This window comes from Equus przewalskii, unplaced genomic scaffold (assembly GCF_037783145.1).
Source record: "Equus przewalskii isolate Varuska unplaced genomic scaffold, EquPr2 contig_13320, whole genome shotgun sequence".
NCBI lineage: Eukaryota > Metazoa > Chordata > Mammalia > Perissodactyla > Equidae > Equus > Equus przewalskii.
Genome location: NW_027227161.1, coordinates 1243 through 73331, shown reverse-complemented (window position 1 = coordinate 73331; position 72089 = coordinate 1243). Strand labels below are relative to the sequence as shown.

At 43.1% G+C, this 72089-nt stretch overlaps 2 protein-coding genes across 2 annotated transcripts; both read left to right on the top strand.

Moving 5' to 3' along the window:
- The first annotated feature begins 17439 nt into the window (after positions 1-17439).
- LOC103541318 (zinc finger protein 709-like) lies at positions 17440-32064 on the top strand. The gene is made up of 4 exons (XM_070606783.1): positions 17440-17646; positions 28889-29015; positions 29472-29532; positions 29904-32064. The coding sequence occupies exons 1-4, from the start codon at positions 17644-17646 to the stop codon at positions 31393-31395; spliced, it is 1683 nt and encodes a 560-aa protein (XP_070462884.1). The 5' UTR covers positions 17440-17643; the 3' UTR covers positions 31396-32064.
- A 13113-nt stretch (positions 32065-45177) lies between these two features.
- LOC103543254 (zinc finger protein 709-like) lies at positions 45178-50186 on the top strand. The gene is made up of 2 exons (XM_008510145.2): positions 45178-45312; positions 46022-50186. The coding sequence occupies exons 1-2, from the start codon at positions 45305-45307 to the stop codon at positions 46632-46634; spliced, it is 621 nt and encodes a 206-aa protein (XP_008508367.2). The 5' UTR covers positions 45178-45304; the 3' UTR covers positions 46635-50186.
- Positions 50187-72089: the final 21903 nt, after the last annotated feature.

Below are 72089 nucleotides of genomic sequence, written 5' to 3'. Positions count from 1 at the left end.
CAGTTCCACATGCAGGGACTGAGACAATAGCGTCCCAACGTTTCCAACAGTCCCACCCAGCGCATGTTAACAGCAGCAGGTACTGGGGGCAGGGTTCCGGGTGTTGCATCCTCTTCTTCCTGGGCAGCCCTGTCAGTGGAGCTGAGTGACAAGGTGCCAGGTGCTCTCAGCGCAGTGGTCTCAGGGGGAGTCTCCCCAAACATGGGCTGGGGAGCTGAGGGTGGATTTTTCTTGGTTCAAGTGCCAGACTCTCATGTTTCTTACAAAACTTCATAGATTTTCTTGAGTAAATGTTCTTCACTTGCTGTTTGCCTTTGGGACTATTTCCAGTGGCTTGAAATGTTTGTTATTAAGTAATTTTCACCAGTTTTATTGAGGAGTAGGTCAGCAGAGCTTCTGTCACGGTCACGCCACCCTAATGCACTGAGGATGAAGCCCATTCCAGGAAATACTCACCAGTTTCAAGTAGGAAGGAAGCAGAAGCTCTAACATCACTTGTGAACAAAATAGAGAGAGACATTTGTATGCTTTGCGAAAAGGCATGGAATACTTCATAACAATCACTGTTTGGAAGATTATACAATGAGAAGTGGCTTCCCACTTAAAATGAATCACTCATTTGGCATATATTTATGAAAAATAAAGTCTGGTGTTAGAGTTTATCAGGGAAACAACCAATATGATCTCTTATGTGCATGTGTGCTCATGCATATATGTCTGTTTTCTTTTTATTTAAGAGAGTGACTCAGGGCAGCCCCAGGGCCGAGCGGTGCAGTTGTCACGTTCTGCTTCGCCAGCCCAGGGTTTTCCTAGTTCAGATCCTGGACGTGGACATGGCACCACTCATCATACCATGCTGAGGTGGCATCCCACATGCCACAACTAGAAGGACCCACAACTAAAATATACAAGTATGTACAGGGGGCTTTGGGGAGAAAAAGGAAAAATTAAATTTTTTTTTAAAGGTTTTATTTTTTTCCTTTTTCTCCCCAAAGCCTCCTGGTACATAGTTGTATACTCTTTGTTGTGGGTCCTTCTAGTTGTGGCATGTGGGATGCCGCCTCAGCGTGGTTCAACGAGCAGTGCCATGTCCGTGCCCAGGATTCGAACCAACGAAACACTGTGCCATTTGCAGTGGAGCGCGCGAACCCAACCACTCAGCCACCGGGCCAGCCCCAGGAAAAATAAAATCTTGAAAAAACAAAAAGAAAGTGACTCATGTGGTTATGGAGACAGGGTCAAGTTAAAAATCTGCAGTCTGGCTGAGCCGGCTGGAAACCCAGGGGAAGAACTGTAGTTCAAGTCCCAGGCCATCGAGGGGCAGAGTTTCTACTTGTTCAGGGCAAGTCTGTCTTTTCTTTTAGTTATGCTTTTTGGTGAGGAAGATGGGCCCTGAGCTAACATCTCTTGCCAATCTTCCTGTTTTTTTCGTCCCCAAAGTCTCAGTACATAGTTGTATATCTAGTTGTAAGTCATTCTAGTTCTTCTGTGTGGCATGCTGCCACAGCACGGCCTGATGAGTGATGTGTAGGTCTGTGCCCAGAATCCAAACTGATGAACCCTGGACTGCCAAAGCACAATGTGTGACCTTAACCTCTCAGCCAGGGTCCACCCCCAAAGTCTGTCTTTGTTCTATAAAGAACTGCAATAGAGGGGCTGGCCTGGGGTCACAGCAGTTAAGTTTCGCATGTTTGCTTCTTGGCGGCCCGGGGTTCGCAGGTTTGGATCCTGGGTGAGGACATGGCACCTCTTGGCATGCCATGCTGTGGTGGGCGTCCCGCGTATAAAGTAGAGGAAGATGGGCACAGATGTGAGCTCAGAGCCAGGCTTCCTCAGCAAAAAGAGGATTGGCAGCAGATGTTAGCTCAGGGTCAATCTTCCTCACAAAAACAAAACAAAACAGGGAATTAGTTGGCTGGCAGGAGGCTTGCAGGGTTCAGAAGAAATATCACCCCAGTGACTTTAGAAAATAGTTCTGGGGCTGGCCCCATGGCAGAGTGGTTAATTTCCCGCAGTTTGCTTTGATGGCCCAGGGTTTTGCTACTTCAGATCCTGGGCAGGGACATGGCACTGCTCATCAGGCCACATTGAGGCAGTGTCCCACATGCCACAACTAAAAGGACCCACAACTAAAATATACAACTGTGTACTTGGGAGATTTGGGGAGAAAAAGCAGAAAAACAAATAAAAAAGAAGATTGGCAACAGTTGTGAGCTCAGATGACAATCTTTAGAAACAAAAAGAAGAAAATATTTCTGTAAAGGAGACCGACTTTTATTGAATTGCTTGTTAGAGCAACTTATGCACCGCAGGACATTGGTGGAAACAATAGAGTAATCAGCGCACAGTTAATGGAGATTACCCACTGGCTGTGGTTCCTGAAGGAGAAAGAGGGCCCTCCCAATATCGCTGGCCCAGGAGGGCAGGCTTTCCCCAAGCCATGTCCCCTTCGAGGAGCTGTGTCAGAAGTTCCCCTCTGTTGGGGACATAGACTGAAATCCAGCCAGTCACTGAACAAATAAATTAGCCAATTCCAGTAAAATCCCCCTAGAAGGAAGGGGACCAGTTCCTGGAGTTACTACAGTACATTACCTAAAATGTCTGATTTGCAACAAAATTACAAGACATGCAAACATACTGGGCAGAAAAACAGTAGTTGACAAAATCACGGATCTGTTACAAGGAAACCGCAGTCAACTTAACTGCTGACATCTAAGCAGAAAACAAAGGAGGTCAGAAGGCAGAGGAATAACGTCTTCAAAGTGCACAGGGAAAAAAACCTCTCAACCAGCAGTCCTGTATTTATCAGAACTACCTTGTAAAAAGGAAGGTGAAATAAGGAATATCCCAGATCAAAAAAACTGAGAGGTTATGTTGAGAGCCAACTTGCATGCAAGAATTACTGGAGGAGTTCTTCAGGCTGAAAGCAAGTGACCCCAGGAGGTAATTCAAATCATTATAAAAAACTAAAACACCAGTATAAGTGATTATGTAAGTATGAAAGACAGAATCAGTACCTATTTCCTCCTTTCTTCACTCAACTGATAACAAAGGACTTGTATAAAATGCTATGTATGTAAAGTGCTGTTGGGACTGTACTTCGTAGAAAGGTTCTCTATGTGTAATATGTTTGCTGTTAAATGCAGAAATGACACGATGGGAGCAAAGCTGTATTGAGCTAAGAAAATGACTACAGAGGGCAAGGAAATGTGTGACAATGTATTATTGAGTTATATCATTAATGGATATAATCTGCATAAAAATACCATATAAATGGCAAAAGAGGATAGAGCAATGTCTGAGTAATGTTTCCATGTATCACTGGAATCAAGGGACCGTAAAGCTGAAGCTCATTCTTATAAATTAAGAAGGATATGTTATGGGCTGGCCCGGTGGTGCAGCGGTTAAGTTCGCACATTCCACTTTGGTGGCCCAGGGGCGCGGGTTCGGATCCCGGATGTGGGTATGGCAGTGCTTGGCAAGCCATGCTGTGGCAGGCGTCCCACATATAAAGGAGAGGCAGATGGGCACGGATGTTAGCTCAGAGCCAGTCTTCCTCAGCAAAAAAAAAAAAATTGAAAACACTCTTTGGAACCCTTGTGTGCTGTTGCTGGGAAGATAAAATCATATTCAGGTTCTGAAAAACAACATGGCATTTCCTCAAAAAAGTACAAATTGAGTTACCATCTGATCAACCAGTTCTATTTCTGGGTAAGTACCCAAAAGACTTGAAAGTACAGACTCAAACACATATATGTCCACTATGTCCCCTCATGTTCACATTAGCATTATCTACAATAGCCAAAAAGTAAAAGTGACCCAAGTGTCCTTCAACAGTTGAATGGATCAAAATTCTGCCAGTGGCTTTTAATAGCTCCACTGTCCAGATAGTGCCCATGATTTTCCCTAAAGACTAATGCCTAGGCATCATGGGGTCTACTTTGAATAGAAAGACAACTATTTTGAGTTACCATCTGGGAATTTCAGAGTCTGACAACCCTGCTCACTCCGAAAATCTGGACGTTGAGTATGTAATGGCCAGTGCCCAAAGGTCAGGATATTGGTGACCATTTGGACAGGGGTGGTGACTTGTAAGCATTTATGCCGTTGATCCCACTTTAGAGGGTTTGAATTCCCCAGCCAGTATCCATACCTTGTGACATTTACATACTTGTATTAAAAATATATAAGCATCTGTTATAACCTAATAATAAAAAGTCAAATAACTCAATGTAAAAATGACAAAGTTGTGCATACATATTTTTCCAAGAGAGATAGACAAATGGCCAAGAGCATATGAAAAACTACTGGACATCATTAGTCATCAAAGAAATGCAAATCAAGACCTCAGTGAGATACCGCTTCACAATCACTAGGATGGCTAGAATAAAAAAATCAGACAATATCAGATCTCATCAAGATACACAGTGAAATTTCAACCCTCATACATGGGTGGTACAAATATGAAATGGTGCGGCCATTCTGGAAAACAGCCTGAGAGTTCCTTAAAAAATTAAACCTTAGAATCACCATACGATGCAGCCATTCCTTTCCTAAGTATGTGCCCAAGGAAAATGAAAACACATGTTGGAACAAAACTTGTACATGAGTTTTATGGTAATGTTATTTCTAGTAGCCAAAGGGTGGAAACAGTCCAAATATCCAGGAATGGATCCGTGGATAAACAAGTTTTATCCATCCCCTGAAATTTTATTTGGCCATGATAATGAATGACGTATTTATACAGGGTCCAACACGGATGTACCTTGAAAACCTTATGCTAAGTTACTGAAGCCAGTGCCAAAGTCACTGTCAGCACACACATTGAATTATTCCATTCCTAGGAAATAGGGAGATCTATAGAGACAGAACGTAGACGAACGGTTGTCTAGGGCTGGGAATTGCGGAAGGAAGAGGAGAAGATTGGGAATGACTGCTAAAGGGCAGAAGAGTTTCTTTTTGAGGTGAGAAAAATATCAAAAATTGACTGTGGTGGGTCAGCCCTGATGGCCTAGTGCTTGCAGTTTGGCACAGTCTGCTTTGGCGACCTGGGTTCCGTTCCTGGGTGTGGAAGCGCACCCCTCGTCTGTCAGTAGCCGTGCTGTGGAGGATCATATGAATCATATGATCGGTCTAGTCTAGTTTTTTGAGGAACCTCCATCCTGTTTTCCATAGTGGCTGCACCAGTTTACATTCCCCCAATAGTACACAGGTTTCCCTTCACATCCTCACCACCGTTTGTAACTTCACACTTGTAGAGCTTTATTATTTTCTACTGATGTTTTGCAGTTTTCAGAGAATTTGTTTTCTACTTAATTTCTTAAACTTATTCCTATTTTATTCTCTCTTGATGCTACTATACGTAGATTTCTTCTGTTAATTTCCTTGTCAGATTGTTCATTGCAGTGTATAAAATACAATTTATTTTCATACACTGATCTTGTTTCATACAAATTTGCTGTACTCAATTATTGGTTCTAATAGATTTTTTTAGTGGGTTACTTAGAGTTTTCTATTTGCAAGATAAGACACATGCAAGTGAAAATAGTTTTACATATTCCCACCGAGCCTGGATGGTTTTTATTTCCTTTTCTTGCAAAACTGTTCTGGCTAAAACTGCCAGTACATTGTCAACTAGAAGAGGAAGGGCAGACATTCTTGCTTTGTTCCTCATTTTTCGGAGAAAATTATCAGCCTTTCCCCTTTAAATATAACATTAGCTGTGGGTGTCCCATACTTGCTCATCATCAGGCTCAGGAAATTTCCTTCAAATTCTGGTTTCCTGAGTGTTGCTCTTGTGAAACGATGTTTAATATTGTCACGTATTTCCTCTGAGTGTATTGAGCTGATCAGGCCATTTCTGCTTTTCTGTTAATGTGACGTGTTACGTTAATGGATTTTGAGCGGTTAACCTTACCCTGCATCCCCGGAATGAATCCCACTTGTTCATGGTGTATAAACCTTTTAAGTTGTTGCTGGATTAGGTACTAGGATTAGCTGAGCTTTTTCTGGATCCATATTCACAAAGGAAATAGGTCTGTAGTTTTTTGGGATACTTTTGTCTGATTTTGGTATCACGATAACACTGGCCCCAAAATGAGTTGGAAGTGTTGTGTTGATTCTGTTTTGGGGAAGACTTTGTGAAGAGTCTCTGTTAAGCCTTGATTGGATGTTTTGGAGGATTCTGCTGTGAAAATCTCTGGGCCTGGGCTTGTCTTTACGGGTATTTTTTTGCTTACTTATTCAACCACTTGTTCTAATTCTAATCAGATTTCCTTTTTGAGTCACTTTTGGTAGCTTGTGTTTTTCTAGGAATTTGTGCATTTCATCTAAGTAATATAATTTGCATGCAATTGTTAATTCCTTTCTAATGCTTTTGATTTCTGCAATCTCAGTAGTGATATCCCCTCCTTCATTCTGCTTCTGGGGATCTGAGTCTGCTCTCCTTTTCCCTAGGTCAGTCCAGCTATTGTCTGCTAGTTTTCTATTGTCAATCCTGTTGGTCTTGTCATAAAACTCACATTTGGTTTTATTGATTTTCTTTATGGGTTTTCTATTCTCTATTTGCTTAATTTCTGCTCTATGTTTTATTTCCTTTTCTCAATACATTTGGTTTGGTTTCTCATCCTTTTGAATTTGAGTTAGGTAAAAGGTTTGGTCATTGATTTGGGATCTTTTTTCTTTGTTAGTTTAGGCATTTGTGGGTATAATTTCTATCTACATAGTGTTTTCAAAGTAGCCCTAAAAATTTGTTATATTGTGTCCTTTTTTTCATTCATTAAAAATATTTTCTAATTCCCTTCTTGACTTCTTTGACCCATTGGTTATTTAGGAGTGTCTTGTTTAATTGGCTCGAATTTATTCTTTTCCCCAAATTTTCCCAAGATATTGATTTCTATTTTCATTCCATTGTTGTCAGAGATCTTACTTTGTATTTTAAAATAGAAATTTCCTAGCATTTAAAATTTATGAGGTTTTTAAATTTTTTTTATTTTTTCCTTTTTCTCCCCAAAGCCCCCCGGTACATAGTTGTGTATTCTTCGTTGTGGGTTCCTCTAGTTGTGGCATGTGGGACGCTGCCTCAGCGTGGTCTGATGAGCAGTGCCATGTCCGCGCCCAGGATTCGAACCGACGAAACACTGGGCCGCCTGCAGCGGAGCACGCGAACTTAACCACTCGGCCATGGGGCCAGCCCCAATTTATGAGGTTTTTTAATGGTGAAGTTTACTCTATGCTAGAGAAAGGTCCACGTGTGGTTGAGAAGCATGCGTATTCTGTTGTGTAAGGAGTTGCACATCAGATGCCACAAACCTCATTCACATGGCCCAGTAGTGATTCCAAACTTAGAAAACAGGTACAATTACCAGCCCAAGCTCTTTAACTTCATGACAGTCTAAACTCACTCTCCAGAGTTTTGTAACAGCAAACATGCAAATTAAAGAAGAAGGGGGTAAAAAATGCCCCCATGTATCTCAGGTTTTTGAGGATAGACCTTGTCTCTTCCATTCCTCCACAGATAAGGTGTTACTTCTGGGCTACTGTCTTTGTTGGGGAGCAGACCAAGAAGCACGCAGTTGGCCTTTCCCACCAGAACATGCCTCACTAAAAGGGTTAGGAAATCCACATATGTATTTTGCACATAAATAAGTACAACTATTTGCATTTTGTATCTTGGGCCTAATGAGCTTATCTATAACTTTATTAAGCATTTAATAATTTATAATTTTATAAGGTTTATGACTGGTCTTTGAACATCTTTATTGCAATATTTATATTTTGTTTTTGATTGTTAAGACCTATTTCAACTGCTAATAATATGATCTTTCTCTCTATATTATTATTGAAAACATTTTCCCAGGTGGTGTTTCTGTATATATATTTTTTAAAGATTTTTTTTAACAATTATTTTTTTAAAAGATTTCATTTTTCCTTTTTCTCCCGAAAGCCCCCGGTACTTAGTTGTGTATCTTTTAGTTGTGGGTCCTTCTAGTTGTGGCATGTGGTATGCTGCCTCAGCATAGCTCGATGAGTGGTGCCGTGTCTGCGCCCAGGATTCGAACTGGCGAAACCCTGAGCTGCCAAAGCAGAGGGCGCAAACTCAACCACTCGGCCACGGGGCCGGCACCCCTCTATATCTTTTATTATTAGCAATGATACGTTTACATTTTTTAGCTTTTCAAATCTATTCAAATATCATCTACATTTTTCTTGGAATATCATGACTTCCACTGCTTAAGTATACAGAAATACTTTCTCATGTTTACTTTCAGTGTTTTCATTTTATATTCTTACTGTTTAACTCTTTACCCCATATAGAATTGTTCTGCGTAAAGGAGACAGGAGAGTTCTAGACTGCCGGGATTCACGGTCTCTTTTGTTCCATCCTTGTGTCTGTTGGTAGAGCATCAGGGGCTCATCTGTCCAGTCCACAGTTTCTCAATGTTGACACTACTTCGATGTTGACAAGAGAGTACTCTGTCGAGGGGACTGTTCTGTGAATCGCAGGGCCCCTAGATGTCTGTAGCAGTGCTCCCCACCTGCCACAGTCATGACAGCCTGAAATGCCTCCAGATGCAGCCAAATGTTCCCTGAGAGGCAAAATCACCCTTCTGACAAACAACAGGTCAGTTCTTATGGTGGCAACAGACCATTAAATTATGATAAGTCATTAATTTGTGGAATTGGTGCATCTGGTGAAACTTGTTCTTCTTCCTTCTTTTTAGCAATATTTTCCAGAATACCCTTTGGAGTTATTTTCACAGATATACTTTAGGATTGCTGTATTTTGAGACAGAAAAACAGATCCTGATGGAAATTTGAGTGAAACTGTTTTAAAATGTTGGTGTGTGTAGAGGGAGCTGCATCTTTGACTTGAGGAGTCCTCCATGCACCAAAGTTGATTATGTTTCCATGGAGGGGATGCGTCTGTCACCTCACCAGGACATAGGCTTGTGTGCACATAGCTCTCACACATGGCGTTGGTCCTAAACCTCCACATTTCATATATATGTTGCAGGACATGTGATTTTAATTAAATCCTCTGTGTTGTTATATATTATGTGTGTATGTACACAATGTTCAGCAAATGGACTCCATCATCAGTTGTAGTAATTTTATCTTGTCAAATAAACAGTGCTCTCATCTCCAATAACAGTATTTGCTTCTTGCATGTTATTCATCAGATGGATCACTGTGTTTTCTGACGTGAAGTTATAGAGGAAATCGATCATAAACACTTGGAGTGAGAAGAAACATGTTTGGTTCTTGTTTGGATTGGCTCCTCCTTTCGATGGGCTGCCTCTCACACAGCGGTTCCTCTTCATGCTCTGCTCCCAAACATCTTCTATGAGTCCTAGGCTGGCCTGGTTGTCATCGTGCCTGAGAGTGACCACGGGATTTTAGCATGAAAAGGTGGCTAAAAATGCTATGGCACCCTCTTGAGATTTCAAGCAAGGGCAAGGGGAATCTGTTTCATGGTGGGGATCTGAATAAAGCCTGCGGGGAAGAACAGAGTTCTTTGTGATTCACACAGAGGAATCAATCCTAGTCAAGGAACCATTTGTCCTAATTTCATACAAAGAGATGAAGTTGCTTGGTGGCAAAGCTTGGTCTGAGTCAGGCAGCCTGGTGATGAATCGAGCACCCTCCTGACTGCCTGTGTAAAGTCACACCCATCACTCAGCTCCCCTAACTCTCTGTTTCCTCTCTTATCAAATAGGATCATGCTGGTGCTTCCCTGTTAGAAGTCTGTGCAGATGAAAAGCAACGAGCCAGTCCCCCTAAGGTGCTGAGTGCCGTGCCTCACACTCAGTAAGCCTCCCCAACGTGCCTTATTACTAGTGTCAGCACTCCTGTTAGTATTCTCACTGTCATTGTCATCATCATCTTGACAACGACTTAGAAAGCAGAACTTCTCTCCATGGAATTAACATTTTACACTGCAGATGACCCACTGGTTCCTTGACATGTAAGTTTGCAACTGGCCCGTAAGATTACGGAGAACTGATGCATTGAGCAGAGTCCTGTGATGACTATTTTGATTTCCTCTATGGATACTTACTTTCCCATACTTTGAAATCTTCACTATATAAATGCAGTGACAATTAGTTTTTGGTAATTCAGGCCTTCCTCACCAGATAGAACAATTTGGTTAATCCTTCTTCCCACTGCTACCTCCAACACCATGCCGATATTTCAGCTAGACCATGAAGAAAAAAGAGTTTTCAAAGTGCCAACATCTATCTATGAGGTCGTGCTATTTAAAGGTACTTCATCACTCCCAGCACAAGGAGAATCAGTTGCGCTCTCATTGTCATTCAGAGCTAAGATCATGTTGGATGGTAATGTCAGGAGTTCTCCAGGTGACATCTGAAACTGGCTCCCATGCATGGGGGGCAAAGAGAGAGCAAAGAGAGAAGCAGCTCACTCCAGATTGGCAGATGGCCATTTGAATAAGCAAGGGAACATGTATATGAGCTTGTGTTAGGCGAGGCAAAATGAGCAGATGTCTGCACCTGCCCACCAGAATTGTAAAAGTTTCTATAGAGGCTTTGACGGGGCTCAGTAACGTCTACCGTCCAGATGGTCTCAACAGCACATTCTTTCCTCCAGGCTGCATCATTGAAATGTCTCAGGAACATTGTGAGGCGTGTATATTCCAAGGACAGGGGAGTGAGTAAGAAGCCTCTGACTTACCAAGTCCATCTGGAATGTCAACAAGTGGTCACATCCTCTCAGTGACCTCCAACAGAGAACTTCTGGAATCTTGGGTAGCTCATTCCACTGAGGTCATTTTTCAAGGTCATGGGTAAAATATCTCTCTCCATACCTACAAATAACCCCCTGTGCTTCTTCAGTGGAGCTCTTTGCTTAGAAGACCACCTTATGGGGTATCCTTGTGTCCTCATGGGCTTCCCTCAGTGCAGGTGGATGCACCAGCACTCTAAGTACTTTTTGGCCCTCATGTTTGCCACGATGGAGACTAACAGGAAGAACCTGCAAATACCAAACACAACCTTCAGATATCACATCTCTCGTGCTGAGCACAGTGAGTAAAGGACCTTTGACAGCACCATGAGGTGACCTCAAGACAGAGCCAGGCTGTCCTTAATGTTACCTGTGAGAAGCAGAAGAGTTTATCGATTCATGAGTGGGGGAAGCACATCCTGAGTTTCTGCACACATGGGGCCACTACTGGAGCGGTGCACTTCCCACAGTGTGATGAAAGTAGGGTGGGGAGGGCAGTGATGAAATGTAGCTTCCCCGGCACCATGTTTCTGACTGTGTGAGAGCGGAGCCAGACTCATGCATCTTCCCAGGTGGACGCACATTCTTAGGATGGTGTTTCCTTTGTTTGAGGTGGAGATGAGGAGTTGGGAGTTAAAACAAACAACAGAGGCATTCCTGAGTTAGGAAGTCAGAGTGATTTCCTGGAAACCTCCTTCTAGACTATCATTTTCCAGATAGTTCCTAAAGGGAAGAAGAATAACAGAAAATGAAATGGAAATATCTTCTGCATCTCTCAATGCTTGATGCTGAATATCCACAGAACTTCTCTTCCTACGTTGGACAGGTGACTGATCAATGATGCTACTGCCCAGCTGTGTTCCCCCTTGTATGATGAGCTCTGGTGGCAAACTGGGCCCTTCTTTTCTCTCTTCATTGAGATCACTGTGGTTCTTAGGCCTGGCCCCTCAGCATTCTTCCAGGAATGCTTCTCTGTCCCTGGGTGTGCTGGAGTTATGGTTACACTTTGGGTGGACTTGAGAGGCCTGTTTGTCTCAGATGACATCAAAGGTGAGCACTTCCTCAGGGAATTGGGAGAGGAAATGAGCAGAGATGGTATCTGTGCAGACTAAATGGAAAGTATGCCTGTCCACGTGTCCCCAACACTGCTGGAATGAACGTTAGTCTCTAGTATCACAATGGAATGATCATTTCGATGAAACCCAGTTTTCCGATGTCTCATTATATTTGGATTAAATAGTGTAACCACAAGGAGCAGGTGGGTCATGGCCACAGAGAGTCATTTAACCATTGGTAAGAAAGAGTCTCTGCTTACATTTTTTATAAGATACAAATATTTTAATGTCAGAAATATTTTCTAAAGTTAACCTTTCTGAACACCCAGAAGTCATTTTTCTTCTAAAATGATGGTTTGTTTTTTCTCAAAATGCGCTTATTCTGAATCTGACTGAAGCATTGGAAGGATGCCCACCTACTGCATCCTTGGTACTGTAACTGAACTCAATGGGTTCACCTCTTGGTCAGAGCAGAGCTGAAAACACAAGCAAAGCAGAAGTAGGTGAAGAAAGTTTTATTTCTTGCAGAAGCAATGGAGAACACCAGGGATCTCTCCCAAAGCAGTGTCTCCCCAAACAAGGATTTGAGGGGTCGTTTTATTGAGATCATAGTACAGTTCATGAATATTCAGTTGAGGAAGAGGCACGGGAGCAGGGTTTATTGCCTAACCATTGTGCTCCTTTAAGCTCATTGGTAGAAGGGACACATGCGACTACATACATAGTATGATCCAGAAATGGCTGCCTGGTCCCTCCCAGAGGAGGAGAATTGAAAATATTAATGAGTTGATAATGGGGAAAGTTCACTTCAGAGCAGATCGAGGCGAACAGAACTGGCTTCGGCCAGCCTGCTTGTGGGAACCTCTGGGGGTTAGGCTCTTCCTGTAACTTTCCATGTGCAGACACTCAACAGACAATGTTAGTTTTTTATCGGATCCTCTGTACCCCTTTCTTTGCCTAGTTCCCTGGTCACCGTATCTGTCTGTGTACCTATTTGGCAAAAACTGTCAGACTACAGTTGTCAACAAACATCAAAATGGAGAGAGACTGATCATTGTCATGTGGGGACGGTGAGCCGAAGAGTTGAAAGAAAGATTTCTTGGACTCTCAAGGTCTGGCAGTAGTGCACTTTTGTTTAGAGAATAGTGTGGAATAGCATGGGGACAGGACCCATGGGCAGTCAGAGCTGCTGCTGCCATGTGTTCAGGGCTAGGGCTAAATTTATAAGGCATGGGTACATGCCTTATTTTTACTAGACAGAGAAAAGATGATGTAAAAAGTCATTAAATGGTTTCAGTGCAGATGGGGTCTGGTTATTGTGCGGTCGTATAACTTTAGATAGGAATCTGGTCATATAGACCAGCATGTAGGCCAGGATGCCCTGGGTTCTCTCCCTGGGGCAGCCTTAATCCACACCATAAAATCCATCGCATCATATAAATCAGCATGTAGGCCAGGACACCTTGGGCTTTTCCACCTGGGGCAGCCTTGATCCACATCATAAATCCCCCCCTGAACCCACTTGGCCCCAAAATCTCTTGGGGATATGGATGATGGTAAATCTTCTGTAACTACTTCTGGCTGTACAAGGTCGTAGAGCTGTCCCTAAATGGGGCCATAGGTACAGGCAGGAAGTTCAGAGGACCGGAAGGCTGCACCCGTGGAGTCCAAGGCTGACAAGGTACACGGATCCTCTGGAGACGAGAGAGTCATTTGACGAGAGGTGGTCCAGGAAGTGAAACTTTGTTGACATGTGGAGGACAAGCAACGAAATAGACAGCAAATTATAATAAGAAATACAAGCAATATGATTAATGCAATGAATGAGGCTTTGATAGTAGTCCAGAGACCTGGTCCTGACCAGGAGTTCAAACAATCATTTAGAGATAGGGTAGGGTCACACATGGATTTAATTTGGTGGCTCATATCTGATAGGAAGCCAGAGATATTTTGATGGTAGTCAGGAATATAGACACAACATTCAGTTTTTATAATGGCACAAGTGCCCCCCTGTGCTGCTGTCAAGACATCCAGTGCCATTCGGTTTTGGAGGACTGCCTTACGCATTTGGGATACTTCTAAATTGAGCAGCAAAAGGCTATGTTGTTTACCATTTCATGCCTTCATAGTAAATTTGTTTAGAGCTTCCATGTGCCAGATGACACTTTCATTTCCTAATTGGGGAAGGAAAATTGAGGCAAGGTGATCATACCAGTGGAAGACAGATCATGTTCAGTGCTGTTACGGGTTGGGTAGGTTAGCAGGAGGAGATATAGTAAATGTAGCTCTACCTTGCATCCAGACGAAGCCTAGGGTGCATGATCCAATCCATCCAGGTAGCAGCCAAGGCCATAAGTTGGAGTCACATAGCCACTGAGTGCCATTAAGAGGTAACCAATGTATGCTGGGCCGCCTATCCCAGGCAGTCCCAAACCAATCAGTATTTTTTTAAGGCTATGATATGAGAACACATATAACAGGAAATTTTCCCCATAGGTCGGGTGTTATTGGGCCACGTATCACAGGTGTGATTGGTTTGTTCCCAACATAGAGTGGCCTTTTGACTGAGTTGACCACTACTAGGAGTGAGCCAAATATATTCATCCCAAATTTGATATAGTCCGTCCTGTGTGTATCAATAGGTGCTGGGGTCCAGCCTCGGCAGAGTCCAGGTTCCCGCGGGAGAGACGGCGTCGTCGAAAGTGCAAGTGCAAGACGTGACTCGATGCAGTTGCAAACAAGTACAATTTATTTCGGGGACGGGGCATACATATATAGTGAAAAATTATGTGAGGTGGTCTGACTATTGTCGTCATAAGATCAATAGGTGGGGGGTAGTGCATAACTAAAGATAATTATTTTCCTACATGCGAGGGCTGTTATCCAAAGACCATATGTGCAGCAAGCATAGGTATCAATTGTTAGGGAAGAGGTTATATAGTTTCAAGGTCTTCAAAGAAGCTAGGAGGACCGTGAGTATATAATTAACGGAACACAGACTCCCTCATCCTTAGGGGTAGCTCATTACTTTTAGAGATATGGTTCTGCCTGTTTCCACAAGGTTTCCAGAGCAGAGAGGAAGACATTAATCAATGATAGGCTTTGAAGTAAGGAGTTCAGAAAGGAGGACGAAGGATTCTGCCTAAAGAATTGCGTTCCCTGGAGAAGTGCCTTGCACGATTCTCCTTCCATTGCCAGACCTTGTCACAATGCAATGGTAACTAGAGTGGGGGAATGCTTCCCACAGATAGGTTGGGGACTTTGCCTTTGGAACTTGTTATTTATGATCCACCTGTGACAAGGCAAATCTAGTTAGTATTTGGGCAGTACTATTGAAGGAAAAGGTTTGATTGTGGCCAGGGAACTCCCAGGTATCAGAGATGGATGGCCACAAGGAGACATTATGATTAGTAACAGATGAATCTTGTAGAAGAAAAGAGTTAGAATCTAATATCCATGAATGTGTACTATAGCTTCTACTGAAACATTATTTTTTCTCTCTAAAACCACCCTCATTTTTACAAAAGATAGCCAAATTAAGATTAACTGGTTTGCAAAATAAATGTAGTTTCAACACAACTTCGTCCAATTATTTACATAAGTGCAACAAGGATAGCAACTAATTATACAGGCTCTTTGAAACCTGCTTTGCTGGAATTTTTTTTTTTTATGAGGAATCTCAGATTGAACTGTAAAGGCCTCTTGACACCAGAAAAGCCAAGCCAAGGACTTGCCATCAGATTTTGCCTGCAATACCTACAGGTTTGGATGGACTCCTCTCTTCTCGAGGTCACCCAAAATATTCTGAGGTTCCTTGCACCTGCCAGATGAGCAATCTTCCTTACTTACCAGGCAAGATTGCCAGAATCTCTGTAAACAAGGTACCAGGCCCATATTTCCAAGTGGCTTTATTTCCAGAGAGTCCAATCTTTGTTCCTGAAAAGCTCTCTTGTCATATCTGAGCCTGTATGTTTCTCTCAAATATGACATTCCAGTCAAAGCTTTGGTAAGATAACCAATGTGTCCTGTTATAAGGAGACCAAATTCTTAGTGAACTTATGCAAATAACTATATTTCCACGAAATAACCATACTCACAAAGATTTTCCAAATTCTGGAGGGATTGGGTAGGGAGAAAAAGCTAAATGTTTCAGTTTTGCTCATAAAGGTATAATTTCACTAAATTGTTGTGTCTTGGTTACCATAAGAGAACAGAGAAAAAGATTTCCTTAAATCTGAGAAAACAAAACAACCCATCAAAACTCAACAATATTTCAAACAGAAGTCATAAAAGAAATTATAATCATCCTCATCAGTTCACACAGTCCTGTCTAATCAATTCTAGAGCTTAATCTTCTGTTAGCAGATCTATGAGCTCAGTTTCTCCGTTAGAATTCTATAATTTCTTACCCAGTTCAGTTTTACAATCTGAAAGTTTATCAGAAACCTGTAGTTTAGAATCTTGTGTCAGATTCCTTTCCAGGAATTTCTCTGAAGATGAAACATATTTGCAAAAACAAAAAGGATCAGAGTAAAACAGCAACTATCTGCAAATGACAAAAGACTCAAAAGGGCAAATGAGAAATAAACTTGGCTACTTCTGTGATCGGACCCTACCCTATCCCTAAATGATAGGTTGGACTCCTGGTCAGGACCAGGTCTCTGGACTACTATCAAAGCCTCATTCATTGCGTTAATCATATTGCTTGTATTTCTTATTATAATTTGCTGTCTATTTCGTTGCTTGTCCTCCGCATGTCAACAAAGTTTCACTTCCTGGACCACCTCTCGTCAAATGACTCTCTCGTCTCCAGAGGATCCGTGTACCTTGTCAGCCTTGGACTCCACGGGTGCAGCCTTCCGGTCCTCTGAACTTCCTGCCTGTACCTATGGCCCCATTTAGGGACAGCTCTACGACCTTGTACAGCCAGAAGTAGTTACAGAAGATTTACCGTCATCCATATCCCCAAGAGATTTTGGGGCCAAGTGGGTTCAGGGGGGATTTATGATGTGGATCAAGGCTGCCCCAGGTGGAAAAGCCCAAGGTGTCCTGGCCTACATGCTGATTTATATGACCCGATGGATTTTATGGTGTGGATTAAGGCTGCCCCAGGGAGAGAACCCAGGGCATCCTGGCCTACATGCTGGTCTATATGACCAGATTCCTATCTAAAGTTATAAGACCGCACAATAACCAGACCCCATCTGCACTGAAACCATTTAATGACTTTTTACATCATCTTTTCTCTGTCTAGTAAAAATAAGGCATGTACCCATGCCTTATAAATTTAGCCCTAGCCCTGAACACATGGCAGCAGCAGCTCTGACTGCCCATGGGTCCTGTCCCCATGCTATTCCACACTATTCTCTAAACAAAAGTGCACTACTGCCAGACCTTGAGAGTCCAAGAAAACTTTCTTTCTACTCTTCCGTTCTCCATTCCCGCATCAATTGCATATGGTGAGGTGACCTTCAACTGTGTGTTTTTATAAACAAGGATCGCAGTCCCAGAAGTCCCCTCCCAGCACTACCTTTCAATGCGAAAGGCCCTGCAGACAACGAATTCTGTCTGGCATTCTGCTCAGACACCTAAACTCAGGGGCTGTCACTCAGACAGACGAGGGTGAGTCTTTTGAATTGTCCAATCAGACGAGGCGCCGGGGTAGGTGGGTGGGGCGAAGTGCCCCAACCCCCGGAAGTAGCTGACTGCTCCGGCGGCGCTGGGGACCGCGTCTCCCCGCCATTAAACCCTTTACTTGGCCCTGCCGCATGTTCTGTCGAGTTGTGGACTGTAGCGACCGCATTGTCCTAGGAAGGACTCGGGGGATCCAGGAGCCCTGGAAATGGTGAGTGTGCGGCCCCGGGGTGAGGACGCGGGAGGAGAGGCTGGTGGGAAGCGGGGGGCGGGCCTGACCTCCCGCGGTCCCCTCCGGGGTCTGCGGCCCCGAGTCCGCGGCGGCGCCGCTCGGCCCTCAGGGCCCCTCCGGCCCCAGCGTGGGGGCGGGGCGGGCAGCCGGGCCCCGGGCGTCCTGTGGTCCCTGCGCGCGGCGACTTGGGCCGGAGCGTCTCTGGGCCGCTGTGCGCCCGCAGCCCCGCATGTCCCAGACGGTGCGGGGCCCGCAGGACAGTCGGGCCTCGGTCTCCGGGGTCCGTGCGCGGAGGGGCTGCGGTCTGTGGGGGTCCCCAGGGCCTCATTTCTCCTCGGAGGGGACCCGTTTTCTCCTGAGTTTTCCAAATGTTTGGGGAGCAGCGCCGCAATCCACAGTCCTTTCCCCACAGGCTGCTCTTCCTGGGCCTAACAGTAAATCCGTACATTTTCAGATGCCTCCCCGCACTCCCAAAGCCATTTCTCCTCTTTCATTCACGGATCCTTATCAACACTTTGTCCTCCATGACGCATTTCAAACAGACTCGATATTTTAAATGCTTATCATTATGCCCCAGAGCCCTGGATGGCTCTATTTTCCAGATTATGTTTGTCTGTGGCTATTTTACATGAGAGGAAAGCAGAGAATAAGCACTGGGAACTACACTTTAGGAAATCCTGGTGCCTCTCCCCGGGATCATCTAGGCCCAGACATCCTATGGCAAATCCTTTTGTTGCGGGGTCGGTGAGCCGAGGAGTGAAAAGAAAGGTTTCTTGGACTTTCAAGGTCTGGCAGTGGTGCTCTTTTATTTAGAGAACAGTACGGAATAGCATGGGGACAGGACCCATGGGCAGTGAAGAGCTGTAGGCATGGGGACAGGACCCATGGGCAGTGAAGAGCTGCTGCTGCTGCATGGGGACAGGACCCGTGGGCAGTCAGAGCTCCTGCTGCTGCCCTGAGTTGAGGGTTAGGGCTAATTTTTTAAGGCATGGATACGTGACTTATTTTTACTGGAAAAAGAAAAGATGATGTAAAAAGTCATTAAATGATTTCAGTGCAGATGGGGTCTGGTTATTGTGCGGTCATATAACTTTAGATACGAATCTGGCCATATAGATTGGCATGCAGGTGAGGATGACCCGGGCTTCTCTCCCTGGGGCAGTCCTAATTCATACCATAAAAAAAGTCCACTGGGTCATATAGTTTGGCATGTAGGCCAGGTCACCTTGGGCTTCTCTAGCTGGGGCAGCCTTAATCCACATCACTTTGGGTGGGGGTTCCCCTTGGAAAAATGTCCTGAGTGATCAGTTCCATTGGCATTGCCACACCCCGCCCAGGTTTGTGAACGAGAAAAAATTATTCACTGATTTAAGTGTCCGTTTTGCAAGAAGGGTAAATGTATCTAGTCAGTAGAGCTTGAAAGACACTATAAAATAGTTCCAGACAGGCAACAAAGAGGTGAATTTCAGAAAAAATATAACATTCCTTTGTTACGTTCCATTTGTTAAGAATACTTATTTCACTCTCTCTTCCCTTGAATGTCTGTCGTTAGTTTCTGAGGTGTGTTCCTTACTTTTGGGTGCTTCCAAAGGAGATTCCAGGGCTGAGACACGCAAACCACAAGTGTTCAAGTGTGATTTCTTGTCATGGAAATAATGTCACCACAGGCCCAGGAACAGACTTGTCATCCCAAATGATGCGTCTTTGGTATAAGGGCTATTTTGAGCTGATGATTATTAAAAAACAGCAGCCACAGGCAAAGCTCTGAAAACCTAGTAGAAGTTACCCTTTTGTAAGGGAAATTTACATTCTCAGAGAAACGTCCCTTTTTAAGGGTGCCTCCCTCTGTGTGCCAGGAAGGGCAGGATGACTCTAGCATCTCTAGAAACTCTTACCAGTGGAGAAGGCAAGGAGTTAAATCTGCAGGACAACTTGCCCCTTGTTCACTGTGCTTTTCCTGCTGACCTCCCGTCACTAACCCCATCTTAACAGCAGGATATTAGAGCTCTTTGTCACAGGAGGTGGCCAGCCAGGAGCCTGTGCGGGAGAGAAAGTTTTGATCTGCCAGTCAGACCTCACCCTGCCAGGTCTTTTCATCCCAGCCGGCCCTCCCTGCTCCCTTAAGCCTCAGCCCATGCTCTGGATGAGGGAGACGGAGTTGAGAGCCTGTCCTCCTGTCTCCTTGCCAATCGATGGCACAGTCAACTGTTTCATCTTTCAAAGCCTGGTGTGCCGTGGTCTCAGCTTCTGTGTGCATCACGTGGTGAGCCCTCGCTCAGTAACAGTAGCAACTCACATTTTTTCTTAAAAGAATATACATTTGTGCTTTTCTAGTTGAAGTGGTAGAAATACCGTATAATATTTTCCCTTATTTTCTGTGGAAGGACTGCGTTTAAGTGATTTTGCTGGATTATTCCAGCACTGGGTTTGTGTGATTTAAAATAACAGTGATGTTCCAGAGCATCTCCAGTGGGGAGCAGAGTCCCCCAGTCCAAGACCCAAGCTAAGGCCCCCTTGAGCCTGCAGAGGGAAGGCCTTGCGGGCCCAGTTGTTCTTCCTGGAGAGCCACCCCCGCAGGTGTCCTACTGCTCACACCCCCACGGAAGGAGCCTTTATCCTGAGAGGAGCTGCAGAGCCCTGGAAAGCTGGGGGTGAATGTGCCCATGGGGTGGGGAGTGACACCCTTTGTGAGGTTGTGGTTGTGTCTGGACATTTTAGACATCGTTTGAGTTTTGCTTTGACACTTAGGTGCACTGAGAGTGTAATCTGTGCACAGTGAGAAAGTCTTTGAAGAGCAGGTGTTCTGTCCTGTGGACAAAGAGTTCATGAATTTGGAGTTCATGTGGGTCTGAAGCTTAAACTGAATCCGGTTGAGAGTTTCCTCACTTGTGAGAGTGGGAGCCTGGGGAAGGCAATGCGTCCATGCTCACAGGAGAGGGAGGGTGTGTGGGGCTCCCAGAGTGCATTCCTTTGGCTGCTCAGGGGTCTCCACCCTCCTTCACCAGGGCCTGACCCTCTCCAGGGGATCTGTGTCCACTCAGAGAGTCTACACCTTAAGTCTGGGAATATGGTCCCTTTCTGAGTGTGGGTTTCCTTCTGGGCTGCAGGCCAGCAGGCTGCTTCCGTGAGCTGAGTGGAATATTCCTGTTTCTGTCCTCGGGTTCCTTGATCAGTTGAAGATTACAATCCTCTGATTCTAGTTTCCATTTGCACTTGGGGTTTTGAAAATTTTATTTCAGAGATATGATGTGAGCAAGGGAAGAAAATTGTGACAAAACAGTTTTCTTTCCATTTAGACAAGAGAACGTCAAGATGTGAGATGGGTGTATTTCAATTCTCAGGTGCATTTTCCATGTTTAGGTCAGTTTTGTGTGTCCTTGTCCCTAGAGAACTGTGACATTTAAAAGGCTGAACTATTCCTGAGGCAAATGAATTGCATTTATTTTCTTATTGTTTGTGTGTGTGTGTGTGTGAGAGGAAGATTATCACTATCTACTGTGTGTGCCCATCTTCCTCCATTTTATGTGGGATGCTGCCACAGCATGGCTTGACGAGCAGTGGTAGGTCCACACCTGGGATCCAAACATGCGAACCCCAGGGCACTGAAGCAGAGCAAAGTGAACTTAACCACTATGCCACCGGGCCAGCCCCTGAATTCTGTTTTAATAGGTGTAGGGAAGAGGCAGTTGAATTTCTGTTTTCATTGATCTGAGGAATCAGATCGAAGCTTGTGTAAATCTTTGGAATTCCTAGTTTACTCAGGGCTTCATTGCACACCCCTAAGGTATTGTGATATGCTACTCCTTCCTAAAAGCATTCCCAGGGTAAATATACTGGAGGCAGAAACCAAAATGCCCCTTGTCTTTTTTGGTAGAAAGAGATTGGTAAATTTTTTATGGTTTATAGTTGTGTGTCCATTAGTGTTTAAAGGATTAAATCTTGGAATGGTTTCCTATGTAGAAACGTTAAAACTAAAAGTTATTTAAAAATGGTGATCAAACATGGGAAAATATGGCATATATAAATCTCTCCTTATGTTATTTTATGTTTTTGAGGAAGATGCGCCCTGAGCTGAGATCTGTGCTCATCTTCCCCTATTTTATGTGTGGGATGCCTGCCTCAGCCTGGCGTGGTAAGAGGTGTGTAGGTCCATGACCAGGATATAAACTGGTGAGTCCCAGGCCTCTGAAGCAGAGCACGTGCCCTTAACCACTGTACCACTGGGCCAGCCCGTGTCTCCCCTTATTTTAAATAAATACTGCGTGGGAAGGTGTAAAAAATTTGTAAGAGAGGAAACTGCCTGAAGGAGACTCCCTGCCTGCAATCCTGCCCCACTGCTGCCGGGACTCCAGCCTCCCTACATGACCAGTTTTGCTCACTGCCTCACCATGCTGTTAGCGTTTCTCTATATAAAAACTACCAGTGCGAATGCCTATTTTTGTCCCCCAAGTTTGTTCTTGTAATGAATGGGAGGGTTTGGTACTGATGATGTTTGATGACTGAACACTTAAGCCTCACCCTCCCTTTCCCCTGGGCCTTCTTCCCTGGACGGGCTGATGAGAAAGCCTGGAGGCTCCTGCACTGTGGGCTGCTGCTTGCTGGGCAGCTCCTCCTGGGCACTGTGCTGGCCTCGGTTGCACTGTTAACCCACCAAGCAGGAGTCACCTTGACATTAGGGGGAGTCTGCGGTTATGAGGATGATTGTACACTGTCACCGAGCTAAGGACATCCGATGGTCAATCCTTCAAGAGCAGTTATTTCAGAGAGAAAGAAGGGACAGGAAGGTGCAGCCTGTAGGAAGCAGGATTCCAGAGGGCTCCCCAGTGCCCCTAAGTCACTCGGCTGCTTCTCCCAGCCCTGTACCTGTTGCAACAAAGATCCCGACCCTCTGGGTTATAGTGGACCACACCACAGTCTGAGTTTGGCCCAGTGAAGAGATTAATTCAACCCAACTTAAGCCCAGGCACCTGAAACTCTATAAAGCAACCGGTTGTCTTGCCCCTTTGTGGGAAAAGAATTCTGGAAATCTCTTGACTCAGAGATCCCCAAAATAGAAGTCAGATTCACACTTGTCTGTACACTAATAGGTCTACAATAGCAGGACACTCGTCATCCACCTTGGGCTTCTTCCACTCCTGATAGTGACCATGGCACTTCTCAGAGGATCCAGTGCTGTGCTCCCCAACATGGCATCCGATGGAAGTTTCACCCCCCCTGTGGGTCTCAGGCTCCTAGAGCACAGCCTGGCTTCCTGAGATCAGTTGAAGTCATGGCACAACTAGAAGGACCTACGACTAGAATATACAACCATGTATTGGGGTCTTTGGGGAGAAGAAGAAAAGCAGATTGGCAACAGATGTTAGCTCACGGCCCATCTTGATAAAAGAATAAGTTGAAGTCAGTTGAATGAGAGCTGTCTTGTTTCAGTAAAAAAGGGGTGAATTGTCATGAGTCTGTCTTCATCATTTTCTAAAAAGACAGAGGTTTTAAGTTTACGGAAAAATTGATTAGAATTTTCAGTTTCCACATAACCCTTCTGTCTGCATCCACACAGGTGGCACTCTTTCACATTTGGTATCACTGTGGCACACTTCTTAGAATTTCCAAGTCCATATGGATGCATTACAGTGCATGGTGCACACTAGCATTGACCCTGTCTGTTATACACTGTGTGGGGTTTGGCAAATGTGTAATGACGTGTCCCCATCATTTCTGTATCATGGTGTCTAGTTTTGCTTCCCTGAAACTCCCCTGTGCTCCACCTGTTGACTCATCTGTCCCTGCAACCTCCAAATCCTTCACAAGTAAAGAGGTTTCTAGTGTCTGATACTTTTCTCATTTCCAGAATGTCATGTGCTTGGAATCATACACTACAGACCCTTTGTCACATTGGCTTCTTCACTTAGGAATAAGTTTTAAGGTCCCTCCATGTGTTTCCATGGCTTGATACCTCGTTTCTTTTTATCATTGGACGGTGTTTTGTTGTTCGATACTTGAAGGACACCTTGTTCAAAATTCTAACTCTTGCCAATTATGAATAAAGTGCTTATAAACATTCTTATGGGCTGGCCCGGTGGCACAGCGATTAAGTGTGTATGTTCTGCTTCTCAGCAGGCCGGCGTTTGCCGGTTCAGATCCTGGGTGTTGACAAGGCATCGCTTGACAAGCCATGCTGTGGCAGGCGTCCCACATATAAAGTAGAGGAAGATGGGCACGGATGTTAGCTCAGGCTCTGTCACCCCGAACAAAAAGAGGAGGATTGGCAGTAGTTAGCTCAGGGCTAATCTTCCTCAAAAAAATACCAAAGAAACAAAAGGAACACATTCTTATGTAGGTTTTGTGCAAACATAAGGTTTTTCAGCTCATTTGGGAAAATACCACGGAGCATGATTGCTGGCTCTTACTCTATGTAGTGACAGTGTATCTTATTCTGAAAGGAGGTTCCTGTCTTCCAGTGTGGGTGTTCCCAATCCCGTTTCCACCCACGATGAACTAGGATTCCCTTCGCTTTCCATCTTCACCGATATTTGCTGTTCTGAACATTTTGACTTTTACCCATTTAATAAGTGTTTAGTGATCCCCATTGTTGTTTTCTTTGCAATTTCCTAATGACATTTGATGGGGATCATGTGTCAGTTTGCTTATTTCCCATCTAGATCTCTTCTTCAGTGAGCTGTCTGCAGATCTTTCACCCGTTTTTAATTGCATGTTTTTCCTCTATTAAGGTTTAAGAATTCTTTGCATATTTCAGATACCCGTCATTTATCCAACAGTGTTTTACAGAGATTTTCTCTTACTCTGAATTGCGTTGATCTTCTCTTTACACCATCTTTCTCAGAGGAGGAATTTTTCATTTTAATCAAGTAAAATTTCTGATGTTGTCTTTTGTGGACCATGCCTTTTGGTTTTCAATGTAAAAATTCATCAACAAACACAAGGTCATCCAGATTTTCTTCAGTGTTCTCTTGTAGGAGTTTATTCCTTTGGCATTTTACATTCAGATGTGTGATGTGTTTTGACTTATTTTCCTAAAACGTGTAAGGCCTATGTCTGTGTTTTGTGTGTGTGTATTTGCACGTGGGTATCCATCATTTCTACCACTGTTTTTCAAAATACTTTCTTTTTCATTTGAATCTCCTTTTCTTCTTTGTCAAACATCAGTTGACTCTATTCGTGTGGTTCTAGAAGGAAAGCAGTTGACTCACACATCTTGCAAGCTTGCTGTGCTCTCATTAATCCCAGGAGTCGTTTCTGTCATTGTGAGTTCTTCCAGTTGTTGCGTAGAGACAGTCATATCATATGGAACAAGCACCATGAATTCAGCTACAGGATTTGTGAAGATGTTCTTTCTCAAGAAGTGGAAGTTTCCCTCTATTACTAGTTTATCATAAATGGATGTTGCATTTGCTCAAATCTCATTTTTATATTCATTTCTCCTCCTTTCCTTTCTGATATTAGTAATTTCTGTCTTCCCTCTTCTCTTTGGTATCTTAAGTGCATATTTCTCAATTTTATTGGTCTTGTGAAACAAACAGCTTTTTTCTTTTCGTTTTGTCCATTGATTTCCCACAATGACATTCATTTCCTTTCTGATTTTTATTATTTTTGCTGTGGGTTTAACTTCCTCTTTTTATTCTTTGCAAAGGTACATGCTTGAATTAGTGATTAGAGATCTTTGATTTTTCCAGTGTATTTGTTTCATGGCATGAATTTCCCCCATATACTCCTTTCGCTACATCCAAGAACCTTTGCTATGTTGTGTTTTCGTTCTTTTAGTTCAAAATAATTTTTCATTTTTCTTGAGACTTCTAGTTTGATATTCTGTATTATTTGAAGTGTATTTTTGAATCACCACATATGAAGGGGTTTTCCAACTATTGCTGGTATCGCCTCCTAGAGGAATGCCTATGTGGTGTGAGAGCCTATTTTGGATGATTTCTGTTCTTTCAAATTTGTTAAGATGTGCTTTATGTCCCAGGGTGTGGTTTGTTTTGGTGAATGTTCCATGTGAACCTGAGAAGAATGTATATTCTGCTGTTCTGTGAGTATTCCGCAGATTACAGTGAAACCCAGCAGTTTCGCAGTGCTGTTCATTGCACCTCTGTCCTTCCTCACTTCCTGCCTACTGAAATTTCTAATTCCTGATGAGGGGGTGTTGACTTCTACAGCTGTGGTACTGGATCTGTCTATCTCTCCTGCATTCCATCAGTTCCTCCCTGAGGTGTGTTGCCCCTCTGTTGTTAGGCAGCTACACATGCAGCGTTGCTGTGCCTTCTCAGAGAATAGGCCCCTTTATCCGTACCTGCTGCCCCTCTATCTCTGCATCTTCCTCAGTTTGAAATCTGCATTGTCTATGATGCCTATTCCTCTGGCCGCTTCCTTTCGATTCGTGTTGGCATGGTCTGTTTTTCTCCATCCCTTTACCCTGCATCTGTCTGTGACTTTATACTTAGAGTGGGTTTCTTGTAGACAACATATAATGATCTGTTTTTTTTTTTTTTTTTAAAGATTGGCGCCTGAGCTAACATCTGTTGCCAGTCTTTATTTTTTTTTCCTTTCTAGATTGGCACCTGAGCTAACAACCCTTGCCGGTCTTTTTTTCTTTTTTGCTTTTTCTCCCCAAATCCACACAGTATATAGTTATATCTTCTAGTTGTGGCATGTGAGATGCTGCCTCAACATGGCCTGATGAGTGGTGCCATGTCCGCGCCCAGGATCCGAGCCCTGGACCACCAAAGCGGAGTGCACGAACTTAACCACTTAGCCTCAGGGCTGCCCCTATGATGGTATTTTTTGAAATCTATTACTGTGTCTTTCAGCTGTAATGAGACTGTTGATGATTAAAATTTTTATTGATTCAGTTGGATTAATATTTACAAAAATTTTTACTTTCTCCATTTTTACCCTTGTTTTTGTCTTTTTGCCACCTTCTCTGGCTAAAATTGAGCAATTTAATTCTTTTTTTCTCCTCTCTTAGCATATCTGTTACACACTTTTTAAAAAACACATTTTAGTGGTTTCCCTTAAATTTTTAGCCTACATTTACAGCTAAGCCATCCCTCTGCCAAGTAACAGTGTGCCACTTGACTGTGTACAAGTACCTCTTAACACGCTGTCCCCAAGTTTCCTTTCCCTGTGTTGAAACAAAGTGTCATCTGTTGTATTAATTATAAGAAACATAAAAGATACTTCCCCTCATTTTTTCTTCTTCTAATCCCCTACCTTTATCATTTACATTCTTTCTTGTAAACTTTTGAACAGTTTCCTTCAAAGTATGTGTACTCGGTACGAATTTCCTCAAATTTTGTCTCAGAAAGTCCGTATTTCTTCCTGGTACTGAAGGATAATTTTGCTTGACCGAATTCTGGGAAAGTGGGTTTTATTTTCAACACTTTAAATCTTTCAGTCTCCTCTGTTCTTGTTGCATGGTTTTTGAGAAGAAGTCTGATTTAACTCCAATCTTTGTTTCTTTCTATCGAAGTTGTGTTTCTTCTCTGGGATTTTTCAGTACATTCTCTGTCTGTGATGTGTCTCTAGTTTCAGGGTGATACCCTCGGGTGTGCACTTTGTACTTTATCGTGTTTAGTGTTCCGTGAGCGTCCTGGATGGACAGTGTGCTGGCTATCATTAATTTTACGGTATTTTGGTCATTACTACTTCACGTTTTCCTCTGTCTCGCTCTGCTTTTCTTTTCCTTCAGGTTTTCCCGTTATCTGGATTTTAAACCTTCTCTTATAGAGGCTGTCCTCGGCTTCATGGAAATTGGGTTCTGTCTTTCTTGTTATTTTTGCCCTTGCATTAGACTTTGGGGAAATAGATTTGTTTTTTTTAGTACAGGCCGTATTAAGAACAGAACATGTGGGGCATATTGCAAAATGCCATCTTTTTTTTTGTCTTTCCCAAGTTTGGAGACTTCATTTGTCCTGTGACCTCAAGGCTCTCCTGGATCTAAGAAGGGTTGTTCATTTCAAGTTTGTTCATTTTCTTCTTGTGAGATCAAGAATGACACCTTCTAAGCTCCTTTGGCACAGGGTCATAAGTCAGCAGGGCATCATCCAGAGTGGGTGGTCAGGAAACACTTCCTCTTGACGTTGAAGAAAGGAAATTTTATGTTCTTTTGGAGGAAACCACTGGCAAATCCTTCATGTATTTTATAATCATGGGCAAATTTAACATCAAACCATTGTGGACTTCAAGGAGCTCGCTTGCCATCTGCAGCTCTTTTTTGTTGTTGTTTTTAAAGATTGGCACCAGCTCTAACAATTGTTGACAATCTTCTTCTTTTTTCCCCGGCTTTTTTCCCCCACGCCCCCCAGTACATAGTTGTATATTGTAGTTGTGAGTACCTCTGGTTTTGCTATGTGGGCCGCTGCCTCAGCATCACCTAATGAGTGGTGCCATGTCCAAAGTGGAGTGCGCGAACTTAACCACTCAGCCACGGGGCCAGCCCCAATCTGCAGCTCTTAACCTACCCCTCAAGGGGAGCAGAGCTCAGGGCACACCGTTGACATTTGACTAGAAAGAGCTCTTATGGCATATTATTATCTGAGAGTGTGTTCTAAAAATGGTGGCAAGTAGCTTTGAGGCCAATGAGTGTAGGGATCTTCTGGTCTAAGTTTTCATGGCTTCTTCCTTGTGCCTGAGCTCTCAGTTCATAATAATTCCATCAAATCATCCAGAGTGAGAAAGGTAGAACCGAGTCTATGATAGATACTACACAAGTTAAAAGCAGCGTTTCACCACAAGAGGAGTTCCATTCAGCCAGCTGCATCTGATTACCTGTAATGGCCTGGAGTAGTTTAGGACAGTGTGGGCAGCTGGGCTTGGTCAAAGTGTGATTTCTTAGGCCTCCTGGACTCTCACTTTGGTGATGGGACCAGAACAAAAAGCTTGCATTTGTTCACTATGTTTTTATTCACTGAAACATCCCGTAGATTTCACTCTCTGCCTCTGCCATTTCCCAACTTGTTCTGGAACTTGTTATTAGAGAGAAGTCGGATGTAATGTCATCACAGTAAAACTGTGTAAATATTTCCATGTGTTCATAATATTGTTAAATTGATGAGACTGTGTACAGAAGAAAGCGAGTTTGTGATGATCACACATAGAAGAAATATTTGGAGATAATAGAATCCCAGGTAACCTTCCTAGAATTGGCGTATAGATCCCCAGTGCTGTCAGGCTCATGTATGCTACTCGACACGCATTTGTGGTGTTTCAGGACTCAGTGACCACTGAGGATGTGGCTGTGAACTTCACCCCAGAGGAGTGGGCTTTACTGGATCCTTCACAGAAGAAACTCTACAGAGATGTGATGTGGGAAACCTTCAGGATCCTGGCCTCAGTAGGTAAGAATGAGGACATTCCTTCATTGCATCAATGTGAGAACAACTGCTGCCTGAACATCAAGAGTGTTCTAAGGGGCTGGCCTGTTGGCATGGCGGTTACATTCACACATTCTGCTTCGGTGGCCCAGGGCTCACTGGTTCAGATGTTGGGTGCAGACATGGCACCGCTTGTCTGTGGCAGGCGTCCCACATATAAAGTAGAGGAAGATGGGCACGGATATTAGCTCAGGGCCAGTCTCCCCCAGCAAAAAGAGGAGGATTGGCAGCAGCAGTTAGCTCAGGGCTAATCTTCCCCAAAAAGAAAAAAAACAACAGTGTTCTAAGGATTAGAATGTGGAAAGGTGAGGTTGTTAGTAAATAAAGTAGAAATGGTCATAGATTATCGCATACTTAGAATCTAAATTTTTTTCCATAGTTTCTAATAATTGGAATAAACGTTCTTTGTCTGCATTTCAGGAATAACATGGGAAGATCATGATATTGAAGATCAGTACAAAGACCTGGGGAGAAAACTCCGGTGAGTGACACAGTAGAAAGCTCTGTCTCATGTGAGAATCCTTGTATGTCAAGACAGTCTTTTTAAAAAGAGCAAACAAAAGAAATAGCCCTTGCTTCACATTTAGGTATTCTTCAAAGATTTTCATCAAGTACACTTTCTGAAATGTGATGCAGTGGTTCACTTTTTGCAATATATTTCACTTAGTAATAGTAATAATGAATCGTATCTATGAATATTGCTGTTTGGATAATAGCAGAAAATTCAGTATATTTATTTCAGAGAATTCACAGAAGGAAGAAAACAAACATTTCCTGTAAATCATAATAAACATAAGAAATATAAAACCATTAATAGAGAAATCATTAACAATGTGCTTCTTGTTTGTACAGAAAGCATGTGGTAGGGAGACTCTGTGAAAGCGAAGAGGGTAGTCAATGTGGAGAAAACGTCAGCCTTCTTGCAAATCTCAGTCTGAACAAGAAAACTACAGGAGCTAAACCATGGGGATGCAGTGCATGTGGAAGAGCCTTCACGCATCATTCATTGCTGAAAATGCACATTAGATGTCACACTGAACATAAAACACGTGAGTATCAAAAATATGGAGAGAAGCCATATAAATGTAAGGAATGTGGGAAAGCCTTCACTTACCTCACTTTACTTCAAACACATGAGAGAACTCATACTGGAGAGAAACCCTATGAATGTAAACAATGCAGTAAAGCATTCACTTCTTCCAGTCAACTTAAAAAACATGAAAGAAATCACACTGGAGAGAAACCCTTTGTATGTAAAAAATGCAGTAAAGCATTCACTTCTTCTGGTATTCTTTCAAGACATGGAAGAACTCATACAGGAGAGAAACCCTACGAATGTAAGCAGTGCGGTAAAGCATTCACTTCTTCCAGTTATCTTCGAATCCATGAAAGAATTCACACTGGAGAGAAGCCCTTTAAATGTAAAATATGTGGCAAAGCCTTCATTTCTACCTGTCCTCTCTCAATACATGAAAGAACTCACATGGGAGGGAAACCCTACAAATGTGAAAAATGTGGTAAAGCATTCACTTCTTCCAGTTATCTTCAAATTCATGGAAGAATTCATACTGGAGTGAAACTCTATGAATGTAAAAAATGCAGTAAAGCCTACACTTCTTCCAGTTATCTTAAAATACATGAGAGAACCCACACTGGAGAGAAACCCTTTAAGTGTAACATATGTGGTAAAGCCTTCATTTCTACCAATTGTCTCTCAGTACATGCAAGAAGTCACACTGGAGAGAAACCCTATGAATGTGAAAAATGTGGTAAAGCATTCACTTCCTCCAGTTACCTTCAAATACATGGAAGGATTCATACCGGAGAGAGACCCTATGAATGTAAAACGTGCCGTAAAGCATTCACTTCTTCCGGTCATCTTAAAAAACATGAAAGAATTCACACTGGAGAGAAACCCTTTGAATGTAAAAAATGCAGTAAAGCATTCACTTTTTCCGGTCTTCTTTCAAAACATGAAAGAACTCATACAGGAGAGAAACCCTACGAATGTAAAAAATGTGGCAAAGCATTCACTTCTTCCTGTTCTCTTCGAGTTCATGAAAGAACGCACACTGGAGAGAAACCTTATGAATGTAAAAAATGCAGTAAAGCATTCAGTGTTTCCTGTTGTCTTCGAGAGCATGAAAGAACTCACACTGGAGAGAAACCTTATGAATGTAAAAACTGCCCTAAAGCATTCAATTCTTCCAGTTCTCTTCGAGTACATGAAAGAACTCACACTGGAGAAAAACCGTATGAATGTAAAATATGCAGTAAAGTCTTCACTGCTTCCAGTTCTCTTCGAGTCCATGAAAGAAGTCACAGTGGAGAGAAAGCCTCATGAATGTCAGGAAAGTGAGACAGGCTTTACTTCTCATGCAACCTTTTGAGGCTATGCACAAATGCACACTAGAGGAGAAACCAGGTAGATATAAACAATTTGGGAAACACTTTTGTTATCTCAGTTCTTCTTGAAGGCATGAAAGGACTCACTTGATAAAAACGTCTTGAATGTGAACAGCATGAGAAAGCCTTCATTTGGCCTACATCCTTCTCTGTGAAACTCCCACCAGCAAGAAATGTAAATGTAAGTCATATGAGAAAGCTTCATGGAATAAACTTTCAACATGAAGAGTTGTTATAAAAGTAGTAAACATATTGTATTTATCAAGCCTGTTTCTTAAAGTGCAGCATTGGACTGTGGATTTGTATTAATTACTTCAGAAATGAATATTGAGGTGAGATGATTCTGCTAGTCAGCCTTCATAAATGGTAAATAAGATTCATAGGTAGTGCTTTTCCCTTAAATCAGTTAATAATTTTGTATTTTTAGTTTTTTTATAATGTTTTAATTGTTCTTTGTTACGGGGGTATTGAAAAAATGACAGTTTGTACGTGGTGATTTTCTTACTGGCCTTGTGTTTACAGCTCCTGGATATGCCTAATTCATTGTCTATATTGTACATTTTATTTTAACTTTTTATTAAGATTATTACAACCTTGTTAAATTTCAGTTGTAAAGTGTTGTCAGTCATGTCGTACGTGCACCACTTCACCCTTTGTGCCCTCCCCCCAAACCCCCTTTCCCCTGGTAAGCACCAATCAGTTCTCTTTGTCTGTATGTTTAACTTCCACCTATGAGTGGAGTCATACAGAGATTGTCCTTCTCTATCTGGCTTATTTCACTTAACATAATTCCCTCAAGGTCCATGCATGTTGTGGTGAATGGGATGATTTTATCCTTTTTTTATGGCTGAGTAGTATTCCATTGTATATATACACCATATCTTCTCTATCCAGTCATCTGTTGATGGGCACTTAGGTTGCTTCCACGTCTTGGCTGTTGTGAATAACGCTGCAATGATCATTGGGGTGCCTGGGACTTTTGGAATTGGTGATTTCAAATTCTTGGATAGATACCCAGTAGTGGGATGGCTGGGACATATGGTAGTTCTATTTTTAATTTTTTGAGAAACTTCCATACTGTTTTCCCTAGTGGCTGCACCAGTTTGCATTCCCACCAGCAATGTATGAGGGTTCCTTTTTCTCCACAACCTCTCCAACATTTGTCACTTTTTGTTTTGTTTATTTTTGCCATTCTAACAGGTGTAAGGTGATATCTTAGTGTAGTTTTGATTTGCATTTCCCTCATGATAGTGATGATGAGCATCTTTTCATGTGTCTATTGGCCATCCGTATATCTGCTTTGGAGAAATGTCTGTTCATGTCCCCTGCCCATTTTTGGATCGGGTTGTTTGATTTTTTGTTGTTGAGTTGTGTGAGTTCTTTATAGAAAATGACTTGCAAATACTTCTTCCCAGTTAGTGGGTTGTTTTTTGTTTCAATCCTGTTTTCCTAGCCTTGAAGAAGCTCTTTAGTCTGATGCAGTCCCATTTGTTCATTCTTTCTGTTGTTTCCCTTCTCTGAGAAGAAATGGTGTCCGAAAAGATCCTTTTAATACTGATGTCAAAGAGTGTACTGCCTACATTTTCTTCTAGATGCCTTATGGTTTCAGGTCTCAGCCTTAGGTCTTTGATCCATTTTGATTTTATTTTTGTGAATGGTGAAAACGCATGGTCAATTTTCGTTCTTTTATATGTGGCTGTCCAGTTTTCCAGCACCATTTGTTGAAGAGAATTTCTTTTATCCATTGTAGGCCCTCAGGTCCTTTCTCAAAGAGTAGCTGTCCATAGATGGGTGGTTTTATTTCTGGGCTTTCAATTCTGTTCAATTGATCTGTGCAAAATACAGAGCGACAGATGTGTGTGAATGGTTTCTGTTCTGATGTGTAAAGATGTCTGAGTGATCGCTCTCATCTTCAGAAGAAAAATACTAAACACTCTTAAAGGGAACACCTCTTCTTCGATCCATGAGAGATTTGAGTTTACATGGCAACAGTGCCCCCTACATGAGAGAAGGTGAATATAGATAATGCCCATGTACCAGGAGGCGGAGTGACTGGAGCAAGCAACTTTCTAGGAACACATCAACATAACAACAGATGAATTGCTAGACACACAGTATGGATTATCTTGAGAGTTAAAAACTCTAGGGAGGGGCCAGTCTTAGGGGTCCCCCCACATTCATGAATGCTTCCTTCAGCAGCCCAACGTGGTCTTCATACTGAAGATCAGAAAAAATTGCCTCCTGCTTCATCCAGCAAATGAGGAAAAACCTTTTGATATACATGAAAAGCATATTGCTGTCTGTGAAGTAGACCATCCGTCAGATAAAACTAATGTACCCACGTCTTAACTCAGTGTATAAAGTTCAAATAGACACCTGCAGTCACCTCAGGTTCCTCTCTGCCAAAAGCAGAGGAAATATAAGTGCTCAGATCCTGTTGTAAAGTTCACGGTCCAGGGATTCTTTACCACCAAACATTGCAGGTTTCATCATCACATGAGAGGACAATTTCCCTTTGAAATCCCTGACACCATATCGGTAGGGCCCCAGGATACAAACAGTGGATGAAAACAGAGCTGCAAGACACAGATTCTACTTAAGAATGAGTTTCTAGGGAAATCCAACAGACCAGGGAGATAAGTGCAAGGACACTGCAGACCATGAAGCCCCTGACCCCTCCAGCTGCAGCAAACACGAAACATAGTCTGACTCGTATTTAAGAAATCATGAAACCTCACACTAAAGGCCTGTTTATCTCAAATCTTATAGTGAAAATTCAAAAACGTGGAAATTAAGTAACATTCTTGGACAAACCATTGAGTCAAAGACAAAATCGAAGGGGAATTTAATATAAGTGTTGCTGAAGCAAGATAAATGAAATTTTCAAAATAACTTGAGACAAGCAAATGTGAAAATACAATTTAAGAAAACTTGTAGGATGAGGCATAGGGAGTAGTAAAGGGAAGTTAGTAGTGAAAAACACCTGTATTAAGAAAAAGATAGCAAGTTAACAACGTACATTTATACCTTAAGGAACAAGAAGGTAAAACCAAGATTAGGTAAAGGTAGGGAATAAGAAGTATTAAAGCCCAAACAGTTTCAATTAAAAAAAATAAAAATAACAAACCCTAGCAATGAAGAGAGAAGACTCAGGTACATAAAATCAGAAATGAAGGAGGACATATTACAATGGCGCCTCAAGAATAAGAAGGATAAAAAAGGACTATTATGTACGTTTGCATGGAAACAGATAACTTAGAAGCAATGGATAAATTCCTAGAAACATGTAAACTACCTCAAAATAGTTAATCATTGCCAATCCCAATGCCACTACCAAACACCACCACGTTCAGAGAATTCGCACCAATCCTTGTTAAACTCTTCCAAAACTGGAAGTGGGGAAAATACTTCGAAACTCATTTTAGAGGCCAGCATCTCCCTGATTATCAAAGCCAGGCAGACACTAGAATATAGGAAAAGTACAAGCCACTAGCTCTGTGTCAACTCAGCTCCACCACAGTGCCCAGATACTGGTTCAAACATTCCACTGGATGCATCTCTGCGGGGATTTCTTTCAAGAGATTACATTTCAATGGGTGGAGTTTGAGTGAATCGGCCCCCATGGGGATGCGCCTCATCCAATCAATTCTAATTCCTAATAGAGCACAGACTGCCCTTCTGAGAACAGGGAGGAATTCTGTAAGTAAGCTGCATTTGTACTGGAAGTACAGTTCTCCTGGGTTCCCAGCTTACTCATCTAGACTACAGATTTTTGATTTAACGAAGTCTTTATGTTTGCATGAGTCACTTTTTTTTTTTTTTAAGATTGGCTCCTGAGCTAACAACTGTTGCCAATCTTTTTTTCTTTCTTTTTTTTTTCTTTCTGCTTTTTCTCCCCAAATCCCCCCAGTACATAGTTGTAGATTTTAGTTGTGGGTCCCTCTAGTTATGACACGTGGGATGCCGCCTCAACGTGGCCTGATGAGTGGTGCCATGTCCATGCCCAGGATCTGAACCAGTGAAACCCTGGGCCTCTGTACAGAGTGCGTGAACTTAACCACTTGGTCATGGGGCCAGCCCCACGTATTTGCATGAGTCACTTTCTTAAAACAAGAAAAGAACAAGTGATATATATGTATAAACAGACACACACTTACTTGTTCACATCATATTGGTTCTGTTTCCCTGGTGAGCTCTGACTAACACCGTATTTTACTTTTAACACTTTATAAGTTGAATGCATGGTTCATTTTAAAAGGGAAAGCATTTTTTTAATGTAATTCTCTAAACGTCAGTTTTTATGAAGTATTCAATACAGTTTTGCAAACCATAAAAAATAAATTTTCTGTCCTGTTCCCATATACAATGACAAGTGATATTGGAGCTGCTTCCATCCTATTTCACACTGGTGAGTACTGAGAGGAATGGCCTTCACTCTAATGTATTAGGGTGGCATAACTGTGAGAGGAGCTCTGCTGACCTACTCCCCAGTAAGACTGGTGAAAATTACTTTAATAAACATTTAAAGGCACTGGAAATGGTCCTGAAAGCAAAGATGAAATGAACATTTATTCAGGAAAATCTTTGAAGTTTTGAAAGAAACATGAGAGTCTGTGGTGTTGGGACAAAGAGCACTGCCTTCCTATCTCCTCCAGCTCACACTGGTGGAGACTCTGCTCCAGACCCCTGCAGTCTAGAAGACACGGCCCCCTGTCAACTCAGCCCCCACTCACAGGGCTATCTTGCTGAGAGGGTAAATAAGTGCTGGGGAAGTGTGCTTGAAAAGTAGGGACACCATTGTTTCAGTCCCTACACATGGAACTGAGCTGATGCCCTTGGAGTGGTGAGCTGGCAATACTTGTGTGCTGATTGCCCTTCTTCCATCTCATGAGGTGAGTGTGACATAAGTCATTTGTGAGGGACCAGTAGACACAATTGAGAGCACCTCTGGCTGCTGTCTCTTTACTGCACTGAGCCCTCTGTTCCTAAAATGGGATTGTCACTCAGAGAGAGGCTTCCCATTGTCCTCAAAGGAGCTCCAGGGTCCTGTCATAGAGTTGTTTCCTGAACACGCAGGTGAGGTGAGCCACAGAACACAACGTTCTCAATCACGTTCCAAACAGTTGATGTGGTTGGCCCAAGATCATGAGAAGTTCAAGGCAAAGGACACTATCAAGAAAGTGAGGAAAGGCAATTAGCAGTAGACTGGTATCATTGTTCAAGACACAATTTTGAGTCTAGGCCAACGATTTTCTCAAAAAAGAAAAAACCCCAGGGAATTAAACTGCTGAGAGGAGGCTTCCAAGGCTCAGAACAAATACCACCTAGTGACTTCAGAAAATATTTCTGTAAAGAAGCCAGAATTTTATTGAATTTATTGATTGAGCAGATTATGCCCCAGGACATTGGTGAAAACAGTAGAACAAGCAGCCAGTAATTATTGAAGTTTATCCACTGGCTGTGGTTCATGAAAGAGAAAGAGGGCCCTCCCAATATCACTGTCCCAGAAGAGCAGGCTTTCTCAAAGCCATGTCCCATTGTAGGAGCTGTGTCAGAGATTCCACTCTGTATGAGAGACATAGACTGAAATCCAGCTAGTCAGAAACAAATAAATAAGTCAATTATAGTAAAAACTCCCAGAAGGAGAGGGATGAGTACCTGGAGTTACTACCATATATTACTTAGAATGTCTGATTTGCAACACAATTAAAGTAAATGCACAGATACAGGAAATTAGAAACCAGACGCCGTGAGAAAACAGCCGTTGAAAAAATGATCCAATTCAGACAAGGAAGCCCCAGTAAAATTAAGAGCTGGTGTCTCAGCAGAAAAAGCGAGGTCAGAAGGCAAAGGCATAGCATATTCAAAGTGCCCAAAGAACAAACCTGTCAACCAAGAATCCTATAATCAGCAAAACTACCTTGGAAAGGGGCCGGCCCTGTGGCTGAGTGGTTGAGGTTACACACTCTGCTTTGGTGGCCCAGGGTTTCACTGGTTCAGCTCCTGGGTGCCGACATGGCACTGCTCATCAAGCCATGCTGAGGTGGTGTCCCACAACTAGAAAGACCCCCAACTAAAACACACAACTATGTACTGGGGGGCTTTGAGGAGAAGAAAAAAACATTAAAAAAATAAAACTACCTGGTAAAAAAGGAAATTGAAATAAAGACATTTCCAGATAAACAAAACTGAGAAAGTATTGATAGCCAACTGCCATGCAAGAATGAGTGAAGGAGGTCTTTAAGCTGAAAGCAAGTGATGCCGGGTGGCAATTCCTATCAATATAGAGAAACTAAGACACCAGTGTAAGGAAGGATGTAAGTCTGAAAAGAATCTGCCAATTTTCTCCATTCTTAATTGATATCAAAGGAATTGTATAAGATACTATGTATGTGAAGTGCTGTTGGGAGTATAATACGCAGAAATGTAATATATGCATAATGTTTACCATTAAATGCAGAAAAGACTGGATGCAAAGCTGTATTGAGCTAACAAGGTTACTACAGATGGTAAGGGAAGAAGAGTAACAATATATTATTGGGTTCTATTATTAATAGATGTAATCTGCATAACAATACCACAAAATGGGAAAAGGTCGTAGAGCTATATATGAGTAACATTTGCATGAATCAGTGGAATCAAGGTTGTTTAAATGTGAAGCTCATTCTTGTAAATTAAGTAGATGTTAAATAGTGGTACCCCCAAAAAACTTCAAAAATACAGTGAAAAACATTTACAAATTAAAATGCTACTTTAGGAAATATTCACTTAATGGAATAGAAAAGCTATAAAGGAGGAGTAGAGAAACTAAAACAACGTGAGAATTGTAGAAAACTAAAAGTAAAATGGTGGATGTAATTGTAACCATGTCAATAGTACTACATGTGAATGGATTACATTATCCTACAGGAGGAAGAGATTCTCACCTCAGATTTAACAAACTGTCATCTAAATATGTGCTATGTGTCAGAAACACACTTTAGATTGAAAGATACCAATAGATTGAATATAGAAGTTTGGGAAAGATACATCTGTAACCAGCCCCGACAAGACAGCTGGAGAGCTAATAAAAATATCTGCCAAATGGACCTGAAAACAGAAAATGTCACTAGAGGTATTGAGGAACATGATGTCATGCTGAAAGGGCTGCATCTCAAACACAACAGAGAACACAATTTATAGCTATCAGTGCCTATACTGGCAAGGAGAGATCTCGAATCCATAACCTAACCTTTCGCCTAAACAGACTCTAAAACATGAGGTACCAAACCCATAGCAAGGAGAAAATGAGAGAAGAAAGATGGAGCTGAAATCAATGAAATGAGGAATAGAATAACCACAGAGAAAATCACTGATACCAAAAGTGGGTTCTGCCAAAAGCTTGGGCAAATTGACAAATGCGGGAGGAGGCGCTGGTGGGAAGCGGCGGGGCGGGCCCGGCCTCCCGCGGGCCCCCCGGGGTCTGCGGCCCCGAGTCCCCGGCGGAACCTCTCTGCCCTCAGGCCCCTCCGGCCTCAGCGTGGGGGCGGGGCCGGCAGCCGGGCCCCGGGCGCCCTGTGGTCCCTGCGCGCGGCGACTTGGGCCGGAGCGTCTCCGGGCCGCTGTGCGGCCGCAGCCCCGCGTGTCCCAGACGGTGCGGGGCCCGCGGGAGGGCCCGCAGGACAGTCGGGCCTCGGTCTCCGGGGTCCGTGCGCGGAGGGGCTGCGGTCTGTGGGGTCCCCAGGGCCTCATTTCTCCTCGGAGGGGACCCGTTTTCTCCTGAGTTTTCCAAATGTTTGGGGAGCACCGTCTCAATCTACAGTCACAGGCTGCTCTTCCTGGGACTGACAGTAAATCCGTACATTTTCAGATGCCTCCCAGCACTCCCAAAGCCACTTCCCCTCTTTCCTTCACAGGATCCTCATCAACACTTTGTCCTCCATGGCGCGTTTCAAACAGACTCAATATTTTAAATGTTTATCATTATCCCCCAGAGCCCTGGAGGGCTCTATTTTCAAGATCATATTTGTCTGTGGCTATTTTACATGAGAGGAAAGCAGAGAATAAGCACTAGGAACTACACTGCAGGAAATCCTGGTGCCTCTCCCGGGGATCATCCGGGCCCAGACATCCTATGGCAAGTCCTTTGGGTGGGGGTTCCCCTTGGAAACATGTGCTGGGTGATCTGTCCCATTGGTATTGTCACACACCCCAAGGTTTGTGAACGAGAAAAAATTATTCACTGATTTAAGTGTCCGTTTTTCAAGAAGGGTAAATATATCTAGTCAGTAGAGCTTGAAAGACACTATAAAGGAGTTCCAGACAGGCAACAAAGAGGTGAATTTCAGAAAAAATATAATGTTGCTTTATTATATTCCATTTGTTAAGAATACTTGTTTCACTCTCCCTTCCCTTGAGTTTCTCTCGTTAGTTTCTGAGGTGCGTTCCTTACTTTTGGGTGCTTCCAAAGGAGATTCCAGGGCTGAGACATGCAAACCGCAAGTGTTCAAGTGTGATTTCTTGTCATGGAAATAATGTCACCACCGGCCCAGGAACAGAGTTGTCATGCCAAATAGTGCGTCTTTGGCATAAGGGCTATTTTAAGCTGATGATTATCAAAAAGCAGCAGACACAGGCAAAGCTCTGAAAAGCTAGTAGAAGTTACCCCTTTGTAAGGGAAGTTTACATTCTAAGAGAAACGTCCCTTTGTAAGGGTGCCTCCCTCTGTGTGCCAGGAAGGGCAGGATGACTCTGCATCTCTAGAAACTCTGTATCCATGGAGAAGGCAATGAGTTAAATCTGCATGACAACTTGACCCTTGTTCAGCGTGCTTTTCCTGCTAACCTCCCGTCACTAACTCCATCTTAAGAGCAGGATGTTAAAGCTCTTTGTCACAGGAGGCGGCCAGCCAGGAGCCTGTGCGGAATAGAAAGTTTTGATCTGCCAGTCAGACCTCACCCTGCCAGGTCTTTGCATCCCAGCTGGCCCTCCCTGCTCCCTTAAGCCTCAGCCCACGCTTTGGATGAGGGAGACCGAGTTGACAGCCTGTCCTCCTGTCTCCTGGCCAATAGATGGCACAGTCAACTGTTTCTTCTTTCAAAGCCTGGTGTGCCATGGTCTCAGCTTCTGTGCGCATCAGGTGGCGAGCCCTCGCTCAGTAACAGTAGTAATTCACATTTTTTCTTAAAGGAATAGACATTTGTGCTTTTCTAGTTGAAGTGGTAGAAATACCGAATAATATTCTCCCTTATTTTCTGTGGAAGGACTGCGTTTAAGTGATTTTGCTGGATTATTCCAACACTGGGTTTGTGTTATTTAAAATAACGCTGAGGTTCCAGAGCATCTCCAGTGGGGAGCAGAGGCCCCCAGTCCAAGACCCAAGCTAAGGCCCCTTGGGCCTGCAGAGGGAAGGCCTTGAAGGCCCAGTTGTTTTTCCTTCCGGGGGCCTCCCCCTGCAGGTTTCCTACTGCTCACACCCCCATGGAAGGAGTCTTTCTCCTGAGACGAGCTGCAGAGCCCTGGAAAGCTGGCAGTGCACGTGCTCATGCGGTGGGCAGTGACACCCTTTCTGAGGTTGTGGTTGTGGTTCCTTAGGCCTAGATATTTTAGACATCGTTTCAGTTTTGCATCAACACTTAGGTGCACTGAGAGTGTAATCTGTGCAGGGTGAGAAAAGCTGTGAAGATCAGATGTTCCGTCCTGTGGACAAAGGGTTCATGAATTTGGAGTTCATGTGGGTCAGAAGCTTAAACTGAACCCAGCGGAGAGTTTCCTCACATGTGAGAGTGGGACCTGGTGGAGGCAGTGCCTCCATGCTCAGAGGAGAGGGAGCGTGTGTGGGGCTCCCAGAGTGCATTCCTGTGACTGCTCAGGGGTCCCCACTCTCCTTCTCCAGGGCCTGACCCTCTCCAGGGGATCTGTCTCAACTGGCAGAGTGTACACCTCAAGTCTGGGAATATGGTCACTTTCTCAGTGTAGGTTTCCTTCTGGGCTGCAGGCCAGCAGGCTGCGTCTATGAGCTGGTTGGAATATTCCCGTTTCTGTCCTTGGATTCCTTTATCAGTTGAAGATTGCAGTCCTCTGCTTCTAGTTTCCAGTTGCACTTGGGGTTTGAAAATGTAATTTCAGAGGTGTTATGTTAGCAAGACAAGAAAATTGTGGAAATCAACAGTTTTTTTTCCATTTAGACAAGAGAACGTCAAGATGTGACATGGGTGTATTTCAATTCTCAGCTGCATTTTCCATGTTTAGGTCAATTTTGTGTGTCCTTGTCCCTAGAGAACTGTGACATTTAAAAGGCTGTACTATTCCTGAGGCAAATGAATTGCATTCATTTTCTTATGGTTTGTGTGTGTGTGAAAGAGGAAGATTTTCCCTGAGCTACCGTCTGTGCCCATCTTCCTCCATTTTATGTGGGATGCTGCCACAGCATGGCTTGATGAGCAGTGGTAGGTCCACACCTGCGATCCAAACATGCGAACCCCAGGGCACTGAAACAGAGCAAAGTGAACTTAAGGACTATGCCGCTGGGCCAGTCCTGAATTCTGTGTCAATAGATGTAGGGAAAAGGCAGTTGAATTTCTATTTTCATTGATCTGAGGAATCAGGTCCAAGCTTGTGTAAATCTTTGGAATTCCTAGTTTACTCAGGGCTTCATTGCAGATCCCTAAGGTATTATAATATGCTACTACTTCCTAAAAATATTCTCGAGGTAAATATAGTGGAGGCACAAAGCAAAGTGCCCCTTGTCTTTTTTGGTAGAAAGAGATTGGTAAATTTTTTATGGTTTACAGTTTTATGTCCATTGGTGTTTAAAGGATTAAATCTTGGAATGGTTTCCTATGTAGAAATGTTAAAAAAAGTCTTTAAAAGGTCTTTTAAAAATGGTGGTCAAACGTGGGAAAATATGACGTATATAAATCTCTCCTTATGTTATTTTATGTTTTTGAGGAAGATGTGCCCTGGGCTAAGATTGTGCTCATCTTCCTCTATTTTATATGTGGGATGCCTGCCTCAGCCTGGCGTGGTAAAAGGTGTGTAGGTCCTCGCCAGGATCCAAACTGGTGAAGCCCAGGCCTCTGAAGCAGAGCACGTGGACTTAACCACTGTACCACTGGGCCAGCCCGTGTCTCCCCTTATTTTAAATAAATACTGCGTGGGAAGGTTTAAAAAATTCGTAAGAGAGGAAACACTTAAGGAGACTCCCTGCCTGCAGTCCTGCCCCACTCCTCTGCTCAGACACCAGCCTCCCTACATGGCCAGTTTTGATCACTGCTTCACCATGCTGTTAGTGTTTCTTTATATAAAAGCAAGCCAGGGCGAATGCCTATTTTTTTTTATCCCCCAAGTTTGTTCTTGTGATGAATGGGAGGGTTTGGTACTGATGATGTTTGATGACTGAACACTTATGCCTCACCCTCCCTTTCCCCTGGGCCTTCTTCCCTGGACAGGCTGATGAGAAAGCCTGGAGGCTCCTGCACTGTGGGCTGCTGCTTGCTGGGCAGCTCCTCCTGGGCGCTGTGCTGCCCTGTGTTGCACTGTTGACCCCACCAAGCCTGGGTTCTAACTGCAGAGTACTCCAGGTTGGCAGTTTGGGAAATTCTTGTCCTCTGAGTGCAGGAGTCTGGGAATCAGGCCCTCCTTAATGTGATCTTCTGTCAGTGTCTTGCGTGGCCTCTGTGTGTGTGTTGAGAGTGAAGGTGAGACTGCGGCTGGAGTTGCCTTGACATTAGGGGGAGTGTGCAGTTATGAGGATGATTGTACCCTGTCACTGAGCTGAGCCCATCCGATGGTCACTCCTTCAAGAGCAATTATTTCAGAGAGAAAAAAGGGACAGGAAAATGCAGGCAGTAGGAAGCAAGATTCCAGAGGGCTCCCCAGAGCCCCTAAGTCACTCTGCCGCTGCAACAGAGGGTCTATTGTAACAAAGACCCTGACCCTCTGGGTTATAATGACAACACCCCAGTCTGACTTTGTCAGAGCAAAGGGATTGGTTCAAACCAACTTAAGCCCAGGCACTTGAACTCTATAAAGCAACCAGTTGTCTTGCCCCTTTGTGGGAAAAGAACTCTGGAAACCTCTTGACTCAGAGATCCCCAAAATAGAAGTCAGATTCACACTCGTCTGTACACTAATAGGTCTACAATAGCAGGACGCTCGTCATCCACCTTGGGGTTCTGCTACTACTGATAGTGACCATGGCGCTTCTCAGAGGATCCAGTGCTGTGCTCCCCAACAAGGCATTCGATGTAAGTTTCCCCTCCCCTTTGGTCTCAGGCTCCTAGAGCACAGCCTGGCTTCCTGAGATCAGTTGAAGTCATGGCACAACTAGAAGGATCTTCGACTAGAATATACAACCATGTATTGGGGGCTTTTGGCAGATGAAGAATAACAAAAGCAGATTGGCAACAGATGTTAGCTCAGGGCCCATCTTGAAAAAAGAATAAGTTGAAGTCAGTTGAATGAGAGCTGTCTTGTTTCAGTAAAAAAGGGGTGAATTGTCATGAGTCTGTCTTCATCATTTTCTAAAAAGAGAGAGGTTTTAAGTTTACGGAAAAATTGATTAGAATTTACAGTTCCCACATAACCCTTGTCTCTGCATCCACACAGGTGGCACTCTTTTACATTTGGTATTACTTGTGTACACTTATTACAATTTCCAAGCCCATATGGACGCATTACAGTGCACGGTGCACATTAGCATTGACTCTGTGTGTTACACACTGTGTGGGTTTTGGCTAATGTCTAATGACGTGTCCCCATCATCTCTGTGTTGTAGAGGGTAGTTTCACTTCCCTGAAACTCCCCTGTTCTCCACCTATGGACTCATCCCTTCCTCCAATTTTCATGGCTTCTTCCTTGTGCCTGAGCTCTCAGTTCATAGTAATTCCAGCCCCGTCAAAGCATACAGCATGACAAAGGTAGAACTGAGTCCATGATCAATATTTCACAAGTTAAAAGCAGTGTTTCACCAGAAGAGGATTTCCATTCAGCCAGCTGCGTCTGATTACCTGTAATGGCCTGGCATAGTTTAGGACAGGGTGGGCAGCTGAGCTTGGTCAAAGTGTGATTTTCACTGGACTCCTAAACTCTCAGTTTGGTCATGGGAGCAGACCAAAAAGCTTCCAGTTGTTCACTGTGTTTTTATTCACTGAAACATCCCATAGATTTCACCCTCTGCCTCATGGAGTGCCGTATCCGGTGGGTAATATGGAAGAAGATGAAAGAACTTTTCTTACGAGGGATCATTGGTCCACAAATGATAATATTTATTTCATTTGTATAGCATTTCTGTCATTTCCCAACCCGTTCTGGAACTTGTTATTAGAGAGAAACAGGATGTAATGTCATCACAGTAAAACTGTGTAAATATTTCCATGTGTTCGTAATATTGTTAAATTGATGAACATGTGTGCAGAAAAAAAGCGAGTTTGTGATGATTACAACATAGAATAAATGTTTGGAGATAACAGAATCCCATGTTACCTTCCTAGAATTGGAGTATAGATCCCCAGTGCTATCAGCCTTATGCATCCTGCCCTATACACATTTGTGGTGTTTCAGGACTCAGTGGCCATTGAGGACGTGGCTGTGAACTTCACCCCAGAGGAGTGGGCTTTACTGGATCCTTCACAGAAGAGACTCTACAGAGATGTGATGTGGGAAACCTTCAGGCACCTGGCCTCAGTAGATAAGAGTGAGGACATTCCTTCACTGCATCAATGAGAGAACAAGTGCTGCTTGCCCATGAAGAGTGTTCTAAGGCCCTGGCCTGATGGTGAGGTGGTTAAGTTCGCACTTTCCGCTTTGGTGGCCTGGGGTTTGCCAGTTTGGATCCCGGGTGTGAACATGCCACTGCTTGGCAAGTCATGCTGAGGTAGGCGTCCCACTTACAAAGTAGAGGGAGATGGGGTCAGATGTCAGCTGAGGGCCAGTCTTCCTCAGCAAAAAGAGGAAGATTGATGGCAGATGTTAGCTGAGGGCTAATCTTCCTCACAAAATACAAAAAGAATGTTGTGAGATGTAGAAGGTGGAAAGAGCAGGTTACTAAATACAGTAGACATGGCCATAGATTATCAAATACTTAGAATCTACAACTTTTTCTATAATTTCTAATATTTGGAATAAACTTTCTGTGTCTGCATTTCAGTAATAACATGGGAAGATCATGATGTTAAAGATCAGTGCAAAGACCAGCAGACAAAACTACAGTGAGTGACACAGTAGAAATCTCTGTGTCGTGTACGATTCCTTGTACGTTAAGAAATTTTTTTTACAAAGAGAAAACAACGCTTGCTTCAAATTTAGGTATTCTTAGGAAATTTTCACCAAGTATACTTTCTGAAATGTGATGTAGAGGTTCACTTTTTGCAAAATAGTTCACTTAGAAATAGTATTAGTGAACCCTGTGAATGAATATCACTGTTTGGATAATAGCAAGGGTGAAGTCCTCTTGCAGAAAATTCAGTATATTTCATTTCAGAGAATTCACAGAAGGAAGAAAACATGAACATTCCCTATAAATCATAATAAACGTAAAATCCTTAATAGAGAAATGACTAACAATGTGCTTCTCATTTGTACAGAAGGCATGTGGTAGGGAGACTCTGGGAAAGTGAAGAAGGTAGTCAGTGCAGAGGAAACGTCAGCCTTCTTCCATATCTCAGAATGACCAAGAAAACTACAGGAGCTAAACCATGGGGATGCAGTGCATGTGGAAGAGCCTTCACGCATCATTCATTGCTGAAAACGCACATTACACGTCACACTGAACATAAAACATATGACTATCAAAAATATGGAGAGAAGCCATATAAATGTAAGGAATGTGGGAAAGCCTTCACTTACCTCACTTTACTTCAAACACATGAAAGAACTCATACTGGAGAGAAACCCTATGAATGTAAGAAATGCGGTAAAGCGTTCACTTCCTCCACTTATCTTCAAATCCATGTAAGAACTCACGCTGGAGAGAAGCCCTTTAAATGTAAAATATGTGGTAAAGCCTTCATTTCTACCATTTGTCTCTCAACACTCAGAAGAACTCACACTGGAGGGAAACCTTACAAATGTAAAAAGTGCAGTAAATCATTCACTTATTCCAGTTTTGCTCAAAGACATGGAAGAATTCATACTGGAGAGAAACCCTACAAATGTAAGAAATGCGATAAAACATTCACTTCTTCCACTTCTCTTTGAATACCTGAAGGAACTCACACTGGAGAGAAGCCCTTTAAATGTAAAATATCTGGTAAAGCATTCATTTCTACCAATTGTCTCTCAACACATGAAAGAACTGACACTGGAGGGAAACACTACAAATGTGAAAAATGCGGTAAAGCATTCACTTCTTCCAGTTATCTTCAAATACATGAAAGAATTCATACTGGAGAGAAACCCTACAAATGTGAAAAATGCAGTAAAGCATTCACTTGTTCCAGTTATCTTTGAGTCCATGAAAGAAGTCACAGTGGAGAGAAACCCTATGAATGTGAACAATGTGGTAAAGCGTTCACTTCTACCAGTCATCTTTCAATACATAAAAGAACTCATACTGAAGGGAAACCCTATGAATGTAAGAAATGTGGTAAAGCATTCAGTTCTTCCAGTTCTTTTCAAATACATGGAAGAATTCATATTGGAGAGAAGCCCTTTGAATGTAAAAGATGTGGTAAAGCCTTTGGTTATACTGCTTCTCTTTCAAAGCATGAAAGAAATCACACAGGAGCAAAGCCCTATGAATGTAAAAAATGCAGTAAAGCATTCACTTCTTCCAGTTCTCTTCAAATACACGAAAGAACTCACACTGGAGAGAAACCCTACAAATGTCAAAAATGTGGTAAAGCATTCGCTTCTTCCAGTTATCTTCAAATACATGGAAGAATTCATACTGAAGGGAAACCCTATGAATGTAAAAGATGCCGTAAAGCATTCATTTCTTCCAGTTATCTTCAAATACATGAAAGAACTCACACTGGAGAGAAACCCTACAAATGTCAAAAATGCGGTAAAGCATTCACTTGTTCCAGTTATCTTCAAAGACATGGAAGAACTCACACTGGAGAGAAACCCTACAAATGTCAAAAATGTGGTAAAGCATTCACTTCTTCCAGTTCTCTTCAAATACATGGAAGAATTCATACTGGAGAGAAACCCTATGAACGTCAGCAGTGTGGTAAAGCATTCACTGTTTCCAAATCTCTTCGAGTCCTTGAAAGAACTCACACTGGAGAGAAACCCTTTAAATGTGAAATACGTGATAAAGTGTTCAGTTGTATCAGCTATCTTTCAAGACATGAAAGAATTCACAGTGGAGGGAAACCCTGCGAATGTAAAAAATGCGGTAGGGCATTCACTTCTTCCAGTTATCTTCCAATACCTGAAAGAACTCACACTGGAGAGAAACCATTTGAATGTAAACAGTGCAGTAAAGCATTCACTTTTTCCAAGTCTCTTCGAGTCCATGAAAGAACTCACACTGTAGAGAAGCCCTCTGAATGTAAAATATGCAATAAAGTCTTCACTGCTTCCAGTTCTCTTCGGGTCCATGAAAGAAGTCACAGTGGAGAGAAAGCCTCATGAATGTCAGGAACGTAAGACAGGCTTTACTTCTCATACAAGCTTTTGAGGATATGCACAAATGCACAGGAGAGGATAAACCATGTGGACATAAACAATTTGGAAAGACTTTTGTCATCCCAGTTCTTCCTGAAGGCATGAAAGGACTCACTTGATAAAAACGTCTTGAATGTAAACAGCATGAGAAAGACTTCAATTGGCCTACATCCTTCTATGTGAAACTCCCACCAAAAAGAAATGTAAATGTAAGTCATGTGAGAAAGCTTCATGGAAATTAATTTGTATATAAGGTTGTGGAAAACTTTCAACATGAAAGAGTTGTTATAAAATAAATAGATTGTATCTATCAAGCCTTTCTTAAAGTGCCACATTGGCTGTGGATTTCTATTAATTACTTCAGAAATGAATATTGAGGTGAGATGATTCTGCTAGTCATCCTTCATAAATAGTAAATAAGATTCACAGGTAGTGCTTTTCCCTTACGTCAGTTAATAATATTTTATCTTTAGTTTTAAATTAAATAATGTTTTAATTGTTCTGTGTTAGGGGGCTATTGAAAAGTGGCGGTTTGTATTTGTCGTGATTTTCTTACTGGCCTTGTATTACAGTTCCTGCACGTGCCTCATCCATTGTACATATTGTACATGTTTCAGAGAAAGCTCCTTTTTGGGGGTGGTGGGTGGAGGAGCCTGTTTTTATGTTCTGCACTATTAAACAGTTGGAAAAGAATTTATGTGTGGCAAGTTTATCCAAGAGTGTACTTCCTGTGAATTCTTGTTTTCCTATTTGGGCCTTTGCAGTTTCTCCTTCCTTCTGACTGGTATTGGGTGAATAGACTTTGAATTAAGTAGAGGCCTGTGGCAGGGCAACAAAATCTAGAGCTGGACACATCACCCCTGTACTGCATCATGTTAGTGAGGGTAATCTGAAGAGCTAGATCGTTAACAATCCGTCCCATTGCTGGCTCCTTGTTGGAATTCCCCAATGGCCTCACTTACATGAGATCTGGAAGGCAGAAGCACACAAGGCCTTAGGCAGATTTTCGAGCCATCACACAGGGAGGGAGACAGTTATGTAGGAGCTTCAAGGACACCACCTTCCATCCCTTTTTCTGGATTCTTTGCCCTTCTTGTCAAGAGTATCTTGAAAACCAGCAATAACTAGTTGATTTCCATTTTGGTAGAGATGCATTTTCCACCAGTTTCACATCAAAGATCCATTGGAGTTAGGGTCTTTCTGTAAGGCCTCTTGTGTCCACCAGGAAGCCAATTCAGACCTTTGTGGTGGGAGTGTTGTCTGATTCCCCTTTTCTGTAGGTGATAATTGAATACGGTCTGATGTGTATAGGAAACAGCTTTGCTGTTGATAGTGCTAGTGAGCACATTTTCCTGCTTGACCGTGGCATCTCCAATGCGATGTGAAAAGAAGCACCTGCGAGTTTGTTTCTTTGCTTCTGGTGCAGCGGCTGCCTTCCCCCAGTTCTTCCGTGTGAGAACACTCACCTTTCTCACATTGGGAAGACTGTGTATTTCCTGTTACTTGTAGTTTGAATGCATTTCGTCGATATGTTCTCAGTAACCCTTGAGTGTACATCAATAAGACTATGTCCATCTGTTTGGGAAATGAGCACTTCTGTAGTTGTTTCATTGATGTATTTTATGAACTGTTCCAGTCCATCCGATGTTAATAAATATTAGTGTGGATTTCATTGTTACAGACTATTAATATCCATTTTTGATCATGGATCTTCAGATATACTTTACAGTGTTCTTCATTTAATCATTGTATGGTTTAAGTCAATTTTATCATGTGCAGACCAATTCAGGGATTTCTTCCCCAGGCAAACTATTTCTTATTCTTTGACAGTCACAGTTATCGTCATGAAAATAATTCCTCATTCATTTTTAAGCCAAAAGTTAACCATCAGGGCTTTTTTCAGTGCCCTCTTCCGCTGACCTGCAGGATTGCGCCTGCAGTCAGAGAGGGGTGTCAGGAATTCTAGTAAGAATGACCACAGACCTAAAGGACCTTGAGGTGTAGCGGTAACAGTGCTCAAAGGACTTCTTACAAGATTCTGGCCTGTGTTTGTGGGTTGGACTGCTATTCAAGGAGGCACGTTATTTTCTGTCTTCAGTGATGTGAGGAGGTAAACTTAATTCTATCTTTTGTAAACTTTTTGCTTTGTGAACCGAATCATTGTTTTCTCGAAGGCAAAAACAATAGAGTGAAGGAAAGTTAAATTTTAAGAAGTTGCAGTCAGTCATTTTAGTAAGAACAAGGAAAAGAGTCGTTTTTAGGATTTGGGCTTTTATCCTTTATCATTTTTACCTCTGTGGTCACAAAATACTGTTAGTTTCATCTTGGAAACTGTACTTTTAATGAACAAGCTGTCGGACACTTTTCTCTTCAGCAGGGTAAGACTTGGCCTTGCAGTGGATGCAGCCCGCTCCTGGTCCTCTGGAACAGCTTTGCCTTTCCTACTTACAGTCAAAACACCGATGTATTTCCTATGGTGTATTGGACACTGTTTACTATGAAGTACCTCATTTAAATAGATAAATTCTCTTCTTGGTATCCTACATAGCATTTTCAATATGTCCTTTAGACTCAGCTGAGGCCTTTGAGTTTAGGGATATTGTGAGACAATGCAAACCCAGCCGGGGAAATAGGTCCACTGTGCCACTCTGAAGCCTTTCCTTCTCCGAGACTGTGCTCTTGCTGGTACCGTTTCAGCGTCCCTCACAAGCCATGCAGTGTGGAGTCCAGGTAGCTGATCACAGGTTTCCTTTCCATATGCTTAGATGTGCAGCACATGATGTGGAAACTTGGGGAGAAGCAGTAACAGCTTCAAGGTTTAAAACAGCAAGGGGAATGGAATGTTTTCCCTTTTTTTAGTGTAAACTTATGAATTGGAGGGGTTTCATTCCAATGGACACCACGGGATTGTTCTTTTGAGATGATGGGTTGTTTTTCATCTTTTGGTGGCAGTATTCCCATACATTTGTGAAAACTCATGAGACCACCTGAAGTATTTTATGTATCTTTACATATGTATTATGTATAGTTACTAGAAAATGAATAGTATAATTGCTTTCACATGATAGAAGAATGTCAAGGTCTCCTGAATCTGCATTTTAATGTGCTCAGATCTTTCCACCACTGTGGGGTCCTTCTTAGGAAGGTTGCAGGACTGACAACAAGGACTCAGTCCTCAACAGGCCTGTTTTGCAACCCTCTCTTCATTGAGAAAACATGCCCTAGGGTTGCCCCTGCCCTCAGCTCATACTCCTAACAGGAGTGACGCGAAAGGCCTCCCAGACTCTGTCTTTGAGTGTAAATCAGGTTCATTGACAGGTCTTTGGAAATACCACGGTCTAAAACATGAAAGTGCATCCCAAGCAGAGGCTGCCTGGGACATCCTTATTCACGTGTAGCATCATCAGATCTCACTGCCATCCATAGACCATTTCCAGCTCTTCATTTCCCCACTCAAGCCTACTCTGTGCCTACTCACTTGGAAAAATCTTTAGAAATCCACACATGTCGCACTCTGTACATTTTCTCTGAGGCAACAGGAGGGGCCTGTGAGCTGAGAGGGTGGCAGAAGCAGTGGTAGAAACCATGCCATGAGCACATTCTGTCAGCCACAGTGACACAGCCTTCTCAAATTTGTCAGATCTGCTTGCTTGCTTATTCACACGACACTTAGAAATTGACTCACGTTGAATTGGGAAACAAAAGGCTCTGGACTGTTTGAAATAACATTCCATTAGTGTCCCCCTCCCCACAGTCCTTCTCAAAGATGCCTTAGCCACCTCTCATTGAGCTTCCAAGAGTCTCTAAACCCTCATGGTGGACATAAATTACCCAAGGCATTCTTGTACCAGAACTATTCTCTTCACAAGGTGCTGCACACAATTAGAGAAGCCACTGCTGGCAACTGACAGAGTCTTTATGTAAATGGAGTCCCTTCCAGGGCCTCAGTGGATGATGCTCCAAGCCAGCTTCCCATTTTGCCTTGGGTCCTGAATGCAGGACCCCCCAGGCTTTCTAGTGAAAAGCCACCTTATTGAAGAGATGGGTATTTACAGCATGAAGCCAAACATTGCTCCTCTGGAATATCCCATGAGCAGTCAGGAGTGTTCCGTTCTCTGATGGAATCAATTCTGAGGAGATCATTTCCATTTTAGACACACTGGCCACTTGGACAGTCACTTAGGAGCACATGGGTGACCAGGGTGTTCATAAACTTTATGGACAGTGTGCACCACCCCACCCGACAGAGTCCACTGCAGAGATGCTGCCTTCTGTCGCTACATCAGACAGGGCATCCTTGATCAGAGAATGGACTGAAGCCTCAGAGTGAGCAAACAGTAGTCATGTTAGCAGTACAGACTTTCTTTGCCCAGAAACCAACCTGTCTGTACATTTTTACAGATCCTGGGCCATTACCCATGATCTAGCTGTTGGTCCCACCAATAGCACCAACTCCTTATCCAAGGTTGCCCTCTATGTCTTATGGAATTCTGGGAATATCTTGCCTCACAGATATCCAACTGCAAATCTGGCCACTCCTTACTCTGCCCATATGAAACCTCAGCCTGCAGAGGCTGATTTTTATTGCTCAGGGTGATAAATTGACTTAAATTTCTGAGACAAATATCAGCGCCTCAGACCAGATGGCATTAACCTTGACTTTATGGTCCCACATAATGTGAAACCACTTACAGACCTCTAACTTAAGAATCTAGGGCAAATTCAAGTGATTTCCCTCCTCTGCCATGGTTAACCCAGTGATGGACCAGTGAACCTGATGTGAAAAAGCAAGTCACTGGTGATATCATCAATGGACATACCTTCCAGGATGAGGAAGGGGTCCGTACAGCTGATGGCAAGTAGACTTGGTAGGCCTGTGCCCCCGTCCCCTGGGCTCCTTGCTGTGCTCAGACCGTGGTAGAACTTGATATGGACAAATTACTCATGCCATTGTACGTTAGCCTGCTGAAGCCAAAATGCAAGCACTGGCCAAGATGCTCTAAATTTATTGATATTATCAGCTCAATTCTGCAAAGAGGAAATACTGGGCTCTCAAGTTGTTCAGGGGACATTTTCCCTCTTCTCCCACCGCAGGCTACCCACCTCCTAGGATGGTCTCATGGCCGCCTCAGGCCAATTTGCTTTCTTCTCAGTGGGCCTTCCTGCTGTTGGAGGCAGTGATTAGACTCAATCCCAGTCTTCGGGGCTCATTGCTTTGTTGTTATCGTCAGGCTCACTGGCACCTGATAGATAGAGGCCTTTCCCTGCTGGACATTCCTGCCAGAATGGTCACTCCTACAGGTCTCTGATTTATTGTAACAGTGCTCCCTGGCCACCACTGTCATATCCCACTGCCAAGACTTCCCCTCACATCGCCTGTGGTCTGTGTGCCCTGCGTGTCGATACTTCATTTGGGGTACCTCCTTCAAAAACCCCTGTGGCTCATCACATACAGATGTGCTGTTTTCCTACTATTTGCACTCACGTGTTCATTGTCATGGGAGTCACTGGTAGTGACCCGGTAGCACATGAAGTCATTCATCAAACATCCTGCCAATCAAGAAATGTCCGAAACACTCAAAATTTGTGTAGGAGACAGCTCGTGTTTGAGATGTTTTCCCTGAAGGAAAACCCCCTGGCAGCCGTGGTAGCTGCTGACTAGTTGGCTTTGAAGTATTTATTACCCATCCAGGGAGAGCTCGCTTCCTCTAAGAGGGCTGCCTGTAGTATGGGGGTAGGAGGGTGTCACCAATAACACAACAAATGAGACAAGACGTTAAAATAATAATATCACTTAAATGTTTGAACAGGAACCCTACTTACATGTTTCTGGATCCCTCCACACATTTGGATGACTCGATTCAAATGGTTTTTCGAGGCTTTGTTGTCTCAAACATAGTATTTTGCACTTTTCACATAACTTTTTAATTAATATTCAGATCAAATTTATTTGAACAGTGGCATCACTCAGTCAACCAACCTCAGGGGTAAACACTAATAAAGACACTGACCTCATTTTCAACATTTGACTCTCAGTTAGCTGTAGACACCTGCTCACCCTGTAGGATCACAATGGTGAACAAGTTATGAAGGTTGACACGTGCCCCTTGGCTTTTTGTGTCTGCAGATGGGAGGCTGAGACCTGTAAATCCTGATGCCTCTAAACCTACACATGTTAAATGGCCAGCCTGTGGTCCTTTGCACAAGCCACATGAACAAGCTTCCCCTCGCCCTACTCTCTGTACAAAGTATTTTGGAGTAATAAACTTTTGTATTAACTTAATGCATGTGGCAACATACTCCTGACTTCTGGTCTGAAGGTAGAGTATTAATTCTGCCCCCAAAATGGCAGTGATGAAACAGAAGGCAACTCATGGAAAATGTCTTTCTCATAATGCACAGGAGGTCAGTGTAGGCAATTCTTACAAGAGGAGAATAAGAAATCCAAATGCAGAGATCCCTATATGATAATGTTTTTAGATGCACTGGTGAGAAAAGAAAAACTTTGAAACCACCCACATGGCTTTAGCAATAGAATCAGTAAGTGAAAATGGTGTAGTGTCCCAAGGGAAAATACAGAGCAACAGAAGTGAATGGATGATTTGTTTTCTGATATGAAGAGTCAGAGTGATCATTCTCCTCTTCACAAGAAAAAACTGACGAACCTGAAAAGCAGCACCTCTTCCTATATCCATCAGTGACTTGAGATGACATGGCAACCAATGCTTCCAAAATGAGAGACAGGTGAATATAGAGAATTACAACTTGCTGGGAGGAGAAGTGACTGGAGCCAGCCACCTCTAGGAACACAGAAACTTTTAGGGATGAATTTGCCAATGTGTGGACTAGTCTGAGATTCAAAAACATTCGTGCCTCTAGTCTTAGGAAACTCCCCCAAATTCATGTTTTTTTCCTGTGCTATAGGGCCCCTTTTGGAAAACAAAGACACTCCTCTAAATACCTGTCTGTTGAAATGTTAGAATCAAGGTAAACAAAGCTGTCCCTCAATAAGAAAGCTGTTCACTTCAAAAGTGCTGGCAGAGGAACAACTCATAAAGAATCATGACAAATCATAACATGGTGTCACGAAAAGAAAATGACAATTCTCCAGACACTAAAGAAATTCCCAGAAGGTTGTGATCTATCTGATAGAGAATTCACAATAGCTGTCATGAGGAAACTCAGTGAGCTACAAGAAAACTCAGAGAGACAGTTCAATGAGCTGAGGAATATAATTAATGACGAGGAGTACTTTACCAAAGAGATTGAAACTCTAAAGAAAGAATGACAGCTGGCCCAGTGGCGCAGTGGTTGAGTTCGCACGTTCCGCTTCTCTGCAGCCTGGGGTTCGCCAGTTTGGATCCTGGGTGCAGATATGGCAGTACTTGGCAAGCCATGTTGTGGTAGGCGTCCCACATATAAAATAGAAGAAGATGGGCATGGATATTAACTCAGGGCCAGTCTTTCTCAGCAAAAAGTGGAGGATTGGTGCCAGATGTTAGCTCTGGGCTAATCTTCCTTAAAAAAAAAAAAATCAAAGGTAGAAATCTAGAAATGATTCATGTGAGACAGGAGAGAGAACTAAGATTTTTTCAAAATGAAGAAACTCTATGATAACTGACTCCATTAGAAAAGGCAACATAAGGGTAGTGGGAATTCCAGAAGGAGAAGAGGGGGAGAATGGAGCAGAGGGCTTATTTAAGAAATGAATAGCCGAGAACTTCCCAAATCTGTGGAATGAAGAAGACATACAAGTCCACAAGGCTGAGACTCCCTAATTATCTCAATGCAAAAAGACCTTCTCCAAGATACATTCTATTAAAACTGTCAAAAGTCAGTGATATAGAATTTAAAAGCCAGCCAGGGAAAAAAGCCAGTAACCTACAAAGGTATCCCAATTAGACCATCAGAAGATTTCTCAGCAGAAACTCTGCAGGCCAGGAGAGAGTGCAATGACATATTCAAAATATTGAAAGATAAAAACTTCCAGCCAAGAATACTCTGTCCAGCCAAGTTATCCTTCAGTTATGAGGGAGAAAGAAAGACTTTCCCAGACAGACAAAACCTACGGGAGTCCACCACCTCTAGACCTGCCTTACAAGAAATGTTGAAGGGCGCTCTTCCACCTGAAGTGAAAAAGCAAAATCACTCAAAACTTTGAGTAAGTTGGTAAATAGACAGACAAACCAGAAAATTGCACAGGTATTTCAGAATAGGATGTTAAACACTTAATTATGGCAAAAAGGTTAAAATTTTAAAAATAAGTAAAAATGTCTATAGCTACTTCAATTTTGTAATGAACTCACAACACAAATTGGGATAATTTGTGACAAGAAAACATAAAAGGGAAGCAGGAAAAGCATGGAAACAGTATAGGCAAATGAAGGTAAACTATCAGCAGAAAAAGGGCTATTTTGTCTATGACATGTTTTATACAAATCTCATGGTAACTAGAAAACAAAAATTTAGAGCAGAGGAACAAAGCATTAAAAAAGAGGAAACTGAGAAAAACATCATTGGAAACCACAAAGTAAAATGGCGGACAGAAACACAAGGGAAAAGAAAAAATGGAGATATAAACCAATTAGAAAACAAAAGGCAGCATGACACCGGTAAGTCCTCCTAGATCAATAATCAGCCTAAATGTAAATGGATTGAAATCACCAGTCAAAAGGCCCAGAGTGGCCACGTGGAGTAAAAGACATGACCCAACTCTCCGCTGCCTCCAGGACACTCAGCTCAGCTCTAAAGACAAACACGGGCTCAAAGTGAAGGGGCAGAAGAGGAGCCTCCAGGCAAATGGCACCCGAAAGAAAGGGGGTGTGGCCATACTGACATCAGACAAATAGACTCCAACCCAAAACAGTAACAACAGAGATGGACATTAGATACTGGTAAAGGGGCTAACCCATCAGGAAGACATAACAGTTAATAATCTATGTGCACCCACACGGTAACACTCAAATATATACAGCACCCATTAGCAGACCTCAAGGGAGAGATTGACAACAACACGATAATAGTAGGGGATTTTAATGCCCCACTTACATAAAAGATCTCATTTTATGGCCCATGTAACCCAACACTGGGCTCTCCAACAGGGCATCCACTGGAACTTTCATCTCCCATGCCAGCCACAGGCCTCTGGCATTACTGAACACCACCGAGGTCTTGGAAAATCCTGGCTCCTTAAGTTTCCAGGAGGTAAACGGAATCCTAAATGGGCTTCCGTGCTGCCAGGGGCACTCACCACTTTAAACTCTAGGCCATATGGACATCGTTCTCCTCACACCAGCTGGGCTCCCCCAGCCTGCTGCATTGGATTATCATGGGGGAATCTGATGCCTTCATCTTATGGGACAATATTATGTCCAAACAATTTTGAGTCCCCTTACACATTGAAAATGTCAAGCATCTTTTTTTTGATTTTTGGTCAGGAAGATGGCCCTCAGCTAACATCTGTGCCCATCTTCCTCTATTTTATGTGGGATGCCACCACAGTACGGCTTCATGAGCAGTGTGTAGGTTCATGCCCAGGATCTGAAACAGAGAACCTCAGGCCATTGAAGCGGAGCATGCACACTTAACCACCCTGCCACTGGGCTGGCCCAAAAATGTCAGTCATCTTGCCTTCCAATATTCATTGGCAACTCAATCAGGGACAGGTGGTTAGCTATGGCCCTCTGGTCACATAGAGTCCTGGCCCATAGAAGAACACAGAACCACTATGCTGCTGCTGAGCCACACTTGCCCACTTGGTCTGCAAATACCAGCTGAAAGTCCAGTGTTTAGTGGCTTTAGTGGAGGCTCATTTCTCCTAACCATCCCTCCCCACAGGAAGTGGCAATAATTGTATCCAGACCCACTGAATCAACCATGTGGGTCTCTGAAAGGGAGAAGAGACACTCAGGTTGGTTAACAGCAGCAACACTAGGAGATGACAGCATGGCAATATGGTCACAACATGTGGCCCTACCCGACTTTGGAGGAGGCCACCCATGAGCTCCTGACTCGCAGCAGCCCCATAATCTTCACACAGGGCAGCCGTGGGCAGAGACTAAAGTATAAAATGTGGCTGCTCACTGCTGGCCTTCCTCTGTGCCTTTGTGCCATCTGGGCCATGGGCTTCTCCTCCACCCCAGAGAGGCAACCCTGGAAAGCTGTTGGAACCACACAGCCCTCACCCATGACTGCAACCCTGGATGGGGGCACGGTGCAGCCCTAGAGGGAAGTCAACCCTAGAGGGGCTGCACCCCAAATGCCACCAGGTGTGCTACTAGCCAGGTGACTCAAGCACTCTACCTTGAATGGGACTAATGGCACCAGTGCCTAAATGTCACCGACCCTCCTCTATTTATGTACCCCACTCAATGGAAGCCGTTTGTAACTCATGATACTCAGTGCCTCTCCGCCAGCAGACTAACCCCCCTATGAGCTATTTCTTCTATCTTCACCAAATGTCACTCTTACTAACTGCCATTCCCTCAGTCCTGCCACTTTCCTCCCTTTGCCTTTTGATGAAACATCTCATGAGTTTCTGACTTTGACAAACCAATTATTGTTCCCCAGGCTGGATTTATAAGAACGCTCACTTGAAAATGCTGATGTAGTTTGCTTTCCTGATGAGTCTTCTCTAAAAGGTGAAAATATCAAATATAAGTTAGGATATGCAACTGTGTCTTCAATAGAACAGTAGAAGCTGGTCCTTCACCAACAGCTTCCTCTGCACAACAGGCTGAACTTATGGCCCTAGCCCGAGCCTGTTATCCAGCCAAAGGGAAAACTGCCAGTATCTATGCGGAAAGCAGATGTGCCTTTGGAGCAGCTCATGATTTCATCATACTTTGGGAAAAAAGAGGATTCCTAACGCCTACAGGTCAATAGATAAAAAATAGCTCCTTTGTGTTCAATCTTGTGGATGCCATTTGGAGAAAAAGGTCTTCAGGAGTAACAAAGCTTCCTGGGCATTCTAAGGCAAACGTGGAGGAAAGTAAAGGTAATCATTTTGCTGATTCAGCTGCAAAAAAGTGTGGCTCTTCAAGATTACAAACTTCTCTTTGGATTTGCCCTAAAACCAAAATTATCATTCATTTTGTCAGATATTTAAAAGATGAATCCATGGAAGCCCTCATTTGGCTACTAGACAAGAAAAGAGGAAATGGACAGAAGGAGGTTGCATGTTTCTAGGGAAGAAAAATATGGTCTGGTCCTAGTGGCCGTCCTGTCCTTTCTGATCACCTCCAGGAATCTATTCTAAGCTTTGTTCATGATTTAATCCCTTGGGATACTGATAAGATGGTGCTTTGGGGAAAACAATATTAGGGAACCAATACACAAATTGGCTTCAAGGGTTTATCAAAGATACACGTATGTCCCAAACAGAACCCTGGAGAGCCCATCCACAGTGCCATGGGCCATTTCCTTGACCTTCTGGGCCCTTCAAACATGGCACTTGGACTTCATCCGACCATCAGCATCTCCAGGGTGTGAATATGCTTTAGGAATGGTCTGCGTGTTTTCCACTGGACTGAAGCGTTCCCATTGCTGCAGGGCACCAGGTCACACTGTGGGTAAAATTCTCCTAGAAAATATTGTACCTACCTGCGGTGTCCCCTCAGAGCCTCACAGCAATCAATGACCTCATTTTACAGGTCAAAGCCTGCAACCCATACGTAAAATCTGACCCGTTCTACAACATTTTCATTGTGCCTATCGTCTTCAATCCTCTGGTCTCAGTGAAAGAACTAATGGGATCCTAAAAACTGAATGGGCCAAACTCCTAGAATCTTTTCATCTCCCGTGGCTGAAAGCCTTGCCCTTGGTATTACGGAACCTTAGATCTACAGCTTTTGGAAGCATAAGCTTTCCCCATTTGAAATCACTACAGGATGACCTATGAGATTAGATCAAGGGCTGTACGAGTTTGTCCACCTTACAGGAACCATTCTGACCTACTGCAAGGAGCTCAGAATGCTCTTAAGGATAGTATTGCACTAGGAGAGCAATCCTTTCACAGGGCGCTCCTGGGAGACAAAGATGGACGTCACCACAGGCTTCAGCCAGGAGACTGTTTCCTGTAAGACAACTTCACAAGAATGTCCTACAAGCATGATGCAAAGGGCCATACCAGGTACTGTCGACTACTCCTTGTGCAGGAAACTACAGGGTATTGACTCCTGGATTCATGTTTCTCATAAAGGCACCTTCACCTGACTGCACGTCTCCCCGCACTGGAAATCTTAAATTAAAAATGTCTCCTGGGGGCTGGCCCCGAGGCTGGGTGGCTAAGTTCGTGTGCTCTGCGCCAGCAGCCCAGGGTTTCACCGGTTTGGAGCTTGGGTGTGGACAACCCAGCCTTCTACTTTCACCTACACAGTACAACTTTTTTCCTTAAGCCGGAAAATTGTCCCTGCTTTTCTCTAACTCTTTCAAGGAATGCTCAAATGCCTCTAAAAATGCTCCACCCACACCCATCCACGAAGTCCCACATACGTACACGTGGCTCTACCACAAATGTCGTCAGAGAGGCCATAGTTACTCCTGATTAATCAATGATGACGGGCAACTCCTCTCTGCAGGGCCTTCTTCCAGAGGACTGATGATGTTGTAGACAGTTTAGAGAATGATTCTATTCCCATAGGCACAAACAAGACAGATCGTTAGCTCACACTGGTGCCACCTTCTTTGCCTGCAGATGAATCCTTGAATATTTGTCCCTTGCCTGGTGTTCTTTGCCCCTTCAGGATGTATTTTGATATGTGGATATGATAGAAAACCATAGGCATATGCCTGGCTACAGAGCTGGCAAATGGGTGGTACCTGTCTCCTAGGCCGATTAACCACTGCTTTGACTAGACTTAAAGTGATGTCTCGACAAACTGATTCCACCCAGAAAACCCAAAAGCAAAGGGCCCTCTCCATCACAGAGGACCATCCTGATGACGGTCCCTCTGAATCCAAGGATAATACTTGTGGTCTCAGTCAAGGCTGTGACCTTCCTGCTGCTTATTCAGGACATATTGGACGTTATTTCCTTAGGGGACTCTTTTCTTGGTTGGGAGTTGGCATATTCCATTCCAACTGGACCTGAGGATGAGGAATCTTACCAGAACTGTCAGTGCAGCTGCTCCCTCTACGGCAAATCAACAGGAGCAGCACAGAGCCCTCAGGTGCTCTAGCTTGAGCGGTCCTGGACAGGAGGACAGCCCTGGACTCTCTCCTTGCTGCCCAAGGAGGAGTCTGTGCTCCTGCCGACACCTGCCATTGCACCTGCATGAATAATTCTCAACCCATTGAATTAGAGACACTGAAGCTTGTCCAACTCGCTAAATCTCTGATGGGCCACTCTGATTTTACTCCAAGCTGGTTGATTTCCACTTTCCTGACATTCTTAGGCGGCTTCCTTCTGGGCTGGGGGCTATCCTTGGGTCTAGGCTACAAATTCTTTTATTATAATCCTAATTTGTTCTCTTTTTGTCGTTTTTTTTTCTTCTTTATCTCCCAAATGCCCCCGTACATAGTTGTATATCTTAGTTGTGGGTCCTTCTAGTTGTAGCATGTGGGACACCGCCACAATGTGACCTGACTAGCAGTGCCATTTCCGCACCCAGGATCCGAACCCTGGGCCAACACAGCAGAGCGCGCGAGCTTAACCAATGGCCACCGGGTTGGCCTGTCTTTCTGTCATTTTTAAACTGTTCATGGTGATTACTTCTCACTGTTGCATGGCTTCCCAAAACATCAAAGTCATGGTTGCTCAGAGACTTGAGACTATTCAAAAGACCTATCCAGTGAGGAACATTGAGAACAAGACCATTATCGACATCTGCAGACTAGAGCATGATGCCTAAACCTCATTACCTGGCCGCCTACTTCTTGCTCTAATGTGGTCTAGACCTTTGATTAAGTTACTCCCATGAGAGACCTCACTTTCCCCCTACATGAGACCTGATTTCCCAAGAATGAGCCTTCCGGGCAAAGAGGGAGACTCCTAAACATACGACAACAAAGAGGAGAGGCACGATGCTTTCTGCCAAAATATGTCACTCAAAAGGGGAAAACATAGATGAGGATACCTAAATGGAGTGAGATAAGTCAAGACTTCAAAAATGGAGCTGGGAGGCCGTTAAGCGAGGCTTATGCAGGTGCACAGGCAGGTGGGGACCGAACCTTTGAACTTCACCTGACCACACAAGCCATATCCTGGAACAATTTCTCTTCCAGAAATGAACACGCTGCTTAGGAACAACTTAAGGATCATTCACCTACTGGCGTGTCCACTCGCTCCCTGCCAGCACTGGTCATTAATTGTTCCAGACGCCTGATGGAAGCTTGTGGGTTTGCCTTTATAACCCACTGCTGCCTCCTTTGTCCGCTTCAGTTTCTACTCAAATTTGAGCTTCGACTCAAATCTGTGCTTCTAACATGGCAATTCCCAGGGCTCCAAATAAACCTGTTGCTTCTCCTGCAGTTCATGCCTTTTATTAATTGACGTCACCAATATCCTGGGAGCATAACTTGCTTGACTAATTCATCCTGCAAAATTTTCTCCTTTGTAGAAATAATTTGTGATGCTGCTCTTTCATATTTGTCCTGAGTTTTGGAAGCCTCTTCTCAGCCGGCTGAGTCCCTGGTTCTTTCCAGAAGACATACTCAGTGTGCAGTGTAGGGTGTATGTTTCCTAAATACACAAATCTACTCCTATTTGCCTTTCATCTCATGCTCCACTTTGTCAAGTGTCCTCTGATTTGATCTTATCACAATGTGCCAACCAAGATAGTTATTTGGAAAGTAAGTAAGAGGTTTGTTTTGATGGCTCACTGGGCCTCATATACAGGTGATATCGCTGTGCTAGGACCCTCCAGGTGTTCGGGGACATTAGGAAGCCTCTCTGAGTGACAGTCTCATTTTAGGAGCTGAGGGCGCAGTGTAGTGGACAGGCAGCAGCCAGAGGTCCTCCTGATTGTCTCCTGGCACCTCAGGAACTTCTTATATTACAGCCGCCTCATGCGCTGGAACATGGGCAGTTGGCAGCCAAGTCTTGTCAGCTCACCACTCATAAGGTCTCGCCTCAGTTCCATGTGCAGGGACTGAGACAATAGCGTCCCAATGTTTCCAACAGACCCACCCAGCGCTTGTTACCCCTCAGCAGCAGGTACTGGGGGTGGGGTCCCCAGTGTTGCATCCTGTTCTTCCTGGGCAGCCCTGTCAGTGGAGCTGAGCGACAAGGTGCCAGGTGTTCTCGGGGCGGTGGTCTGGGGGGAGTCTCCCCCAACATGATCTGGGGGAGCTGAGGGTGGATTGTTCTTGGTTCAAGTGCCAGACTCTCATGTTTCTTACAAAACTCCATAGATTTTCTTGAGTAAATGTTCTTCATTTGGAGTTTGCCTTTGGGACCATTTCCAGTGGCTTGAAATGCTTGTTATTAAGTAATTTTCACCAGTTTTATTGAGGAGTAGGACAGCAAAGCTTCTGTCACGGTCACGCCACCCTAATGCACTGAGGATGAAGCCCATTCCAGGAAATACTCACCAGTTTACAGTAGGAAGGAAGCAGAAGCTCTAACATCACTTGTGAACAAAATTGAGAGAGAAATTTGTATGCTTAGCAAAAAGGCATCGAACACTTCATAAAAATTACTGTTTGGAGGATTATACAACAAGAAATGGCTTCCCACCTAAGATGAATCACTCCTTTGGCATATGTTTATGAAAAATAAAGTCCTGTGTTAGGGTTTCTCAGGGAAACAACCAATGTGATCGGTGATGTGCATGTGAGCTTCTGCATATATGTCTGTTTTCTTTTTATTTAAGAAAGTGACTCGGGGCAGCCCCAGGGCTGAGCAGTTAAGCTCTCACGCTCCGCTTCGCCAGCCCAGGGTTTCACTGCTTCAGATCCTGGACGTGTGCATGGCGCCACTCATCATACCGTGCTGAGGTGGCATCCCACATGCCACAACTAGGAGAACCCACAACTAAAATATACAAGTATGTACAGGGTGCTTTGGGGAGAAAAAGGAAAAATTAAATCTTTTTTTTTAAATATTTTATTTTTTTCCTTTTTCTCCCCAAAGCCTCCCAGTACATAGTTGCATACTTTTCGTTGTGGGTCCTTCTAGTTGTGGCATGTGGGATGCCGCCTCAGCACGGTTCAACGAGCAGTGCCATGCCCGTGCCCAGGATTCGAACCAACGAAACACTGGGCCGCCTGCAGTGGAGCGCGCGAACCCAACCACTCAGCCACTGGGCCAGCCCCAGGAAAAATAAAATCTTAAAAAAAAAAGAAAGTGACGCATGTGGTTATGGAGACAGGGTCAAGTTAAAAATCTGCAGTCTGGCTGAGCCGGCTGGAAACCCAGGGGAAGAACTGTAGTTCAAGTCCCAGGCCGTCGAGGGGCAGAGTTTCTACTTGTTCAGGGCAAGTCTGTCTTTTCTTTTAGTTATGCTTTTTGGTGAGGAAGATGGACCCTGAGCTAACATCTCTTGCCAATCTTCCTGTTTTTTTTTTCCTCCCCAAAGTCTCAGTACATAGTTGCATATCTAGTTGTAAGTCATTCTATTTCTTCTGTGTGGCATGCTGCCACAGCACGGCCTGATGAGTGGTGTGTAGGTCTGTGCCCAGAATCCAAACCGATGAACCCTGGACTGCCAAAGCACAATGTGCGACCTTAACCTCTCAGCCATGGGGCCACCCACAAAGTATGTCTTTGTTCTATAAAGAACTGCAATAGAGGGCCTGGCCCGGGGTCACAGCAGTTAAGTTCGCACGTTTGCTTCTTGGCGGCCCGGGGTTCGCAGGTTCGGATCCCGGGTGGGGACATGGCACCTCTTGGCACGCCATGCTGTGGTGGGTGTCCCGCGTATAAAGTAGAGGAAGATGGGCACAGATGTGAGCTCAGTGCCCGGCTTCCTCAGCAAAAAGAGGATTGGCAGCAGATGTTAGCTCAGGGTCAATCTTCCTCACAAAAACAAAGCAAAACAGGGAATTAGTTGGCTGGCAGGAGGCTTGCAGGGCTCAGAAGAAATATCACCCCATGACTTTAGAAAATAGTTCTGGGGCTGGCCCCGTGGCCGAGTGGTTAAGTTCCTGCACTTTGCTTTGGCGGCCCAGGGTTTCACCACTTCGGATCCTGGGCAGGGACATGGCACCGCTCATCAGGCCACATTGAGGCGGCGTCCCACATGCCACAACTAGAAGGACCCACAACTAAAATATACAACTGTGTACTTGGGGGATTTGGGGAGAAAAAGCAGAAAAACAAATAAAAAAGAAGATTGGCAACAGTTGTGAGCTCAGGTGACAATCTTTAGAAACAAAAAGAAGAAAATATTTCTGTAAAGGAGCCAGACTTTTATTGAATTGATTCTTAGAGCAATTTAAGTGCCTCAGGACATTGGTGAAAACAATAGAGAAATCAGCCCACAGTTAATGGAGTTTACCCACTGGCTGTGGTTCCTGAAGGAGAAAGAGGGCCCTCCCAATGTCGCTGGCCCAGGAGGGCAGGCTTTCCCCAAGCCATATCCCCTTCTAGGAGCTGTGTCAGAGGTTCCCCTCTGTTGGGGACATAGACTGAAATCCAGCCAGTCACTGAACAAATAAATAAGCCAATTCCAGTAAAACCCCCCAGAAGGAAGGGGACCAGTTTCTGGAGTTACTACAGTACATTACCTAAAATGTCTGATTTGCAACAAAATTACAAGACATGCAAACATACTGGGCAGAAAAACGGTAGTTGACAAAATCACGGATCTGTTACAAGGAAACTGCAGTCAAATTAACTGCTGACATCTAAGCAGAAAAAAAGGAGGTCAGAAGGCAGAGGAATAACGTATTCAAAGTGCACAGGGGAAAAAACCTCTCAACCAGCAGTCCCGTATTTATCAGAACTACCTTGTAAAAAGGAAGGTAAAATAAGGAAAATCCCAGATCAAAAAAACTGAGAGGTTATATTGAGAGCCAACTTGCATGCAAGAATTACTGGAGGAGCTCTTCAGGCTGAAAGCAAGTGACCCCAGGAGGTAATTCAAATCATTATAAAAAACTAAAACACCAGTATAAGTGATTATGTAAGTATGAAAGACAGAATCAGTACCTATTTCCTCCTCTCGTCACTCAACTGATAACAAAGGACTTGTATAAAATGCTATGTATGTAAAGTGCTGTTGGGACTGTACTACGTAGAAAGGTTCTCTATGTGTAATATGTTTGCCATTAAATGCAGAAATGACACAATGGGAGCAGAGCTGTATTGAGCTAAGAAAATGACTACAGACGGTGAAGAAATGTGTGACAATGTATTATTGAGATATATCATTAATGGATATAATCTGCATAAAAATACCACAAAAATGGCAAAAGAGGATAGAGCAATGTCTGAGTAATGTTTCCATGTATCACTGGAATCAAGGGAGCATAAAGCTGAAGCTCATTCTTATAAATTAAGAAGTATATGTTATGGGCCTGCCTGGTGGTGCAGCGGTTAAGTTCGCACATTCCACTTTGGTGGCCCGGGGTCGCCGGTTTGGATCCGGGATGTAGGCATGGCACTGCTTGGCAAGCCATGCTGTGGCAGGCGTCCCACATATAAAGGAGAGGCAAATGGGCACGGATGTTAGCTCAGAGCCAGTCTTCCACAGCAAAAAAAAAATTGAAAACACTCTTTGGAACCCTTGTGTGCTGTTGCTGGGAAGATAAAATCATATTCAGGTTCTGAAAAACAACATGGCATTTCCTCAAAAAAGTACAAATTGAGTTACCATCTGATCAACCAGTTCTATTTCTGGGTAAGTACCCAAAAGACTTGAAAGTACAGACTCAAACACATATATGTCCACTATGTCCCCTCATGTTCACATTAGCATTATCTACAATAGCCAAAAAGTAAAAGTGACCCAAATGTCCTTCAACAGTTGAATGGATCAAAATTCTGCCAGTGGCTTTTAATAGCTCCACTGTCCAGATAGTGCCCATGATTTTCCCTAAAAACTAATGCCTAGGCATCATGAGGTCAACTTTGAAAATAAAAACAACTATTTTGAATTACTATCTGGGAATTTCAGAGTCTGACAGCCGTGCTCACAACCAGAATCTGGACGTTGAGTATGTAATGGCCAGTGCCCAAAGGTCAAGATATTGGTGACCATTTGGACAGGGGTGGTGACTTGTAAGCATTTATGCTGTTGATCCCACTTTAGAGGGTTTGAATTCCCCAGCCAGTATCCATACCTTGTGACATTTACATACTTGTATTAAAAATATATAAGCATCTGTTATAACCTAATAATAAAAAGTCAAATAACTCAATTTAAAAATGACAAAGTTGTGCATACATATTTTTCCAAGAGAGAGAGACAAATGGCCAAGAGCATATGAAAAACTACTGGACATTATTAGTCATCAAGGAAATGCAAATCAAGACCTCAGTGAGATACCGCTTCACAATCACTAGGATGGCTAGAATCAAAAAATCAGACAATATCAGATCTTGTCAATATGCACAGTGAAATTTCAACCCTCATACATGGGTGGTTCAAATATGAAATGGTGCGGCCATTCTGGAAAACAGCCTGAGAGTTCCTTAAAAAATTAAACCTTAGAATCACCATACGATGCATCAATTCCTTTCCTAAGTATGTGCCCAAGGAAAATGAAAACACATGTTGGAACAAAACTTGTACATGAGTTTTATTCTAATGTTATTTCTAGTAGCCAAAAGATGGAAACAGTCCAAATATCCAGGAATGGATCCGTGGATAAACAAGTTTTATCCATCCCCTGGAATATTATTTGGCCATGATAATGAATGACGTATTTATACAGGGTCCAACACGGATGTACCTTGAAAACCTTATGCTAAGTTACTGAAGCCAGTGCCAAAGTCACTGTCAGCACACACATTGAATTATTCCATTTCTAGGAAATAGGGAGATCTATAGAGACAGAACGTAGACGAACGGTTGTCTAGGGCTGGGAATTGCGGAAGGAAGAGGAGAAGATTGGGAATGACTGCTAAAGGGCAGAAGAGTTTCTTTCTGAGGTGAGAAAAATGTCAAAAATTGACTGTGGTGGGCCAGCCCTCATGGCCTAGTGCTTAAAGTTTGGCACAGTCTGTTTTGGCGACCTGAGTTCGGTTCCTGGGTGTGGAAGCGCACCCCTCGTCTGTCAGTAGTCGAGCTGTGGAGGATCATAAGAATCATATGGTGGGTCTATTTCAGTTTTTTGAGGAACCTCCATCCTGTTTTCCATAGTGGCTGCACCACTTTACATTCCACCACCAACAGTACACAGGGTTCCCTTCACAGCCTCACCACCGTTTGTTATTTCACACTTGTAGAGCTTTATTATTTTCTACTGATGTTTTGCAGTTTTCAGAGAATTTGTTTACTACTTAATTTCTTAAACTTATTCCTATATTATTCTTCTTGATGCTACTATACGTAGATTTCTTCTGTTAATTTCATTGTCAGATTGTTCATTGCAATGTATAAAATACAATTTATTTTTATGTACTGACCTTGTATCATACAAATTTGCTGTACTACATTATCGGTTCTAATAGATTTTTTAGTGGGTTCCTTAGAGTTTTCTATTTACAAGATAAGACATGTGCAAGTGAAGATAGTTTTACATCTTCCTACTGAGGCTGGATGGTTTTTATTTCCGTTTCTTGCAACACTGTTGTGGCTAAATTGCCAGTACATTGTCAACTAGAAGTGGAAGGGCAGACATTCTTGTTTTGTTCCCCATTTTTTGGTGAAAATAATCAGCCTTTGCCCTTTAAATATAACATTAGCTGTGGGTGTCCCATACTTGCTCATCATCAGGCTCAGGAAATTTCCTTCAAATTCTGGTTTCCTGAGTGTTGCTCTTGTGAAACGATGTTTAATATTGTCAAGTATTTCCTCTGAGTGTATTGAGCTGATCAGGCCATTTCTGCTTTTCTATTAATGTGACGTGTTACGTTAATGGATTTTGAGCGGTTAACCCGACCCTGCATCCCCAGAATGAATTCCACTTGTTCATGGTGTATAAACCTTTTAAGTTGTTGCTGGATTAGGTACTAGGATTAGTTGAGGTTTTTCTGGATCCATATTCACAAAGGAAATAGGTCTGTACTTTTTTGGGATACTTTTGTCTGATTTTGGTATCATGATAACACTGGCCCCAAAATGAGTTGGAAGTGTTGTGTTGATTCTGTTTTGGGGGAGACTTTGTGAAGAGTCCCTGTTAAGCCTTGATTGGATGTTTTGGAGGATTCTGCTGTGACACCCTCTGGGCCTGGGCTTTTCTTTATGGGTAGTTTTTTGCTTACTAATTCAACCACTTGTTGTAATTCTACTCAGATTTCCATTTTGAGTCACTTTTGGTAGCTTGTGTTTTTCTAGGAATTTGTGCATTTCATCTAAGTAATCTAATTTGCATGCAATTATTAATTCCTTTCTAAGGCTTTTGATTTCTGTAATCTCAGTAGTGATATCCCCTCCTTCATTCTGCTTCTGGGGATCTGAGTCTGCTCTCCTTTTCCCTAGGTCAGTCCAGCTATCGTCTGCTAGTTTTCTATTATTAATTCTGCTGGTCTTGTCATAAAACCCACATTGGGTTTCATTGATTTTCTTTATGGGTATTCTATTCTCTGTTTGCTTAATTTCTTTTTTTTTTTTTAAGATTTTATTTTTTTTCCTTTTTCTCCCAAAAGCCCCCCAGTACATAGTTGTATATTCTTCATTGTGGGTCCTCCTAGTTGTGGCATGTGGGACGCCGCCTCAGCGTGGTTTGATGAGCAGTGCCATGTCCCCGCCCAGGATTCGAACCAACAAAAGACTGGGCCCCCTGCAGTGGAGCGCGTGTATTTAACCTCTCAGCCACAGGGCCAGCGCATTAATTTCTGTTCTATGTTTTATTTCCTTTTCTCAATACATTTGGTTTGGTTTCTCATCCTTTTGGATTTGAATTAGGTGAAAGGTTTGGTCATTGATTTGGGATGTTTCTTCTTTGTTAGTTTAGGCATTTGTGGGTATAATTTTTATCCAAGTAGTGTTTTCAACATAGCCCATAAAAATTTGTTATATTGTCTCCTTTTTTTCATTCATTAAAAATGCTTTCTAATTCCCTTCTTGACTTCTTTGACCCATTGGTTATTTAGGAGTGCCGTGTTTAATTGGCTCAAATTTGTTTTTTTCCGTAAATTTTCCCAAGATATTGATTTCTATTTTCATTCCATTGTTGTCCGACATCTTAGTTTGCATTTTAAAATTTAAATTTCCTAGCATTTAAAATTTATGAAGTTTTTTAATGGCTGGTACAATTACCAGCCCAAGCTCTTTAAATTCATGACAGTCTAAACTCACTCTCCATAGTTTTGTAACAGCAAACATGCAAATTAAAGAAGAAGGGGGTAAAAAATGCCCCCATGTATCTCAGGTTTTTGAGGATAGACCTTATCTCTTACATTCATCCACAGATAAGGTGCTACTTCCGGGCTACTGTCTTTGTTGGGGAACAGACCAAGAAGCAGGCAGTTGGCCTTTCTCATCAGAACATGCCTCACTAAAAGGGTTAGGAAATCCACATATGTATTTTGCACATAAATAAGTACAACTATTTTCATTTTATATCTTGGGCCTAATGAGCTAATCTATAACTTTATTAAGCATTTAATAATTTATAATTTTATAAGGTTTATGACTGGTCTTTGAACATCTTTATTGGAATATTTATATTTTGTTTTTGATTATTAAGACCTATTTCAACTGCTAATAATATGATCTTTCTCTCTATATTATTATTGAAAACATTTTCCCAGCTGGTGTTTCTACATATATATTTTTTTAAAATCTTTTTTTTAACAAGTATTTCTTTAAAAGATCTCATTTTTCCTTTTTCTCCCCAAAGCACCCACTACTTAGTTGTGTATCTTTTAGTTGTGGGTCCTTCTAGTTGTGGCATGTGGGATGCCGCCTCAGCATAGCTTGATGAGAGGTGCCATGACTGAGCCCAGGATTCGAACTGGGGAAACCCTGGGCTGCCAAAGCAGAGGGCGCGAACTCGACCACTCGGCCACGGGGCCGGCCCCCCTCTATTGTCTTTTATTATTAGCAATGATATGTTTACAATTTTTAGTTTTTCAAATCTATTGAAATTTCATCTGCATTTTTCTTGGAATATCATGACTTCCACTGCTTAAGTATACAGAAATACTTTCTCATGTTTACTTTCAGTGTTTTCATTTTATATTTTTACTGTTTTACTCTTTACCCCATATAGAATTGTTCTGCGTGAAGGAGACAGGAGAGTTCTAGACTGCCGGGATTCACCGTCTCTTTTGTTCCATCCTTGTGTCTGTTGGTAGAGCATCAGGGGCTCATCTGCCCAGTCCACAGTTTCTCAATGTTGACACTACTTCGATGTTGACAAGAGAGTACTCTGTCGAGGGGACTGTTCTGTGAATCGCAGGGCCCCTAGATGTCTGTGGCAGTGCTCCCCACCTGCCACAGTCATGACAGCCCGAAATGCCTCCAGATGCAGCCAAATGTTCCCTGAGAGGCAAAATCACCCTTCTGACAACCAACTGGTCAGTTCTTATGGTGGCAACAGAACATTAAATTATGACAACTCATTAATTTGTGGAATTAGTGCATCTGGTGAAACTTGTTCTTCATCCTTCATTATTCACAGTAGATTCCTGGATACCCTTAGGACTTATTTTCAGAGATATACTTTAGGATTATTGTATTTTGAGACAGAAAAACAGATCCTAATGCAAATTTGAATGGAACTGTCTTTTAAAATATTGGTGGGGGTGTAGAGGGAGCTGTATCTAGGACTTGAGGAGACCTCCATGCACCACAGTTGATTATGTTTCCATGGAGGGGATGCGTCTGTCACCTCACCAGGACATAGGCTTGTGTGTACATAGCTCTCACACATGGCATTGGCCCTAAACCTCCACATTTCATATATATGATGCAGGACATGTGATTTTTATTAAATCCTCTGTGTTGTTATATATTATGTGTGTATTTACACAATGTTCAGCAAATT

Coding starts and splice junctions, on each gene's coding strand:
- LOC103541318 (XM_070606783.1), top strand. Junction 29,016..29,471: donor CAGGATCCTGGCCTCAGTAG/GTAAGAATGAGG, acceptor TCTGCATTTCAG/GAATAACATGGGAAGATCAT. Junction 29,533..29,903: donor GACCTGGGGAGAAAACTCCG/GTGAGTGACACA, acceptor TTGTTTGTACAG/AAAGCATGTGGTAGGGAGAC.